Here is a 72089-nt window from a genome sequence, read left to right on the forward strand (position 1 = left end):
AGCTTTGGGCAATGTCCAGAAGTGTTAAGAATGATTGTTTCACCTCTGAACATGTGAATTTTTGATTATGCACTAACCCTCTAATGAGTTGGTTTTGAGTTTGCTGTGGTGGAAATTTTCAAGGGTCAAGAGAGGAGGATGATATATGATTAAGAAGAGTGAAAGTCTAAGCTTGGGGATGCCCCCGTGGTTCATCCCTGCATATTTCAAGAAGACTCAAGCGTCTAAGCTTGGGGATGCCCAAGGTATCCCCTTCTTCATCAACAATTTATCAGGTTTCTTCTCTTGAAACTATATTTTTATTCGGTCACATCTTATTTACTTTACTTTTTTTTTGACACATTTATTTACTTTACTTGGAGCGTCTGTGTGCTTTTATTTTCGTTTTGTTATTTTCATTCTCTGAATAAATTCATGCTTGTGTGGGAGAGGGACACGCTCCGCTTTTTCATATGAACACTGGTGTTCTTAGTTCTATCTTTAATGTTCATGGCTGAGTTGAAAACCGCTTCGTTAATTGCTATTTGGTTGGAAACAGAAAATGCTTCATGTGGTAAATGGTATATGGTCTTGAATAACTTGATACTTGGCAATTGTTTTGAGCTCATATAGATCATGTTTAAGCTCTTGCATCATGTACTTTGTACCCATTAATGAAGAACTACATAGAGCTTGTTAAAATTTGGTTTGCTTGATTGGTCTCTAGAGTCTAGATATTTTCTGGTTAAGGTGTTTGAACAACAAGGAAGACGATGTAAAGTCTTATAATGCTTACAATATGTTCATATGTGAGTCTTGCTGCACCGTTTTATACTTGAGTTTGCTTCATACAACCTTGCTAGCCTAGCCTTGTATTGAGAGGGATTCTTCTCGTGCATCCAAATCCTTGAGCCCTATGCCATTTGTGTCCACCATACCTACCTACTACATGGTATTTCTCTACCATTCCAAGCAAATACTTCATGTGCTACCTTTAAACAATTCAAAAGCTATTATCTCTTATTTGTGTCAATGTTTTATAGCTCATGAGGAAGTATGTGGTGTTTATCTTTTGATCTTGTCATTTACTTCGGACAGACTTTCACCAATGGACTAGTGGCATATCCGGTTATCTAATAATTTTGCAAAAAGAGCTGGCAATGGGGTGCCCAGCCCCAATTAATTAACTTGCATTAATAATTCTCTTCACATGCTTTGCCCTGATCTATCAGTAAGCAACTTAATTTTGCAAATAGACACTCCTCCATGGTATGTGAATGTTGGAAGGCACCCGAGGATTCGGTTAGCCATGGCTTGTGTAAGCAAAAGGTTGGGAGGAGTGTCATCCATAAATAATGAAACTAAAGTACATGTGTAAACAAAAGAGAAGAGGGATGATCTACCTTGCTGGTAGAGATAACGTCCTTCATGGGAGCCGCTCTTGAAAGTCTGGTTGATAAGGTAGTTAGAGTGCCCACTACCATTCGTTGACAACAATAAACACCTCTCAAAACTTTACTTTTATACTCTCTATATGATTTCAAAACTTAAAAAGCTCTAGCACATGATTTAATCCCTGCTTCCCTCTGCGAAGGGCCATTCTTTTACTTTATTGTTGAGTCAGTTTACCTATTCTTTCTATCTTAGAAGCAAACACTTGTGTCAACTGTGTGCATTGATTCTTACATGTTTACCTATTGCACTTGTTATATTACTTTGTGTTGACAATTATCCATGAGATAAACATGTTGAAGTTGAAAGCAACTGCTGAAACTTATATCTTCCTTTGTGTTGTTTCAAAGCTTTCTACTAAGAATTTATTGCTTTATGAGTAACTCTTACGCAAGATTTATTGATGCTTGTCTTAAAAGTGCTATTCATGAAAAGTCTTTGCTATATGATTCAGTTGTTTACTCATTGTCTTTACCATTGCTTGGAATCACTTCATTCATCGCATATGCTTTACAATAGTATTGATTAAGATTATGATAGCATGTCACTTAAGAAATTATCTTTGTTATCATTTACCTACTCGAGGGCGAGTAGGAACTAAGCTTGGGGATGCTGATACGTCTCCAACGTATCGATAATTTCTTATGTTCCATGCTTGTTTTATGACAATACCTACATGTTTTGTTCATACTTTATGTCATTATTACGCATTTTCCGGAACTAACCTATTAACGAGATGCCGAAGTGCCAGTTCCTGTTTTCTGCTGTTTTTGGTTTCAGAAATCCTAGTAAGGAAATATTCTCGGAATTGGACGAAATCAACGTCCAGTATCTTATTTTTCCACGAAGCTTCCAGAAAACTGGAGAGAGAGACCAGAGGGGAGCCAGGTGGGCCCCACACGCCAGGGCGGCGCGGCCAAGGGGTGGGGCGCGCCCCCCTAGTGTGTGGTCCCACTAGGGCCCCTCCGAGGCTGCCCTTCCGCCTACTTAAGGACTCCGTCGCGAAAACCCTAAAAGAATAAGCCACGGGACGAGAAAAGTTACGCAGCCGCCGCCATCGCGAAGCCAAGATTCGGGGGACAGAAGTCTCTGTTCCGGCACGCCGCCGGGACGGGGAAGTGCCTCCGGAAGGCATCTCCATCGACACCACCGCCATCTTCATCACCGCTGCTGTCTCCCATGAGGAGGGAGTAGTTCATCCACGAGGCTAAGGGCTGTACCGTAGCTATGTGGTTCATCTCTCTCTCTTATGTGATCTTTATGTGATCATGAGCTTTGTGATCTAGTTGAATATCATCTATGTGCTACTCTATTGATGTTATTAAAGTATTCTATTCCTCCTTCATGATGTAATGGTGACAGTGTGTGCATCATGTAGTACTTGGCGTAGGTTATGATTGTAATCTCTTGTAGATTATGGAGTTAACTATTACTATGATAGTATTGATGTGATCTATTCCCCCTTTCATAGTGTAATGGTGACAGTGTGTGCGCTATGTTAGTTCTCGGTCTAAATTGCAATGATCTATTATGCACTCTAAGTTTATTTAAATATGAACATCGAATGTTGTGGAGCTTGTTAACTCCGGCATTGAGGTGCTCTTGTAGCCCTACACAATTAATGGTGTTTGTCATCCAACAAGAGAGTGTAGAGAAAGTAGTATTTGTTTATTCAGTTATGTGATCAATGTTGAGAGTGTCCACTAGTGAAAGTATGATCCCTAGGCCTTGTTTCCAAATACTGCAACCATCGCTTGTTTACTGTTTTACTGCATCTTTACTTCCTGCAATATTACTACCATCAACTGCACGCCAGCAAGCTATTTTCTGGCGCCGTTACTACTGCTCATATTCATTCAGACCACTTGTATTTCACTATCTCTTCGCCGAACTAGTGCACCTATACATCTGACAAGTGTATTGGGTGTGTTGGGGACACAAGAGACTTCTTGTATCGTGATTGCAGGGTTGCTTGAGAAGAATATCTTTGACCTCTTCCTCCCTGAGTTTGATAAACCTTGGGTGATCCACTTAAGGGAAAACTTGCTGCTGTTCTACAAACCTCTGCTCTTGGAGGCCCAACACTGTCTACATGAATAGAAGCGTGCGTAGACATCAGCGGTCTATGTACTTTGTCGTAATGCCCTGATTAAATCTCATAGTAATCATCATGATATGTATGCATCTCTATTTGTCAATTGCCCAACTATAATTTGTTCACCCAACATGCTATTTATCTTATGGGAGAGACACCACTAGTGAACTGTGGACCCCGGTCCATTCTTTTACATCTGAAATACAATCTACTACAAACTCTGTTCTCTACTGTTCTTTGCAAGCAAACATCATTCTCCACACCATACGTTTAATCCTTTGTTTACAGCAAGCCGGTGAGATTGACAACCTCACTGTTAAGTTGGGGCAAAGTATTTTGATTGTGTTGTGTAGGTTCCACGTTGGCGCCGGAATCCCTGGTGTTGCGCCGCACTACACTCCTCCGCCAACAACCTTCACGTGGCCCTTGACTCCTACTGGTTCGATAACCTTGGTTTCTTACTGAGGGAAAACTTGCTGCTGTACGCATCACACCTTCCTCTTGGGGTTTCCAACGGACGTGTGCTTCACGCGTTATCAATGCACACCACCAAGAAGCAGATCTTCGACCAGAAGACCACATTCAAGGCCGCGATAGATACCAAGAAGGTTGACCTCAAGCACGGCGATACTTCCAAGAAGGTTTCTGTCGGCACTAGCATGGACCCCAAATAGGAAGACGCGCTTGTCGAGTACCTGCGATCTAACATGGATATCTTCACATGGCAACCTTCTCACATGTCCAGAGTACCAAGGGAACTTGCCGAGCACTACCTCAACATAAATCCGGGTGCTAAACCGGTGAAGCAAGCTATGCGACGCTTTGGAGATAAGGAGCAACGCGCCATAGGAATGGAGTTAGCAAAGTTACTAGAGGCAGGTTTTGTAATAGAAGTTATCCATATAGATTGGGTCGCAAATCCCGGCCTTGTACCAAAAAAGAATTCTGAAATAGTAAGAATGCATCGATTACTCTGGCTTGAATAAACACTGTCCGAAGGATCCTTTTACCCTGCCTCGCATTGACCAAATCATTGAATCGACGGCTGGGCCAGAACTTCTATATTTTCTTGACGCATATTCCAGGTACCATCAGATCTAGATGAAGAACTTTTATATTTTCTTGACGTTACCCTCACTTTCAGAAGCTAGCCTATGGAGTATTCCTAGGAATCCGGAAGTTGAGACACAACTTCCAGGAGCATCACATGATAGTCGTGAGAACAACTCCATTGTTAACAATTATCAACAACTCCGACGCAACAGGACGTGTAGCAAAGTGGGGTAGAAATTTTCGCCTTCGACATCAACTACAAGGTTGGAGATGCAATCAATCTTGGCGGATTTCTTTGTCGACTGGAATGAAGCACCGGAGGGCACACCTGTGCCAGAACCACATGCTTGGGTCATGAATTTTGACGGATCCAAGCAGCACCAAGGCTCGGGGGCTGGAGTTAGCCTCAAGTCACCGACCGGAGAAGGACTGCAGTATGTTTTGCAGATCCACTTTGAGGCCACCAATAACATGGCGGAGTATGAGGCTATACTACATGGAATACACATCTCAAAGGAAATCGGGATCAAGCACATCATCTGCTACGGAGACTCCGACCTGGTGGCACAGCAAGTAGCCGGAACCTGGAACGCTAGGAGTTCCGTCATGGCGGCTTACAGAGATGAAGTTGACGAGATCGCCAAGTGCTTCCTTGAGTAAAGTACATCAGAAGAGATGATAACACAGAGGCAGACATGTTGTCCAAGCTTGGATCCGGTTGGAAGCCAATTCTGCCCAGAATTTTCCTTGAGCATCTACGGACAGCCTCGGTAAAGGGCGCTAATCCGGAAAACCCAGACATGGAAGTGTCTCCGGCAAAGGATGTGATGGTCATCACTCCGGCCTGGACCAAGCCATACCTGGAATACCTGGTGGAACAAAAGTTGCCGAAGGATGAGGTTCTCGCACGACAGATCATCAGGCGAGCAAGGTCATATACAATAATTGATGGACATCTCTATAAAAGAAGCGCAAACATAGTTTTCCAAAAGTGTGTCTTAGATGAAGAGGGGATTGCAATTCTTAGAGAGATTCACCTTGGTGATTGCGGGCATCATGCCGCTCCTAGGTCACTCGTTGCGAAAGCCTTCCGGCAAGGTTTTTTCTGGCTAACAGCAAAAGAAGATGCTGATAAAATAGTCTGAACCTGCCGTGGCTGCCAGTACTATGCTACACAACCAAATGTACCAGCTCAAGAGTTGAAGACCATCCATATCACTTGGTTTTTCGCGGCCTGGGGGCTCGATATGGTCGGAAAATTGAAAAAAATCATCATCTGGCAGTTTTGAGTACTTCGTGGTCACAGTTGATAAATTCATCAAGTGGATCGAGGCCAAGCTAGTTAGAAAAGCTGATGGTTCTACGACACTAAAATTTGTTTGCAGCCTCATGGTGAGATTCGGCATCCCACAAAGCATCATCACAGACAATGGCACGAACTTCGCACTTGGAGAATTGAAGGAGTAGTGCCACGAGCTTGGGATCTGGCTTGGCCTTGCCTCTATGTCACATCCACAGTCCAATGGACAAGTTGAGATACTAGCTGGACTCAAACCTCGCCTTGAAAAACCGCTGCGACAAGCAGCTGGAGCCTGGGCTGAGGAGTTAGATGTTGTTTTGTGGAGTTTACGAACAACCCCCAATAGATCAACTGGTTTCAAACCTTTCTTCCTAGTATACGGATCTGAAACAGTGCTGCCCTCCAACATCATCCATGATTCCCCGCGAGTTTCCGCCTACAATGAAGAAAATGCAGATGAGGCTCGACACCTATCTATGGACCTGATCGAAGAGGCTCGGAATTTAGCAGACCAGCACTCCGCGATCTACCAGCAGAAACTCTGTCTCTACCATAGCCACCGCATTCGGAATCGCTCGTTTAAGGAAGGTGATCTGGTCCTCCGCCTCCGATAGGTGAAAAAGCAAAAGTTGCAATCTCCATGGGAAGGACCCTTCATCATCAGCAAAGTACTACATAACGGATCTTACTACCTCGTTGATATTCGTGAGTTGAAGGATAGAAACAGAAACTTCCTCCGAAAAAAAGAGGGAGGATCCGGGTGATGTCTACGACGAGACAGATCGCCCTAGGAATATCGCATAGCTACGTCCTTTCCACGCTTACTAAATTACCACATTACATACCTTATAATAGTTATGATACATGATCGATAAAATAAAGCATATGGTTCACTCTTTGAGTCTTTTACCTCCTTTAATTGATCATTTTTTGATCGTGTATGTTTTTCAACTAAACACCGCAGAGCTAGATGTTTCCGCCTAGGCGTGTATAATGTTGTGGTTTTCAAAAAACCATCCAGTAGGACGTAAGCTTAAGTTTTCTGGGATATGTATTTTCTGTTGCGAGCTTATGGATTCCTGGTAGCGACTTCCGGCACCTAAGGCTGGGGGCTTGTTTCCGCGGTTTTTGATGGACTGCCATTAGGCTTCATCGCTGTCGGTGATAAGGGATTAACTTATCAATGCCTACGAGTTGTAGAGTAGGGTTTAGTTGGAAGTAGAGGACAAGTAGATCTCGAAGGTTTCAGCCGGAAAAGTACTCGACTGCTATGAAAACTAGGGTTGCGTGAAACAATGAATCGATCCTTTCTTTGTCCCTCGACTCCCCCTTATATAGGAGGCGGAGCCGAGGGTTCCGTGATGTACAAGTTACAGAGTTCGGGAAGGTTTCTGAACCGTCCCGTAACAATTACAAGTTGATATTCCTAATACAATTCTATCTTTCCAAACTATGTAAAACTTCGGGTCGTGGGCCTCTAGTAAACCCTGGGTGCCTTCTTCGGCAGGCCCATTGGGGATGCCTATGTCAGTAGCCCCCGAGATTTTGCTTGAATCGTAGAATCAGAGAAAATCTCCATCTTTACAATCTGCATATAACTTATTCAAGTTGACCAGTGATAGAGAACAAGCAAGTGCGTGTACCCTTGGCCTATGCCAGGGCGCTCCACGATAGCCCCGTGGCGCGCTTCCTTCCCGAGCCGTTCGATTGAAGGGAGAGCTCCGCGACCATCTCGGCTGTCCGTTTCTCACAACTCGAGACAACAATACCCGAACGAAACCCTAGCGTCCACCCTGCGATTGCCTCGCTTCCAGCCTCCTCCCTTTCCCTGCTCGCCGCCCCCCACCCTTTCCCCGCTCGCCGCTGACGCCCTCGCTCTCGCGCTCCGCCGTTTAGGAGCTTCAGCCACTCCACCTCTCCCTCCTCGTAGCTCCCCGCAGTGCCATACCATGGATCTCGGCCCTTCATGGTGCTCGGTTGCCGGTTGACCACAATAGGTGCGAGTTCCTCTTCCGAGCCCGGCCGCCCTTTGCGCCACTGCTGCACCACACCTTTTCCCCTCATGCTTGGCGAAGATGGTCCGATGGAGGAGGTGGGACCGCGCCGGCGGCCGTGCATACAGATCTGGGTATCACGGGATGGAGTAGGCAAAGCGGTCGCTGGCGGTGCGAGGGGAGGAGCCCGGCGGCTGGCAATGGCCGGCTAGGGGTGAGGAGCACCGGAGGAGAAGGGACAGGAGGGTACCTTCTCTATTCTCCTCTTGTTACGTGGCGGACTAGGCCTCAGGAGGAAGCATGGGGGTCGGAGTTGCATGCACGAAAGGCTGGAGACGAGGGAGGCGGTGCAGCAGAGGCAAGAACGTTTGAGCATCTCTCCTGTCTCTCCCTATATTGGGTGAATGCATTTTGATCTTGATTTGTTTATCTGGTTTTTTTTTTAGGTTCAGAAACAAAGAGAAGAACTACATTTTATGGTGGGTCTGTAGGATTATTTGACGAATGAAAGTATGACTTCCCTTCTCTGCTTCTTATTATGTTCTTAAAACTTATTAGGATGCATGGTTTAGGGTGAGTCCGTTGCTTCTGTATTTTTTATTTGTTAACTGACTTGCATCCTTACCCAGGTATGACTCTGATATTTGGAAACCATTCAGCTGTTGATGGGACTGATACGGATGAACGACGACGAGGACCAGCTGAAAAGGTTTGCTACATAGGTTGCTTTATCATGAGGCTGTTGTCTTCTCGTAAACTGTATACTATGGAGAAAGAAAGCTGAACTTTGTTTCCTAATCGTGTAAGTTGAGCTAGCTGCATAAACACATATCGTGGGAGGATTTATCCACTCTCTCAGCTTTTGCAACCAAAATATTTTCAAATGGCAGCTTTAATCCTTTCTAGCCATATTCAAAGGAAAATATTGTTTGTCAGATTAGTACTTTGACTTGTAAAATTTCCTTCTAGCTTAGTGTCCAATAAGAGAAAATGGCATGACACCTTTTACTCAATGCCTTTGTTTAGGGCTAAGTTTGGCTAAACTTTCTTGGCTCATGCATCTATGGTTCAGCTAATTTTCTAGATTACTTGGGTTCATGGCGTTTCTTCTCCAAATAGTAGTTGGCTGCGAACAATTGGACTGTTATCATGTCATTATCTCCTTACTGATGTGACCAAATCCATATATTATCGCAAATCAGTAAGAGTGCTAGAAGAAACAATTGATGTAGCACCGGATTAGTACTGATTACTTACACTTAGAAAAGATAAGTCATTTACAAAGTGAAATATATCATATTGTAAGAAAATTTCTTACGCTTACAATGATAAGTCATTTAGTCATTTACTTGTTTTAGAAACGGCATATCAATTCGTTCCCAGAATATGTTTTCTTAGTTAGTACTGATTACTTACTCTCTGAGGGTACTCTAAATTTATCACCTAAAATTATGTTTTTTCGTTCACAGTTTCTAGGCTGTGGCCACCTGAATAATCAGCCTCGATGGCCATGTAGGTAGTGCAATAATACTCACAATTCTATTCTTTTGGAAACTTGATTGTTGTGGTGTTCATTTTTTCTCTAGCACAATACGTTGATTAACTTACTTCTACTGTGTTCTGCAACCTGGCAGGGTTGCAACCTAGCAGGCCTGTGACCGCTCTGACCATCAATTATGGAGTACTACTTGGTTTTGTGCCCTTTGATGATGCGGTAGTATGGTTATCTCTTGATTCTGCAAAAATTAGAGAAATTTGTATTCTCCTTGTACGATTACAAATTTCTTGTATTCATTACACTGGAATATTTTTTTCTCAGCATATGATTTATGGGCAGCAGGTGTATCCTCTTTCTACACATAATGAGTATTGCCTTTGGTCACAGGTAACTGTCCTCTTTCTATTTCCATTTTTTTTTGTATCCAGATCTATAAAAAATTTAATTACCATTTGCGTTGTTCTTTGTTGAAGAACGTGCATCTATATTTACTGGAATATACAGATTTCAATCTTGGTCAGAAGATCCCTCTGGTTTCTATTGTAGGTATCCTACCCAATGGAATTGCTGTTTGGCTTGGATTCTAGGCTGATCTGGTAAAACATAGGGCGAAGGATGATAGTATATATATGAAAGCCTATGCAATATGTAGTGCCCTTGAAGTATATGTCAATGGCAAGGTATAATGCTCTGTAGTATATGTTAGTATCATTCTGGTACTGCTGTGATAATTAGCAAGCATAGCTTAGTTCTTTGTTCAGGCTGCTCCTAAATTTCCTTCATGTATGCATCTTTTGTCTATGTAAATATGTAAGTTTGTGTGACGCTTTGTTCAGGTTTGATCCACCTTTCCATCAGATGTTCTTTCATGTAAGAATGTTGGTCTATGTAAAGAGCTTCAGGCTCTCAATAGATTATTGAGCAGATCAGATTATAACTTGATTAACATGCACATTAATAGCTTTTTTCATGTATAAAGCAACATTACATCACTAAGTATTAAATAGGAGTGTGATTGATCCGCCCAGCACCGGTGAGGAGGCGCCCCATGGGGCGCCCCAACCACTAGTATTTATAAAGGAATTATATATTGCACAAGGATATCGGTAATTGGGGCTGGTTCATCTGACGGATCAGGTACCAGTTAACTGCTCTTGTAGCAATCCGCCAAAACCTACTTCAAGATCACGTCCCTGGACATGATCTCGGGATACTGGTGTAATTCGACATGTGCCGCTTAAGGTCTTACCAGATGCCGAATTCCATTCATGTTTTATCGGGTACCTAACGCGTCCGTTAGGATTTTTCTTCGTATCTGTTGATACGGAAAAAGTAGCAAAACGCCGTCAGAGGCGGTGCCACGTGATACGTCCCAAACGTATCTATAATTTCTTATGTTCCATGCTACTTTTATGATGATACTCACATGTTTTATACACATTATATGTCATATTTATGCATTTTCCGGCACTAACCTATTGACGAGATGCCGAAGAGCCAGTTGCTATTTTCTGCTGTTTTTGGTTTCAGAAATCCTACAAAGGAAATATTCTCGGAATTGGGCGAAATCAACGCCCAGGGTCTTATTTTTCCACGAAGCTTCCAGAAGACCGAGGGAGATACGAAGTGGGGCCACGAGGCGACGCCACACTAGGGCGGCACGGCCCAGGCCCTGGTCGCGCGGCCCTAGCGTGTGGGTCCTTCGTGACGCCCCTAAACCTACCCTTCCGCCTACTTAAAGCCTTCGTCGTGAAACCCCCAGTACCGAGAGCCACGATACGGAAAACCTTCCAGAGACGCCGCCGCCGCCAATCCCATCTTGGGGGATTCAGGAGATCGCCTCCGGCACCCTGCCGGAGAGGGGAATCATCTCCCGGAGGTCTCTTCATCGCCATGATCGCCTCCGGATCGATGTGTGAGTAGTCCACCCCTAGACTATGGGTCCATAGCAGTAGCTAGATGGTTGTCTTCTCCTCATTGTGCTATCATGTTAGATCTTGTGAGCTGCCTATCATGATCAAAATCATCTATTTGTAATGCTACATGTTGTGTTTGTTGGGATCCGATGAATATTGAATACTATGTCAAGTTGATTATCAATCTATCATATATGTGTTGTTTATGTTCTTGCATGCTCTCCATTGCTAGTAGAGGCTCTGGCCAAGTTGATACTTGTAACTCCAAGAGGGAGTATTTATGCTCGATAGTGGGTTCATGCCTCCATTGAATCTGGGACAAGGATGTAAAAGTTCTAAGGTTGTGGATGTGCTGTTGCCACTAGGGATAAAACATCGATGCTTTGTCTAAGGATATTTGTATTGATTACATTACGCACCATACTTAATGCAATTGTCTGTTGTTTGCAACTTAATACTGGAAGGGGTTCGGATGATAACCTGAAGATGGACTTTTTAGGCATAGATGCATGCTAGATAGCGGTCTATGTACTTTGTCGTAATACCCTGATTAAATCTCATAGTACTCATCATGATATATGTATGTGCATTGTTATGCCTTCTTTATTTGTCAATTGCCCAACTGTAATTTGTTCACCCAACATGCTATTTATCTTATGGGAGAGACACCACTAGTGAACTATGGACCCCGGTCCAATTCTTTACATCTGAAATACAATCTACTGCAATTGTTCTTTACTGTTCTTCGCAAACAAACATCATCATCCACACTATACATCTAATCCTTTGTTTACAGCAAGCCGGTGAGATTGACAACCTCACTGTTACATTGGGGCAAAGTACTTTGATTGTGTTGTGAAGGTTCCACGTTGGCGCCGGAATCCCTGGTGTTGCGCCGCACTACAATCCGCCACCAACAACCTTCACGTGTTCCTTGACTCCTACTGGTTCGATAAACCTTGGTTTCTTACTGAGGGAAACTTGCTGCTGTACGCATCACACCTTCCTCTTGGGGTTCCCAACGGACATGTGTCTCACGCGCCATCACCACGCCGCGCAGGACGGATCCCGGGGACTTACCTTGGCAGAGTTTTGCGGCATTCAGAGATTATTTGTAACACCCCAAATTTCAAATAAAGGAAGAAGAAGAATTCCAGAGATCCAAAATTTAGAACCAACAAAAACTTTTAAATTGCATATAGTGCCATGCATAGGACTTGTGCATTTTGAGTGATAGGCCATGATGATTGTTATATTGTGTATATGATGAACTCCAAAACCCTAGAGTGATCAAGTGATGATCACCAAACAAATAAACCAAAAAGGGAAAGAAGTCAAATATTAATAAAATCTTAAAAACCCTAACATATGGTCCATGCCATTTTTGTAAATTTGACCCTAGACCCATTTGATCTTCACCAATACTTGTATTATGATATTCAAGAGTAATTACAACTTTGAGAATCAAAGATATACCATTTAAATCAAATTCAAAAATTAAAATGGGATCACATGAGATAATGGTCATTTCTGACTTTTATATTCTGGTCACCACTTTGAGCCTCTGTATTTCAAAATTTCTAAACCAAACAAATTCAAATCTTTGCATGTCATCCAAGTACACAAGAAGATGAACAACTCTTGCAAAGAACACCATACCAAATTCACTTTTGATCAAAAGTTATGAGCAAGCAAAGATGAGACATTGAAACAAATGCAACATTCTCCATTGTTCAAATGTGATCAAACCAGGCCACCACTTGACCATCATTTGACCTAGCAATGATCCCTGAACCCTCATACACCGAGCCCATGCCAGGGAAGCCAAGGAGAGGGCCAGACATGGCGTGGACATGGCCATGCCGGCTACGTTCGCCGCCGACACGCCTCCCCTCTCTTCTCTCCACAGCAGCCCTCGCCACCGTGTCCAACGCGTCGACAAAGATCTCCTGGATCCGCCCGTACGCGCCATTGACCGCGAGGACGGCGCCATGACTCGCCACGGTCACGCCCAGGTACGCCCAGGTACGCCGCGAGCGGGATGGGCGACGTCACCGTGCACGGACGCGCGCGACATGGCCACGCGTCGCTCGCAGCACTCCGTCGTACCCCGACCAAACCCGCGCGCCCTGGTACCTTCCTCGCCACACGGAGCTCGCCGGACATGCATGCGTCACACCTTGGCGACCACGGTCGCCGAAGTGGACAAGCGCGCCCCCCCGCGGCCGCGACAGTACATGCACGGACCCGACCACCCTACGCGTCCCCTTGCCACGCCGTTCACGCTCGTAGCCTCGCCATGACGTTGTGAACACGACCCCGTTGTTGCTTAGCCCCCTAGCTCACCGGAGAAGCCGCGCCCTTGTCGACCTCGCCGCAGCACCACGGCCACCCTCGCGCCTATAAAAGGAGGCCTCGCCTCGACGAACCCTTCACACCACCACCCTTCCCTCTCCTTCCTCGACCGCCTCAGCACCTCACCATGCTCGATTAGCCACCAGAAGCTCCCAATTGCAAGATCGCCGCCGCCCACAGTAGCCGACGATCGCCGGAGAAGGACGCCGCCCCTGGAGCTGCCGCCGGTACCAGGAGCTTCGCCGTCGTCCACAACTTCACCGCGCACATTGCCCAACCCTAGCTGGAGCCACGGTGAGCCTCCGACCCCCTACCTGAGCCACCGGCGAGCCCCTCTCTCGCCGTCGACGACGATGGATGTGCGCCGTTAGATCCTATTCTAATCCGACGCGCCTCGTTGATCCATACCGCTTCGGGCGTTATGAGTCTCTGACGGGTGGAGCCCACTGTCAGGCGGCCCGCGCGTGCGTGGATGCGTGGTGGGCTGGCCTTGGGCCGTTTTAAACGTTTAGGACCATTTAGTTTTCCCGCCGGCCTTTTTAATTCAAACTTCGTTTAATAAATTTAGTTTGAATTCAATACTGAACGCAACTTTGAAAATTCATAGAATCTGTTTGGCTTGGCCAAATTTAACAAACTTTATATATTTGGAAAGCTAGTAAAAAGATCTACATTATGCCACTGGTCTCACCTCGAGATCTATTGTGGAAATAAAATGATAAAAAGAAGAAGGCAGAGACTTTTTCATATTCAAATAATTATTAAAAATCAACCAAAATAGATATTTAATTAAATCCAACTCCTATAGCTCACATTTGACTTACACCAATTGTTTCTGCAAGAAAATGGTGTGGTCACTTGGCAGGATCATGCCCTAGATTAATTAATGGACAAAAGGGCTAGTTTAGTTAAGTGATATTGTTCAAAACTATTATGTAAGTCATATGAAGGATTTCCCTTCATTTAAATCTTGTCTCAAATAAATTCATGAGATGTTTGCACCCCTGGTCCAAACACTCCTATATGAATATTTGGGGATTTAAATCATTAGTGGAATTATAAAATGGTATGAGGTGATCTACCTCATTTAAATCATTTTCTCAAATAATGATAATGAATGCTTGACTTAGGTCAATATGAGTTCATGTATGATTATTTGAGAAGTTAAATCTTAAGAAGATTTCAATGAGAGGAAATTATTTTTCTCAAAGACTAAATGGAAATTATTAATTACACATGTAAGAGAGGAAATTACTTTTCTTTAATAAAGAACACCAATACACCTAATTATTTTATGTGTGTGCTTAGCATAGTTTGTGTGAAGTAATGATGTGCTTAGTATAGCTTTTGAGTTTGTTTAGTGATTATACCTCGTATTCAAATTTAGACGCTAGCACCGGAGATTACCAAGAGGAAGGAGAATTCTACCCAGAAGAGGAAGAAGAAAACCTAGAGAACTACCAAGGCAAGCTAATACTCTTGCAAAGTGCAAAGCCCTCCTTGGGCAAGGCACCATGATTCTTACTTTTCTTCATACAAGCCTATCTTATATTTACACCATACAAGTTTTACTTGTTGTGTTTTCAAAAGGGTGGATTGAAATTGGTCTAGGGAACAAGATTACTAGAGTAGCAAAGTAGTCTTATAAATAGCAAAGCAATGTAGCACCCCTCATGATTAGTGCTAGTGCTAAAATACTAAAATTTGACTACTCTAGATGGGAACATGAGACTTGTTGAATTTGAAACCTTGGAATAATGAAACATTCCATTGAATGATTTGAGGTTGAATGTGAACAAGAGAAGATAGTGATTTTTGATGAAAACCTGATATTGGTTTGAATGCGATACCTTTCCAATTTTTGAGTACCCCCACAATACCTGATTACGGGTAGGGCTTAGCTGGAAGTTTATAAATTTTAGTATGAGTTCCCTCTGAACACACATCATAGGGGTTATGTCGAGGCTGCCTCCGTTGTTGCGAAATGTCGTGGTATCGTCACGGCATATGCCATAGGGTGGCTAATCGAAGTGGTTCCTGAGGGATCTCACGGCGGTATCCGGAAGCGGGTATGGGCACGAGCGACACGGCGACGTACCCAGGTTCGAGGCCCTCCGGTGGAGGTAAAACCTCTACTCCTGCTATGAGTGTATATGATGATCACACAGTACAGTGGTGCTCCTAGAGCTGTGTCCGGCTGGCCCTGAGAGGCTAAGGAAGACGATGGTCTCTCTCACAGGGCAGCTCTGTAGGTAGGTGAAAGCAATAAAATGATCGATCCCCTGCACGAGAGGGGGTAGTGCGGCTTATATAGGCACCGGCACTTTACATATAAGACCCTATAGTTTACTGGCCGGCTGGGCCGGCTTCGGCTTCCGCTCCTTCCCGAGGCGGTGACGTCAGGAGTGGTTGAGGCATCGTGGCCCGTCCCATCCGGCTGCCACGGTCAGCGGTATGGAGGAGGTGTCCCTGTCGCCGTCAGCCACTGTAGCCGGTACGGATCGTCGTAAGCCCTGACGGCCTGTCCATCGCGCGGCACTATTGCTCCACAGTGCCCCGCGTTTTACGGAAGATGGAGTCATCGTGGACTTTAGGAACCCGGATCACCAACCCGGTTCCTTCCAGTGCAAGACTCGCCAGCCTCGAGTCGGTCTGAGGTACAAACCCCAGTCGGATATGGCTTGTAGAAGCCGGCCCAGCTACAGCATTGGTGGCCGCAGCCAGGCCGACTAGGACCTAGAGCCAGCCGGCTTCCGGACCAGCCGGCCACGGCGCCAGCCGGCTGCTCCTCAGCCGGCCTTTGCCGCGAGCCGGCCAGCGGCCAGCCGGCCGCTCCGCGTCCATTGCCCTATCCGGGGTCTTCCCCCCGACATTAGCCCCCGAAGCTGGCAAGGTCCTGCGCCCAGAAGGACCTAGGCAGGTTTTCCTGGCTTCTCGAGTATATTAGACGGCACTTGGAGGGGCCGACTGAGAATTTCCATTCAGCCGGCTGCGCCTCATCCGGCTCGCTTCTCGCCGGCTGCTTCTAGCTGGCCGCTTTTTACACTTGTGCAGTTTTTTGCTTTCTCGCAAGATCTGATGGCGCCTCCGCCTTGCTGATGAATTTTGGCTTGAGTGGAACTTTTGGTCCGGCTCCGGCTTGCGGCGCGCCGGAGTCTCCGCCGCCTCGGGTCCTGCGCCCGACTTGACCGGTCTGACGCCTGGCCCGGTGGTCGGTTCGTCTGGTCACATCAATGTTCCCCCGGATCCGGTGCGGTAGTGGGCGACGTGGTGTGGCCGTTTTCGGTAACCGTCGTGGACGTGGGAGGAGTTACGGCGCAGTTACGGCGCAGTAAATCCGGCGACGTGGGAGGAGTTACGGCCCACGACCGCCACTTGGAGGCCAACCGCCCGCGTCGGGTGGCTATAAATGCCGCGGGGGGACGCCCCGAGGCGGCCACTTGCCATTTCTTCTTCCTCGCACTCTTGCTCCCATCGCTATCCTCTGCGCGCTCGAGCTCGCCGCTGCTCCGGCGAACATCTTCCGCTGGCGAACTCCGGCGGGCGAATCTCCACCGATCCGCCGCCGCCACCCCGCCAATCCGGCGCCACGGGGCCGCGCGTCTCGACGGAGCGTCCTCAGCCGCCGCTGTCGCCGCCGCGATTGCAAGGTTCTTCCTCGCCGTTCAGCCTCTCCTGGTCATCTTCTTCCTCGACCTCGTCAATGGCGTCCCCCAGTGGATCGTGGAGGGGCTCCTACATGCGGGAGGACGACATCGAGCGCCTGGTGCGCCTCCGGCGAGTCCCGCAGTCGGTCATCACGCGGGTGCCCGGCGAGGAGGTGGAGCCTGAGCCGCGGCCCGGCGAGCGCGTCGTCTTCGGCGCGCACCTCGACCGCGGGCTGGGTCTGCCGGCTTCGCCGTTCTTCCGGCAATTCCTCGACCACTTCGGCCTTCAGCCGCACCACCTGCCGGCCAACGCGTGCGTCCTCCTGAGCTGCTTCGTAGCGTTCATGGAGGCCTACGCCGGCTTGTGGCCCGACATCGACTTCTGGAGCCGGCTCTTCTTCTTGAAGGCGCAGACCAACGACGGCCGCCTGCGAGCCTGCGGCGCCGCCTCGATCTACACCCGGCCTGGTACGCCTTTCCCCAAGATCCCCACCGTCGACTCGGTGAAGAACTGGCAAATGTCATTCTTCTACGTGCGCAACGAGGGGGAGCTCGTCGACCGGATCAACCTGCCGGAGTTCAATCCGGCTCCTCCAGTCGGCCGGATCAACTGGAGCCACAACGCCCGCTCGACGGATCCGGACGCGGAGGTGAACCTTCTCTGGGATCTCCTGGCGACAGCCACCGCTGGCGGGCTGACTGCCGAAGATCTTCTCTGCACCATCGCCGAGCGCCGGGTGCTGCCGCTCCAGATGCGCATCCACAAGATCGGCCACATGTCCGGCCGGTTCGATCCGAACCGGACGTCCAAGGTGCCGCTCACCAAGGCCCAGGTGGCCAGCCGGGTGAACCACATCACCAAGGCGAACCTGGCGGAGGACTGGAGCTACGGGCTGGTGCCCTGCGACAGGAACCATCCACCGGCGCGGGTAAGCTTCGTGTCTTTGCCATTTTCCGGCTTGCGGCTGCGAGGCCGACTTCCTTTTTCTTCTGCCGACTTCCGGCTATGCTCATGTTTTTCTGTCTTTCTAGGTTTTTGAGCGCCAGAACGCCGAGGACGGCGACCTGGCGACGAAGAGGTGGACGCCGGATCTCGTCGATCCGGCCGACCAAGCCGGCGACCATGCCGGCGACGACGACCTGCCGCAGGCGCCTGATCTAGGCGGCCAGGGGGAGCACAATCCGCCCCCTTCACCAGAGCACCAGGAGGAGGAGGAGCCGGCGACGTCCGGCACGGGGCCAATCCCCGCCGTGCCTCTGCGCACGAGGCCGCCAAGCGCCACGGCGACTTCGGCGCCCAAGGGCACGAAGAGAGCCGGCTCCACCGCCGCCGCGGAGTCGAGGGCGAAGAAACAGCGCCGGCATCAGCCGAAGAAGGTCCCGGAGCAAGCCGGGTGAGTTCTCTCTCTCTTGTTTGATTCCTTTTCTTTCCTTACTTTTATGCTTATTATCTTTCTGTTTATCCGGCTAGGGCCCCTATCAAGTTTGCCCAGGGCGGCGGCTCCCGGCAAGCTCCGCGCGTTGTGTCGCCGCTTCCGCGCCAGAGGAGGGAGCAGACGCCGCAGCCTTCCTCGCGCGCACCTACGCCGCCGCCGCCTGCGACAGGGGCTTCTTCCTTTGCCGTGCCGCTGGCCTCCGCGCCAGATCGCGGCACGCGGGTCGAGCCAACGCGGCAGCCGACGCTGGACGACATGTTCCCGCGCCGGACACCTCTTCTGGACCCAGCCGCTGGGGCCGGGCGGGGCATGCCGCCTTCAGCCGGGGCCGGAGCCGGCGGGGCTGCTCCTAGGACCGGCGCCGGCAGCCGCGCCGCCCGCGGCCGGAGCCGGCAGCAGGCCCACCGTGGTGGAGTTGGACGAGAGTCCGGAGGGCGCCCTGTGCGCCGGGGACAACTCGAGCCGGCTGGGCCATCCGCTGCGCCCGGAGCGACGCCGCCGCCGCAGCCGACGACGAGGGACGAGCCGACCAGGCAGAGCCGGCGAGGGACGAGCCGGCGCGCACGTAGGGCGCCGACTCGCGCGCTGGTGAGGACGGAGGGCGCAGCGGGCCCGTCCCGAGGGCCTTCATGTGGCCAAGGGTGCCCGGCTGGTGGCTGTGCCGTCCGCCTCCGACTCCGGCCTTCGGCTCGGCAGGAACCATGGAGAGGGCATGGCATCGCGAACTCCTCGCGAGGTACTCAGCCGGGAGGGGCAGCCTGGCACGGCGCCCATGAAGATGCTTTTCTCCGGCTATCGGGCCAGCCTCAAGACCAAGGCCGCCGAGACCCTTGCCCAGCTGGCGACGCTGGAGGATGCTGAGAAGGTGTGTTTTCTTTTCTTTTGCAATTTTCTTGTCCTGGTAGCCCTCCGAGACGTGGGCCGGCTGCCTGAAGCCAGTCCAGGTCTTGTCTAAGCAACTGATTCTTTCAGACGGTTGAGGAGCGGCGCACCTTCTTGTACAACCAGGTGGTGACCAGCTACCACAAGGCTAAGATCGAGCGAGCCGGCTTGGCTCGCGAGCTGGAGGCTGTCAAGGGTAAGCTCTATGCTTCTTTTCGACTTGATGTCTTGTTTCTTTTTTAATCTTGGTTGGCTGACATTTCTTTCCGGCCGCTTCGCAGTTGAGGCCGCCAAGGTCCCGCAGCTGGAGTCGGATCTCCGAGCCGCTCGCGCGCAGTGCGCCGAGAGCGAGGAGGCGGGCCGATCTGCCGCAGCCAAGCTCAAGCTGGCTGAGCAGGAGCTGACACGGCTGCGCCTGCTGGAGAAGAACCACATCACCGAGCTCAACTCCCTCAGGACGGCGGAGAAGGAGAAGGTGGATGATCTGAGCCGGCGGCTGTCGGAGGTGGAGAAGCAGCGGCTTGTGCTGCAGGAGGAGGTCACTGCCAAGTCCACGGAGCTGACGGCTACCGCCAAGCGTTGGACCGACGATTTCAGCGCGCTTGATCGCGGCTTGGCGGGTGAGTGCATCTTTATGTTCCTTCCCTTTGCCGGCTTTCGGCTGTCGGCTGCCGATTTTCGTTGGTAGCCGGCAGCAGAAACTTCTTATTTCTTCGCTACCCTCATCTTCGGGCTGGCGGCAGTCGGTTCTTGCCGGCTGCCGCCAGGCTTTTCCTTTTGGTTTAGGACTTCGAAAATTTGCATTTTTCAGCTTATTTCGGCTTTGATGGTTTCTGACTTGCTTCTTCTTCTTGCAGCGGCCTTCCCGGAGACGCAGGAGGCGGCTTTGGCAGCCGTTGGCGTCGCGCGCGATTCCAGGAGGCGGGAAACCGGCGAGGGCAGCTCGGAGTACTTCTCCATGGAGGACCATCTGGCGTCCATGGCTGCCCGCATCGAGCCCGTCACCAAGCTCGGCTGGGAGCTGCGGAAGGCGGCCGAAGAGCTGGTGCCCATGCTGTGGCCTGGGGAGGCGGCGCCGCAAGACATCTCCGGCCTCATCTCTTCGATGGAGCGGGCGCCGGACCGCTTCCTCGACTGGAAGGAGTCGGCCACGCGCGCCGGCGCCGACATGGCGCTGTCCTTCGTCCTCTCCTGGTACAACGAGGTGGACCTGGGGCAGCTTGAGTTCCGGCGAGCTGGCGTGGAGGACAAGCTCCCGGCTGAGCTCAAGGCCGCCCGCCTTGCTCGAGCCAGCACCATCGCCGGCTTCGTCGACAAGGCCCTCTTCATCGCGGACCCGAACCCTCCTCCATCCGATGAAGAATACATGGATGATGAGGAGGCGGAAGACGTGCCTGAGGACGACCCGGCCGCCGGCTCCACTGATGCCCCTCCGGCTTAGATTTCCTGCTTTTCAGTTGTTCTTTTGCAAGACAGTTTATTAAATCCCCGGGATGCCGGGTGCAGATGTAAGACAATATTATCGCCTTTTAATTATGCCACACTTTAATGGCTTGTAGAAGTTAAACAAACCCCAGTCGGATATGGCTTGTAGAAGCCGGCCCAGCTACAGCATTGGTGGCCGCAGCCAGGCCGACTAGGACCTAGAGCCAGCCGGCTTCCGGACCAGCCGGCCACGGCGCCAGCCGGCTGCTCCTCAGCCGGCCTTTGCCGCGAGCCGGCCAGCGGCCAGCCGGCCGCTCCGCGTCCATTGCCCTATCCGGGGTCTTCCCCCCGACACGAAATGATGTGAATTGAGGTGAATTGTACGGCCAAGCCCTGTGCAGTTCCCAGGTTAACAGTTGGTTTTCACTGGGAGGCCAAGCTCATGGGGAGAGGTGCTCATACTAGGATTTGTAAGTGAAAGGTTATGGTTGATGATCCGCGTACTGTGTTATGATCATTCAGAGTTATTCGGACGGATGAAATCAAATGTTGTGGCACAAGTGTGCAACCTCTGCAGAGTGTAAATCTATTCGAATAGCCGTGTCCACGGTTACGGACGGTTGGAAGGGCCATACAGTTTCCTGTGTCAGTTCTTGGAAAACCTTAGTAAATGTGAATGGTGATTTTGGTGACTGTTTGGAATTACAACCAATGTTGTGGGAATGACACTAATGTTCCCACTTGAGTTAGTTAGCACATGATCAAATACTTGTGAACTATAATATGGCTTATGCAAGTTAAACTAGAGTTTAGCACCCTTACTCAAAGAGTTGGCATTTTACTTTAGTATTAGTTTGCAAGTACTTAAAGTACTTACGGCTTTGTCACTGGCTATTCAAATGGCCAGAGTACGATGATGAACAGAACTATCACGAGGATGACCAGCAGGACGCCTACGACAACTAGGGGTTTCTGACGTCAAATGTTGGCCTGTGGACTAGAGAGTCCATCTATCGTTATGCTTCCGCTATGTATGAACTTGTGTATGTATGTTGATTGATATATCAACTATTTGTGTAAGATGAATCATACGATTCAATGTTGTAAGACAATATGGCTTGTAATAAATAATGACTGTGATATTCAACTATTATGCCTCGCAACAACATTATCCTGGGATTGCGATGAATGACATAATAGGCATCCGGACTTAAAAATCCGGGTGTTGACAAGTTGGTATCAGAGCCATTATTTGACCTTAGAAAACCTTAGTTAGAATGGGCGTTCATAAAAACCTAACTTGGAAATCAAAATGAAGAGAATATTTATGAAAAGTTACTCATATTCTCGTCTTGGAGGCTTTTTCGAAATTGGATAAATCATGCTCTTTCTTATTATGTCTACTTAAAATTTGGCCACACTTGTTAAATCTCTAACTTACTCTCCCAATTCACTTTCAGATGGAGCCCAACGCACCCGTCAACACCAAGTTTTATCAACTTGGTAACGGAGGCAGCTTGATTTTCGAGCACGATCTCACCGCGGTCTCGAACTTTCTAGGACGCCTCCAGCCCGAGTTCCATGGGATCCAGGTGAATGATCAGCCTGGCGGCGAGATGCAATGGATCATTACTGCAGATCTGAGGGGAAACATGGAGTCTCCCACCTCGGAGAGAATCCTGTTCTCTTTCCGTGAGAGCAACTGGCTCGATGGGCTCGCAGCCTGCAGGAGGCACTGGCACGCCTCTGCGGACAGAACGCGGTGCGCCTACTTGCGTCCCGTTTCGCTCACCTAGTGAAGCGTGATGCCGCAGGAGTACCCATGGCTTTGCAGTCTCACCCTGAGTTGAGGCACCACGCCGAGCATCTAGACTTCATGCTGTATCATACTCAGCAGGATCTGGATAACGCCCGGATGTACGCGAACCAGACTCACCTCGCACTGGCCACTCATGGCGATGCTATCAAGATGCTGTCCAGAGACCGCAACAAGCTTCGCCTGCGGTGTGCGAAGAAGGATGCTACTATCACGCGCCTTCGCGCTCAGATAGCGTCACTTGAGACCACGGTCAAGGCCCAGGGGGAGCATCTACAGGAGATGGAGGAAGACGAAGCCGGTATCGATATTCAGGGAGGAGGAGCCTTCCTGAGTGACGATGACGACTTTGAGGAGGATGAGTTCACTGAGGAGGAGGATTACGCGTTCCAGGAGCCAGGACCTGATGATGTCGTTCCAATCGACATTGAGGATGAGGGTAGCCACACTTGATCACTGTTGTAGGCATGAGTTGTATCCCGTCATTTGTATCGTAGCATGAGAAATGGTTCTTAAAACCATTGGAAGTGTTGAACTGTTAGTTTGTAATGTGTTATGTGGAATGAATGAATGAATGTGTGTGTTGTCATCAAAAGCATTCAAGTTTTACAAGTTTTTGAAACGCACTCAAAATAAACCATAGAATTTCCCTCTTATCTTATAATTTCCTGTATATTCAGATGGCCCCTCCCAATCGCAACAACAACGATGCCATGATGCAACTGCTGCAAACCCTGCTTCAAGACAGGGAGACTGAAAGAGCTGAACGTCAAGCCAACATCGCAGCATTGCAAAACCTTGCTAACCAAGGCCATGGGAATCATGATCATCCCGGATCCAAACTCAAGAACTTCCAGAATACCAACCCTCCGGTGTTCAGCAAGACTGAAGAACCCCTCGACGCCGACGACTGGCTCCAAACTATGGAGAACAACTTGGAGGTCGCCGAAGTTGAAGCCAATGAGAAGGTCCTGTTTGCAACCCACTACCTTGCCGGACCAGCCCGAGCCTGGTGGACCAGCACCCGTGCCATGAACGGAGGTCAAGTCATGACTTGGGAAGACTTCAAGCTCAAGTTCAGCAAGTACCATGTGCCCCCGGGTCTTATCAAGAAGATGCGGGATGAATTCCGCGAACTCAAGCAAGGACGGATGACGGTGGTAGAATACCGCGACAGGTTCCTTACACTGTCAAGGTACGCCCCCGATGAGACTGACACCACTGAGAAGAGGCAAGAGAGATTCCTGAATGGACTGCATGATGAGATGCAGACTGTCCTAGTCAACATCCCCTTTGCCGACCTTGAAGCCCTTGTTGACTCCGCCATTCAGATGGAGGGCAAGTTGAATCAAGCCAATGAGAACCGCAAACGTCGCATGATGCACCAAAGTGGGCCCAGCAATACTCCCAAGTATCGCCCCAGCTCAAGCGGAGGTTTTGCCCCCAGAAACAACAAGCCCCAGATGCAGACTTCACGCCCCGGTTTCCAGAACCGGAGTGGAGGAAACCCCAGGCCAGGAGGCCACCCCAACCACAACCACAACTACCAGAGCAACACCAACAACTTCAACCGTGCCCCAATGAGAGCCCCCAACCCCAACAACAACAACACCAACACCGCTCCAAGGACTGGGAGCAACGCCATCCCCGTCGCGACCAAGGACAAGTCCACCATCACCTGCTATGAGTGTGGTGTAGTGGGACACTATTCCAACGAGTGCCCCAAGAGACTCGCCAAGCTCGCCGGCAACACCGCTGCACCTGTTCAGCAGCAGCGACGCGTCTCCACCGGAAAGAAGTTCGCCCCCAACAACCCCAATAACCGCAACGGTCGTCTCTTCCACATGAACGCTGAAGAAGCTCAGGAAGCACCAGATGTTGTACTGGGTATGTGATGTCTACGGGTGCTTCTATTCTTGTAGACAGTGTTGGGCCTCCAAGAGCAGAGGTTTGTAGAACAGCAGCAAGTTTCCCTTAAGTGGATCACCCAAGGTTTATCGAACTCAGGGAGGAAGAGGTCAAAGATATCCCTCTCATGCAACCCTGCAACCACAAAGCAAGAAGTCTCTTGTGTCCCCAACACACCTAATAGGTGCACTAGTTCGGCGAAGAGATAGTGAAATACAGGTGGTATGAATAAGTATGAGCAGTAGCAATGGCACCGAAAAAGTGCTTTGCTGTCCAGGACTGGCGTGTGGTTGATGGTGGTAATATTGCAGGCAGTATAAATGCAGTAAAACAGTAAACAAGCAGCGATAGCAGTATTTAGGAACAAGGCCTAGGGATCATACTTTCACTAGTGGACACTCTCAACATTGATCACATAACAGAATAAATAAATAGATGCTAGACTCTACACCCTCTTGTTGGATGATGAACACCACTAACTGTGTAGGATTACACGAACCCTCAATGCCGGAGTTAACAAGCTCCACAATATTCAATGTTCATATTTAAATAACCTTAGAGTGCATAACAGATCAACATAACCAAACCAAGTACTAACATAGCATGCACACTGTCACCTTCACACTACGAAAGGAGGAATAGATCACATCAATACTATCATAGCAATAGTTAACTTCATAATCTACAAGAGATCACAATCATAGCCTACGCCAAGTACTACATGATGCACACACTGTCACCATTACACCGTGCAGGAGGAATAAACTACTTTAATAACATCACTAGAGTAGCACGCAGATATATTGTGATACAAAACACATTGCAATCATAAAGGGATATAAATAAGCACTTCACTATGCCATTCATAACAGTGAATAAGTATTCTATGAAATATAGCCTAAGAGACCCACACGGTGCACACACTGTCACCTTTACACACGTGGGACAAGGAGTCTCCGGAGATCACATAAGTAAAACCCACTTGGCTAGCACAATGACATCTAGATTACAAGCATCATCATATGAATCTCAATCATGTAAGGCAGCTCATGAGATTATTGTATTGAAGCACATAGGAGAGAGATTAACCACATAGCTACCGGTACAGCCCCGAGCCTCGATGGAGAACTACTCCCTCCTCATGGGAGACATCAGCGTTGATGAAGATGGCGGTGGTGTCGATGGAGAAGCCTTCCGGGGGCACTTCCCCGTCCCGGCGGCGTGCCGGAACAGAGACTCCTGTCCCCCAGATCTTGGCTTCGCGATGGCGGCGGCTCTGGAAGGTTTTCTCTGGTTTCGTCGAACGTGGTAGGGTTTTTGCGACGGAGACTTTAAGTAGGCGGAAGGGCAAGGTCGGTGGAGTCCTGGTGGGGCCACACACTAGGCCGGCGCGGCCAGGGCTTGGGCCGCGCCGCCCTACTGTGTCCCCACCTCGTGGCCCCACTTCGTTTCCCCTTCGGACTTCTGGAAGCTTCGTGGAAAAATAGGACCCTGGGCGTTGATTTCGTCCAATTCCGAGAATATTTCCTTACTAGGATTTCTGAAACCAAAAACAGCAGAAAACAGGAACTGGCACTTCGGCATCTCGTCAATAGGTTAGTTCCGGAAAACGCATAAATATGACATAAAGTATGCATAAAACATGTAGATATCATCAATAATGTGGCATGGAACATAAGAAATTATCGATACGTCGGAGACGTATCAGTATGTTTCCTGTCAACTCAGTACCTGCCAGAGTGTTGTTTGATTCCGGAGCATCTCATTCTTTTGTCACTGAAGACTTTGCATCAACAAGTAAAATTCAACCTCTCAGTTTGAAACATGTCATGATAGTTCAAATCCCCGGATCAACCACTAAAGCCAGAAAATTTTGTAAAAATGTACCCATCAGAATACATGAAGTAGATTTCTATGCCAATCTGATAATTTTGGGAACCAAAGGTTTGGAAATAGTGCTGGGAATGGATTGGATGGCCAAACACCATGGAATGATTGACTATGCCAAGAAAGCCATCACCATGACCAGTAGCACAGGTATCATAGTAGAACATGTCTCTGAACTGCTACCCAGAAAATTTACCTGCAACTAGAGTGTAGCCAAGCCAACCTTGGATCAGATCAAGGTCGTTTGCCGATATCCTGATGTGTTTCCTGATGGTTTACCCGGTATGCCCCCAGATCAGGATATCGAGTTTATCATCGAGTTAATCCCCGGAACCGGACCTATAGCTCAGAGAGCTTATAGCATGAACCCAGCAGAGCTCGTGGAGCTGAAAAAGCAACTGGATGAACTGTTAGCTAAAGGTCTGATTCGACCAAGTGCGTCACCTTGGAGATCCCCAGTTTTGTTTGTGGATAAGAAGGATGGTGCCAGTCGTTTATGTATGGACTATCGTAAGCTTAACGATGTCACCATCAAGAACAAATACCCCTTGACAAAGATAGAAGACCTGTTTGACCAGCTGACCGGTGCCGTAGTATTCTCAAAGATTGATCTCAGGACTGGATATCACCAGCTGAAGATTCGTGCATCGGACATTCCCAAAACTGCCTTTACCACCAGATATGGATTGTATGAGTACAATGTCATGTCATTTGGATTGACCAATGCCCCCGCTTATTTCATGAATCTCATGAATAAGATCTTCATGAACTTTCTGGATAAGTTTGTTGTCGTTTTCATCGATGACATCCTAATCTACTCCAAGTCTGAGGAAGAACATGAGCAACACCTAGAAGCTGTCCTGGAGACCCTTAGAGAGCATAAGCTGTATGCTAAGTTCAGCAAATGTGAGTTTTGGCTGAAGGAAGTAGGATTCCTGGGACATATCTTGTCTGCAGGAGGAATTGCCGTAGATCCCGCCAAGATCAAGACTGTTGCAGAATGGAAAGCCCCAACCACCCAGACCGAGGTCCGCGCTTTTCTTGGATTAGCCGGATATTACCGCAGATTTGTAGAAGGCTTTTCGAGCATCGCTCGACCAATGACCCAACTGCTGAAGAAGGACAAGAAGTTCGAATGGACTGACAAATGTGAGGAGAGTTTCCAACAACTCAAGCTTAGACTGACCTCAGCCCCAATTCTGATCATGTCGGATATCACCAAACCCTTTGACGTTTACTGCGATGCATCCAAGATTGGTCTCGGATGTGTGCTTATGCAAGAAGGCAAAGTGATATCTTATCTGTCCCGGCAACTGAAGCAGCATGAGCAGAACTACCCAACCCATGACCTGGAACTCGCAGCCGTAGTTTTAGCACTGAAAGTGTGGCGTCACTACCTCATGGGTAATCGCTGCGAGATCTATTCGGATCACAAGAGCCTGAAGTATATCTTTACCCAGAAGGAACTGAACATGAGGCAAAGAAGATGGTTAGAGTTAATCAAAGATTATGATATGGAGATTCACTACCACCCCGGCAAGGCCAATGTGGTAGCGGATGCGTTGAGTAGACTGCCGTGCCAGTTGAACTCAATGATAGCCGAAGAACAACCCAGCCTATACCAGGAGTTTGAGCAGTTTATAATGGAGTTAGTCAGTGAAGGATTCCTAGCCAGCATGGAGCTACAACCCACCTTGATTGGTCAGATCAAGGAAGCTCAGAAGGGAAATGCCAGCATTGATGGAATCAAGACCCAGATAGCCGCAGGAAAGACACCGGGATTCACCGTAGATGAAGAAGGAGTTCTGTGGTACAACGGACGCCTGTGTGTACCGTCGGACTCAGAATTGAAGCAAGTGATTCTGAAGGAAGCCCATGACACCTTATACTCTATTCACCCCGGAGGTACCAAGATGTATCAAGACTTGAAGGAACAATTCTGGTGGCATGGAATGAAGAGGGAGATCGGAAGCTACATCGCTAAGTGTGATATCTGTCAGCGAGTCAAGGCAGAACATCAGCGACCCGCAGGACTGCTGCAACCACTACAGATTCCAGAATGGAAGTGGGACTCTGTAGGAATGGACTTTATCACAGGTTTGCCCAAATCCAGTAAAGGAAATGACTCCATATGGGTAGTTGTTGATAGATTGACCAAGGTAGCCCATTTCATCGCTGTCAAGACCACCTACCAAGGCCCAAAGTTAGCTGAGTTGTACATCTCTAGAATAGTCGCTCTGCACGGAACCCCGAAGTCCATAGTGTCAGATAGAGGATCACAATTCACCTCGAGATTCTGGCAGAAGGTGCATGAAGGACTAGGAACCCGCCTGAATTTCAGCACCGCCTATCACCCGCAGACTGATGGACAGACCGAGAGAGTCAACCAGATATTGGAGGACATGCTGAGAGCCTGTGTACTGGAATATGGATCCAAGTGGGAAGACTGCCTACCTTACGCAGAATTCTCTTACAACAATAGTTACCAAGCCAGTTTACAGATGGCCCCCTTTGAAGCTCTGTACGGAAGGAAGTGCCGTACCCCCCTGAATTGGTCGGAAGTCGGAGAAAGTCAAGTCTTTGGACCTGATGTTCTTCGTGAAGCTGAAGAGAAGGTGCACAAGATCCGCGAATACCTCAAGACGGCGCAATCAAGGCAGAAGAGTTACGCCGACAAGAGACGCCGAGAGATGACCTTTGAGATCGGAGATTTTGTCTATCTCAAAGTATCCCCCTGAAAGGAATGCAGAGATTTCAGCTGAAAGGAAAGCTTGCACCCCGATATGTCGGACCCTTCAAAGTTCTGAGTCGCCGAGGAGAAGCATCTTATCAACTGGAGTTGCCTGAAGAAATGTCGGCTGTGCACGACGTGTTTCACATCTCACTCCTTCGGAAGTGCCTTCAAGTCCCTGAGAAGACCGAAGTGTTCAAGAACATCGATCACCATTCGGTGGATATCAACCAAGATCTGACATACCGCGAAGTGCCGATTCACATTTTGGAAGAAGCATACAGAACCACCCGCACCCGAAGCATCAAGTTTCTGAAGATACAGTGGAGCAATCATACCGAAGATGAAGCCACTTGGGAGCGAGAGGAAGACATGAAGAAGGAATACCCAGATCTCTTTAGCACCTAATTTTCTTTAAGATCTTGGGATGAGATCTTTTGTAAGGGGGAAGGCTTTGTAACACCCCAAATTTCAAATAAAGGAAGAAGAAGAATTCCAGAGATCCAAAATTTAGAACCAACAAAAACTTTTAAATTGCATATAGTGCCATGCATAGGACTTGTGCATTTTGAGTGATAGGCCATGATGATTGTTATATTGTGTATATGATGAACTCCAAAACCCTAGAGTGATCAAGTGATGATCACCAAACAAATAAACCAAAAAGAGAAAGAAGTCAAATATTAATAAAATCTTAAAAACCCTAACATATGGTCCATGCCATTTTTGTAAATTTGACCCTAGACCCATTTGATCTTCACCAATACTTGTATTATGATATTCAAGAGTAATTACAACTTTGAGAATCAAAGATATACCATTTAAATCAAATTCAAAAATTAAAATGGGATCACATGAGATAATGGTCATTTCTGACTTTTATATTCTGGTCACCACTTTGAGCCTCTGTATTTCAAAATTTCTAAACCAAACAAATTCAAATCTTTGCATGTCATCCAAGTACACAACAAGATGAATAACTCTTGCAAAGAACACCATACCAAATTCACTTTTGATCAAAAGTTATGAGCAAGCAAAGATGAGACATTGAAACAAATGCAACATTCTCCATTGTTCAAATGTGATCAAACCAGGCCACCACTTGACCATCATTTGACCTAGCAATGATCCCTGAACCCTCATACACCGAGCCCATGCCAGGGAAGCCAAGGAGAGGGCCAGACATGGCGTGGACATGGCCATGCCGGCCACGTTCGCCGCCGACGCGCCTCCTCTCTCTTCTCTCCACAGCAGCCCTCGCCACCGTGTCCAACGCGTCGACAAAGATCTCCTGGATCCGCCCGTACGCGCCATTGACCGCGAGGACGACGCCATGACTCGCCACGGTCGTGCCCAGGTACGCCCAGGTACGCCGCGAGCGGCATGGGCGACGTCACCGTGCACGGACGCGCGCGACACGGCCACGCGTCGCTCGCAGCACTCCGTCGTACCCCGACCAAACCCGCGCGCCCTGGTACCTTCCTCGCCACGCGGAGCTCACCGGACATGCGTGCGTCACGCCTTGGCGACCACGGTCGCCGGAGAGGACAAGCGCGCCCGCCGCGGCCGCGACAGTACTGTTGCGGTCAAAAACCCACCGGCGAGTATCGACGGGCAACACCGTAGAGCCAGGAGGCTCCCAGGATTGCGGTGGACCCTGGTCCCTCGGGCGACGGCCCGCAATGCCTTCTGGCACACGTCCTGGTGCTTACGAGGGCGTGCCACCTGACCTATACCTGGTCAGGAAGGTGATGGATTGCTTCGACTAGTTTCCTGCATGGCAAACACGTAAACATTAAATACGAGCCCCGATCGGCTCTTAAGTTGTTCTGTGGATCGGCTCAAAGAGCCGATTGCCCCATGGTTCATGTTAGATTTATAAGGACATGGGGATCATGCTTTATCAATATCAAGCTAAACTAATCTACGATAGTCTAGTGTTTTCACCGTATAATCGGAACGTCCTATGCGTAGTTGAGCCTAGCAAATACGTAAGATAATGGAAAACCAGCCCTAAAGAGGCCTAAAAACCAACGTGAAGTTGATCCCCGGAACAATCCCTCTAGAGCTTAATAAACCACACCTTATGCACTACCGGATCGTTCAACCCGTTTATAAGGCCTAACCATACGGATATCGAACAAATCCTATTTTAGGTGTAAGGGCAGCATCTTGCTTGATCTTTATTTAGTAGATCTAATCCGTTATAGTTGCTCCTAAAATAGGTATAAGGGCAGCTAGATATTGAGGGGCAGCGTAGCTAAATAAGTACATCGTGAAAGCATCGATGTCAGCCCCAAAACACCTAAGATAAGGGTGTTGCTCGCCATCAAAAAGGCTTCAGCACGAGCAACACCAATAATGAATAAACTGATGCTGCCTAGATCGCAAGATGCGATCTAGGCAGCATGTTGCTTACCCGGGAGAAACCCTCGAAACAAGGGGTGGCGATGCGCCTAGATTGATTTGTTGTGAACGTGATCGTCCTCCTTTCTCAATAACCCTAGATACATATTTATAGTCCGTAGACTTTCTAACTTGGGAATAAACCCAACCGTGTACGAGCTAAACTCTATCTCTTAATTCTAACCGACACGTATCCTACTATAATTTACAGATACACGGGCAATCTTGCCCAAACTTCTTGTACAAGGCCGGTTCGGGAATATTTTCCGTGCATATCCTCTAAGCCCATTTAATCACGGCCCATCTCCAGACTTGGTTAAATTCTGGTGGTAACACATGCCCCCTGGTTTTGGCAATGATAATTTCAAAACCACTCCGTTTTTCCTTCGTAGGGTCACGTCGTGGCAGAGCAGAACCGTCGCAGTATCCTTCATCATGATGCCTTGCCTTCTGAACTTCTCTGCACGATTTGACAGTTCTTTGGCACCACTTCCTCGGAAACTGCTGTAACATTAACTCTCCCCCATATCCTTTTATTTAACCGCGTCGAACGACTCGCTTCTTCATCCTCTTGCTCCGTACAAGCCGTCGGCAAAGAACCCCCTTCCTCTGTAGCCATGTCTTCCTCCTCCTCCTCCTCTGCCTCATCCGGCCTTTCCTTCGGCTCCTCCTCCTCCAGCGAGCTAGAGCAGGAGGTCAATCTGATGGCCATCTACGAGGCTCTCGCCCCCGAGTACTGGGACGCGAGGGATTGGGACTCTTCCATCGAGTCAGAGGACGACGAGCCCCTCACCGACGGAGAAGAAGACCTCCAGTTCCTCGTCAACGGAGAGCTGGAGGCAGCAAGCGACGACGACCTCTTCTCATGGGAGGCGGACCTCTCCTCCGACGAAGAGGAAGAAGAAGCAGAGGAGGACTCCTCCTCCTCCTCCGAGGAGTACCCACCGGCCAAGCGCTTCCGCGCTGGGTCGGATGACGATGACGATGATGACGACGAGGAGGATGAATCCCCCGCCGGCGGCTTCATCAGCAGTGACGAGGACGCCGCCGGCAGCAGTGCCGACAACGGCGAGGACGGCGACGACGAGGGCAGCGATGGCCCTTAGATTAGGGAGTAGTGCAGGGCCAGTAGTGGTAGTGCATTAGGCATCGGATGATCCTTTTGAGAGCCATCGGCTCTTCCTTGTAAGATCTTTCTGTTAATCAATGAAGAATGTTCCTCCAATTTGGTTTTCCGATCGACCAATCCTAATCATTCCGATTGCCAAAGTAGGTCAACGCACCAAGAACCGATAGCAGCGTATCGGTCTTCCACCATAGACGCCCATACGGCCCAAATCAGTGGCCTAATTAGACAGATTCAAGTAAACATTCCTTATTCAGACTGTAACTTGATACCTGCTCATAATATTTGTAGCTCTAGAGTCGATGGCTGCGCATCGGCTGTTTTATTCTTAAGTCGATGACTGTGCATCGGCTCTTGCTTTGCACATATATTTCTTTTTATCGGCCGATTTCATACATCGGCCCCCATATTCCACTGCTCAAGTTGATGAATTTTTTTTTTACTGGCCGATTTAAAATCGGCCCCCGTATTTCACTGCCCATCATCCCACATACTTGGGAAATACTTCTTGAGATGCTGGCCATTGACGGCCACTGGGAACTTCACACCATCCAACTGCTCGAGCATGTATGCATTGCCCTTTAGGAGTTGGTCAACCCTGTACGGCCCGTGCCAATTTGGAGACCATTTACCATATGCCTTGTCCTTAGTCCCCAACGGCAATACAGCTTCCCACACCAGATCACCAACATGGAACTCCTTTGGCTTCACCTTCTTATTATATGCACGAGCCACCTTGGCCTTGTTCTCCTTAATTTTCTCAAGTGACCAAAGTCTAAGTTCCGTTAGATCCTCAACGCTATCACTCATCAGGGCTGCATACTCTTCAGTTGTCAAGTCATTCTGAAACGTGACACGTCTCGACCCAGCCGTGATTTCCCAGGGTAACACAGCTTCTTGTCCATAGACCAGATGGTACGGCGAGGTCTTTACCGCCCCATGACATGACATGCGGTAAGCCCATAAAGCCTCCGACAAAACCTCGTGCCAACGCCTAGGGTACTCGTCGATTTTTCTCTTAATCAGCTTGATAAGGCTTTTGTTGGACGCTTCAGCCTGCCCATTTGCCTGAGCATAGTATGGAGACGATCGGATCAGCTTAATTCCCATGTCGTCGCAGAACTCTCTAAACTCGCGAGAGACGAAGACCGAACCTCCATCGGTCGTGATAGTCTGGGGAATCCCAAATCTGTGAATGACATGCTCCTTCACAAAATTGATAACATCCTTTGATGCCACTGACTTCATAGGGACGGCCTCCACCCATTTAGTGAAATAATTTGTAATGGCCAAGATCCACTCGTGGCCTTTGCTCGATGCAGGATGGATTTTGCCGATCATGTCCATGCCCCATCCTCGAAATGGCCAAGGCTTGATGATGGGGTTCATTGCTGACGCGGGCACCATCTGAATGCTCCCAAACTTCTGACATGCTTGACACCCTTTATAGTAATTGAAACAGTCCTCAAGCATGGTGGGCCAATAAAACCCTGATCGCCTGATCAACCACTTCATCTTATGAGCCGATTGATGAGTCCCACAGGCGCCTTCATGTACCTCGTGTAAGAGCCGATTTGCCTCGGCTGCTCCCAAACATTTGAGAAGTAACCCTTCCAAGGTCCTATAGAACATGTCATCTCCAATAAGGACATACTTTATGGCCTTGTATCTTATCCGTTTAGGTGCCCCCCCGAGCCGGATCTTTCAAGTAATTGAAGATATCGACTCGCCAATCATCTGGCTCCATGAAATGTATCTGGACATCGGCTCCTTCCACTGTCTCCTTATAGCCTGACGCCATCTGTGCGAGATCGTTCGCCTCCGTATTCTGCGACCTCGGGACCCAGTTGAAGTTTATGTACCTAAACTGTGTCATCAGCTCGCGGCAATGCATCCATAACGGGAAGAGCGACTCGCTCTCACACTTGTATTCGTCCGTCAGCTGGGAGATCACCAACTTTGAGTCTCCAAAAAGTTCCACTGCCTCGGCCCCGGCTTCAATTAGTAACTCCATCCCCTTACGTACTGCTTCATACTCAGCAACATTATTGGTGCAAGGGGTAGATAGCCTGATGGAGAAGGTGTAGGTTGCCCCCCCGGGGCGACACGAGTAGGATGCCGATGCTGCAACCATCATCGCAAACTGACCCATCGAAGAACATGGCCCATGCACGTATAGACAGTGCTGCTATATTAGTGTTGATTCGCTCAGCGATCAGATCGGCCAAGGCCTGTCCTTTGACTGCTTTCGCAGGTTGATACCGGAGATCCAATTCCGATAATGCAAACATCCATTTACCGAGTCGGCCTTTCAAAACAGGAGCCGACATCATGTGCTTGATGACGTCTGATTTGCAAATGATGATTATTTCTGCCGTCAGAAAGATGTGACGAAGCTTGGTGCAGGTAAAAAATAGGTAGAGGCACAACTTCTCGATCTCCGGGTACCTCGTCTCTGCATCCAACATCCTTCTGCTGAGGTAGAACACAACTCTTTCCATGCCATCATAGATTTGCACTACCACTGAGGCGATAGAAGTATCGGCTACTGACAGGTAAATATAGAATGGCCTGTCTTGCTGGGGCGGAACCAACACGGGCGGCTTCGTTAGATACTCTTTAATCTCATCAAACGCTCGCTGTTGCTCTGCTCCCCAGTGAAACTCCTCATCAGGTTTGATTTTTACCAATCCCATGAACGGCTCAATTCGTCCTGACAGATTAGAGATGAACCTCCTGACGAAATTGATTTTGCCGATGAGACTTTGTAGTTCCTTCTTGGTGGTAGGTGGCTTCATTGTTCGCACTGCCTCTTGACTTTTCAGGCCGATCTCAATTCCACGTTCATGAACTAGGAAGCCCAGGAATTGACCGGCCGTCACACCAAAAGCACACTTCTTTGGATTCATTCTTAGTCCGAACTTTCTAGTTCGGTCCAGGATGCGTCGCAAATCCTCCAGGTGCCCTTCCACTGAGACAGACTTGACCACCACGTCATCAATGTAGATTTCCAGCAACTTGCCGATCAGATCATGAAAGATGTAATTCATGGCTCGTTGGTACGTTGCACCGGCATTCTTCAACCCAAATGTCATGACCACATACTCGAACAAGCCCACCGAACCTGGTACTCTGAAGGCCGTCTTGTGTATATCTTCTGGAGCCATGAAAATTTGGTTGTAACCGGCATTGCCATCCATGAAGCTTAAAACCTTATGGCCAGCCGCTGCATTGATCAACGTTTCAGCTACCGGCATCGGGTACTCATCCTTCGGAGTGGCTCTGTTGAGATCACGAAAATCTATGGCGACGCGCCATCGGCCGTCCTTCTTCTCCACAGGTACGATGCTAGATATCCACTCAGCATACCTGCATGGCCTGATGAACCCGGCGCTCAACATCTTCTCAATCTCCTTCTTGACTTCTTCTAGAATTTCGGCCTTCATCTGCCGTGCTCGTTGCTGGAACGGCCGAAACCCTTTCTTAAGAGGTAGCCGATGCTCAATGATGCTCCTGTCTAGCCCGGGCATTTCTGTATAATCCCAGGCAAAACAATCTGGGTATTCTTTCAACAAAGCTATCATCAGGCCCCTCAGATGCGGGTCCAACTTTTTGCTGATAAATGTTGGTCGTGGCTTATCCCCAGGACCAATGTCGATCTCTTCTAGCTCATCAGCTGACGTAAACTCATATCCTAGCTTTCCGTCGCCTGTTAGATCGACGTTGAACACAGGCATAACGTATGGCGAGGATAATTTTGGCCGATTGCTGGAATCGGCCTCCATGTTGATTGAATTGCTCAATGAAGGTTTACAACTTGTATATGCTCCCTTACAGGAGGAAGTCTGTTATCACCAGAATTTGACCGAGTCAGAGGTGGGCCACGATCAAGATGGATTTGAAGAATATACATGGAAGAAATACGTGAATCGGCCTGTTATGCAAAGTTTGGGCTAGTTGGCCCGTGTATCTGTAATATAGTAGGATACGTGTCGGTTAGTTAGAGTTTGTCTCGTACACGGTGGGGATTATTCCCACGTTAGAAAGTCCCCTGGACTATAAATATGTATCTAGGGTTTATGGAATAAACAACAACCAACGTTCAACACAAATCAATCTCGGCGCATCGCCAACTCCTTCGTCTCGAGGGTTTCTACCGGTAAGCATCATGCTGCCTAGATCGCATCTTGCGATCTAGGCAGCACAAGCTTCTTTGTTGTTCATGCGTTGCTCGTACTGAAGCCTTTTTGATGGCGAGCAACGTAGTTATCTTAGATGTGTTAGGGTTAGCATAGTTCTTCGTATCATATGCTATCGTAGTGCAACCCTTATACATCTAGCCGCCCTTACACCTATCTTAGGTGTAGGGGCGGCACCCCGCTTGATCATTATTTAGTAGATCCGATCCGTTACGGTTGGTCCTTGTTCGTCAAGGATTAGTTTAATATCTGCAATAGTTAGGCCTTACAAAGGGTTGGAGGATCCAGCGACGCGTAGGGTGTCGTTTGCTAGTCCTAGACAGGATGTTCCGAGGATCAACCTCGTGTTGGTTTTTAGGCCTTGTCTAGGACCGGCTTACGATCACCGTACGTGACCGCGAGGCCCAATCGTGAGTAGGATGATCCGATTATGCGGTGAAAACCCCAAATCATCGTAGATCGTTTTAGCTTTATCTTGATCAAGCAGGACCACCATATATTCGTGCACCTCGTACGAATCATGGGTGGATCGGCTCCTTGAGCCGATTCACAGGATAACCTGAGAGCCGATCGAGGCTCGTATTTAATGTTTACGTGTATGCCATGCAGGAAACTAAGCGAGGCATCTCCATCACCTTCCTGGCCAGGTATAGGTCAGGTGGCACGCCCTTGCACCAGCATTGGACGTGCGTTCCAGACGCTTTGCGGGCCGTCGCTCGGAGGGACCAGGGCCAGCCGCAGCCCTAAGTTGTTCCCGGCTCTACTGTGTTGCCCGTCGCTGCTCGCCGGTGGGTTTCTGACCGCAACACATTCTAGCACGCCCGGTGGGACAAGCTTCGACATCAACCACATCGCCATCTACATCTGAGATGGCGGACGGCACTCCAGTCACGTACGAGGATCTGACCGACGAGCTCAAGAAGAAGTATGACGAGGTCAATGCAATCCTCGAAGCCGACCTCATCGGCTCCTTTCACAGAACCCGTTCACATGGCATCAGGTGGAAGGGGTTCTCGCCTGATGGTGCGCTCGATGGGATAGACCTCTCTGCCCCGTCAGAAGAACGCACCAGGTCCCTACGTCAGGAGATCAACTACATGGTGGCTCACTCGCTGCACCGCCACTCTGAGAACCTGGTGAACACTTTGGAGCGTGTCGCTCTCCGGGTGATCCAGGAGATCATGAGGCACCAGTACTCTCCGTCAGGACCAGCTCTCGGGACACACCAAGGAGAGATGCCACTCCAGTCCCGTCCACCGCTGCCATTTGCGTTGGCAGCACCAGAAGTGCCGAATTCACCGGCATTCGTCGTCTACAAGATCGGTGGTGACCCTAGTGACTGCCAGTTCTTGCATGAGGCGCCTAAGGAGGTCCCTCACGGGTACATGTGCACATACGTGCCAGATTGCGGTAACTGGGCGCTCACAACCCAGGCCGCGACAGCAGGGACTTCTGGGAAAGCAGGAGGAACGTCAGCGACAGATCTTGAGAAGCAGACGTGGCTAGCTAAATATGCCACCCCGACGAACCTCCAGAGCTCAGCTCCTGCAGTTGGCTCAGAGCTGGAAAAGCAAGCATGGCTGGCTAAGTACGCCACCCCGGCAAATCTTCAGAGTTCGACTCCTACAGCCAGCACCGTGGATCAGATCAGCATGATCCTGAGGGACCAGTTCGGCATGGTGCCGAAAAGGAGGACAATCGGCTATTCCAAGCCGTACCCCGATGAATACGAGTTGGTCCCGCTACCACCCAAGTATCGGCTCCCTGACTTCTCCAAGTTCAGTGGATCAGATGGTTCCAGCTCCATCGAGCATGTGAGCCGATATTTGGCACAGCTAGGAACGGCCTCAGCGTCGGATCCACTACGCGTGAGGTTCTTTGCACAGTCCCTCACGGGATCGGCTTTCGGGTGGTACACTTCGTTGCCACCGGACTCGATCCGGACTTGGAAGCAGTTGGAAGAGCAGTTCCACATGCAGTTTCACTCAGAAGCTTCCGAGGCCGGCATTGCCGATCTAGCTCAAATACGTCAGAAGCGTGGAGAAACCGTGGCAGAATACATCCAGCGCTTCAGAAATCTAAGGAACCGATGTTATTCGGCTCGTGTGACTGAAAAAGAAGCAGTCGAGTTGGCAGTGGTGGGCCTTGCATCGCCACTCAAGGACATGGCCTCCCAAGCAGACTACCCTTCACTGGCGCACATGGTTCAGAAACTGTCGGCATATGAACAGCGCCACCCGAACTTGTACCAGGATAAATTCAAGCGTGCAGTAGTCCTGGTCGAGGCAGATGAAGACGAAAGTTCTGCGGGAGATCAAGAGGTAGCACTGGCTGAATGGGCTTGGGGGGCAACCCCGTGTCCTGCAAATGGGTGAAGCCACCAGGTCCGCCCAGAGGGTTTGATTTTGACGTGACCAAAACTGAGCAAATCTTCGACCTCTTACTCAAGGAGAAGCAGTTGAAGATACCCGAAGGCCTCAAATTCCACACGGTACAGGAACTGAACGGAAAGCCATACTGCAAATGGCATAACTCGCTCTCCCATGCCACCAACGACTGCAGGGTGTGGCGTCAGCAGATCCAAATGGCGATAGAACAAGGACGTCTGATTTTCAACCAGTACGCCATGAAGGTCGACACCCACCCCTTTCCCGCCGTTAACATGGTGGAGTGCACTTACCCTGAAGGTTGCCAGCCAGGATCCTCGTTCAGCATCAACATGGTAGGACCTGGGCACCACTCTGGCAAGGATGGAGACGAGGGCAGCTGCTCTCGTAGCAAGGACACAGAGGAGGCCGCTCCACGCGATCGGCTCCGTCACGATGGCAAGCGCTACGTCACAGAGGGAGAAGTGAAGAACATAAGATATCAGCGACCTCTCTCTGATCACCTCCTCAATAAGTATGTGAGTCAATATAGCCAACGCCGACGATCCAGCGACGATGATGATAGAGACCGTCTGGCTAGGGACGCCAGGAGACATCGTCGGCATGATCGCGATGAGGAGGAGTACGAGCGCCGTGCCAAGGAAAAATCAAGGGAGCGAGACGACGAGGATAGGCACTGGGACTGTCCCTTCTTCAGACACTGCTGGGATTCAGGAATGAGCCGATTGCCTACAATCGGCAATTGCCCAGAATGTAAACAGAAGAAGGAGGCAGCCAACGTGTCTGTGTTCCAACGCTTAGGGCCTCTCCCGCCTCGAAGCAAACACGCTGAGTCCCCTCGGATGGAAGATCTCGAGGATTTGGAAGACGAGGGAGAAGAAGAAGAAGACAGGTACCACCGGCCAAGGTGGTGCCCTGATGGACTCAGCCGTTCCCAAAAGCGTAGGGTTCAGCGATTGCGCGGCTTGGAGGAAGCCGAAAGGTTATACCTGCACACGCTAAGGAAGGCGCGGCCTGATCTGGCCGCGAAAATTCAGCGAACCCTGGATGAAGAGGGTCGACCACGAAAAATGGAGTGGCGCCCCAAGCAAAGGAAAGCCGATGATGAAACATCGGCTGGCACAAACATGGTGTGCATCCTTCCTTCGGAGTTCAGTGCTCCAGGATTAGACGAGGCACCTGTGGCACAACTTGACTGTGGCCCACGGCCGGTTATCTTTGAGAAGCCACGAGAAAGAAGCTACAGACATCTGAAGGCCTTGTACTTGAGAGGTTATATCGATGGGAGGCCTGTCAATAAGATGCTGGTGGACACCGGAGCGGCAGTCAACATTATGCCATACTCTATGCTACGTCGGTTGGGATGCTCTAGCTCGGATCTGATCAAGACCAACGTCACACTGAGCGATTTCAACGGCCAAGCGTCTGACGCACAAGGTGTTCTGAACGTGGATCTGACCGTAGGAAGGAAAACTATCCCTACGACGTTCTTCATCGTCGATAGCAAGAGCACCTATGCTGTTCTGCTAGGAAGAGATTGGATCCACGCCAACTGCTGCATTCCCTCCATGATGCACCAATGCGTAATACAGTGGGACGGAGATGAGGTAGAGGTCGTCCAGGCCGATGACTCAGCCGAGATTTCAACGGCTGGCATGAATGCTTGGGAAGCAGCAGGCCAAGAGCCACTCTCAGGTATCAATTTGGACGACTGCGAACGCATCGACGTGACGAAGGGCAGGGTTAGGCTGGTCTTATCCACTGGCCTAACCGAGTAGCAAGAACAAACCAATGAGAAACGTGGCGAGGCCGATCCTTTGGATCGGCCCCACAGATCTATGAAGGAACATTACAAAACCTTCATTGAGCGCTTCGATCAATATGGAGGCCGATTCCAGCAATCGGCCAAAATTTATCCTCACCACATGTTCTACTTGTGTTCAACATCGATCTACTGGGCAACGGTTTTACGTCGGCTGATGAGTTAAGAAAAATCAGCATTGGTCCTACCGGAGCCGACGTGCAAATACAGTGCTTTGGTTAACTACAGAGCTGATATCTGCAGTTCCCTGACAGATTCGGCTCGGGGGGCACCTAATCAGATGAACATGTGCAGATGAACATGTGTGCAGTGAAATATTGGGGGCCGATAGGAAAAATCGGCCAGTAAAAAAAAAAAATTCTCATGATTGGTATACAGCCGATGCAGGGACATCGACTTTAGAACTAAGAAACGAAGCCGATGCACAGCCATCGACTCTAGTACAATTACACAAGATCTACCGGGTTTCGACCAAGTCCAGTTCATCTGTAAGGCCCTTTGCTTCCTCGAGGGGGCAAACAATGAGAGCTTCCTCAGCTGCAATGAGCCGATTGCAACAGTACTGTCAGAAGATGGTTTTGGCGTGCAAGGCGGCCTTTTTGTTCGTTAAGCCGTTAGTTACAATATCGGCTTTCAACGGAGGAAGAAGCAATCGGTGGGGTCAAGAGCGACTGGCTCGGCATGGTGGCTGTCTCAGAGTTTCCTGGGTTCAAGGCCCTTAGTCTGATCTGTGCATCCTCACCAACATTCTCGCCATAACTGAGGCTCGGGGGGCAGCTGGCCTGGTAGATGCTCCGTTTTTAGAAGCCGATTAAGGCATCATCGGCTGATCCTTCATTACAACCTCCTTCAAAAATGATCTCGAAATCATCAGTTGAAGAATTGAAGGACGGATTTTAAAGGACCGATGCGTTGCTATCGGCTCATTACGCATTGGCTAAGGGGACAAATCGGCAAAATCAGTATGAGAGGAAATCGGCTGAATTAAGCTCAAAGGAAATCGGCAAAATCAAATTGGGAGAAGTTCTTCATTGATAAGCAAGATTTCTTACATAAAGAGCTGATTGCTCTCAAAAGGAAGTACTAGGGGATACATTGCCCCATCTACTACTACTGATCCTATGCTAAAGGTCCTATCTACGGGCTGTCGCTGCCCTCGTCGTCGCCATCGTCGCCGCTGTCGGCGCTACTCCCGGCGGGCTCGTCGTCGCTGCTCCAGCGGCCGTCGGCCGGGCCCTCGTTGTCCTCATCTTCCTCGTCAGCGTCGTCGTCGTCGCTGTCGAAGTCGCTGAGGTTCCCCGTCCAGGGGCAGAACCGTTTGGCCGGCGGCTCGTCGGAGGAGGTGTCGTCCTCCTCCTCCTCCTCCTCCTCCTCCTTCTCCTCCTCCTCCTCCTCGGGAGAGGTGAAGTTGTCGCAGGAGAAGCGATTGTCATCGCTCTCCTCCTCCGTTTCCCCGTCGGCGAGGAAGCGGAGGTCGCTTTCCCCGTCGGTCAAGGACTTGTCGTCCTCAGACCAGACGGAGAACTCGTGGCTGGTCTCCTCCCCGGCTTCGATGGCGCGGCGGGTGTTCGCCGCGTGGACCTCCTCCTGGTTCGGCTCCGGCGTCGGCTCGCGGGAAGAGGAGGACTGGGTGGAAAGATCCGATGAAGCAGAGGAGGAAGAAGACATGGTGGCGCAGGAGGGCTTTTGGAGTGCTAATGCGAAGGGGATGCGGAAGTAAACTGTTCGGAGCAGTTAAATAAAAGGGGATATATTGGAAATTCAATGCCACAGCAGTTTCCGAGGAAGTGGTGCCTAAGAAAAAAAAAACTGCCAGGTCACGCGGAGAAGTTGAGAAGGCAAGGCATCATGATGAAGGATACTGCGACGGTTCTGCCATGACATGACCCGACGAAGAAAAAGCAGAGTGATTTTGGAATTATCAGTTCCAAAACCAGGGGGGCATGTGTTATCACCAGAATTTGACCGAGTCAGAGGTGGGCCGCGATCAAGATGGATTTGAAGAATATACATGGAAGAAATACGTGAATCGGCCTGTTATGCAAAGTTTGGGCTAGTTGGCCCGTGTATCTGTAATATAGTAGGATACGTGTCGGTTAGTTAGAGTTTGTCTCGTACACGGTGGGGATTATTCCCACGTTAGAAAGTCCCCTGGACTATAAATATGTATCTAGGGTTTATGGAAAAAACAACAACCAACGTTCAACACAAATCAATCTCGGCGCATCGCCAACTCCTTCGTCTCGAGGGTTTCTACCGGTAAGCATCATGCTGCCTAGATCGCATCTTGCGATCTAGGCAGCACAAGCTTCTTTGTTGTTCATGCGTTGCTCGTACTGAAGCCTTTTTGATGGCGAGCAACGTAGTTATCTTAGATGTGTTAGGGTTAGCATAGTTCTTCGTATCATATGCTATCGTAGTGCAACCCTTATACATCTAGCCGCCCTTACACCTATCTTAGGTGTAGGGGCGGCACCCCGCTTGATCATTATTTAGTAGATCCGATCCGTTACGGTTGCTCCTTGTTCGTCAAGGATTAGTTTAATATCTGCAATAGTTAAGCCTTACAAAGGGTTGGAGGATCCAGCGACGCGTAGGGTGTCGTTTGCTAGTCCTAGACAGGATGTTCCGAGGATCAACCTCGTGTTGGTTTTTAGGCCTTGTCTAGGACCGGCTTACGATCACCGTCCGTGACCGCGAGGCCCAATCGTGAGTAGGATGATCCGATTATGCGGTGAAAACCCCAAATCGTCGTAGATCGTTTTAGCTTTATCTTGATCAAGCAGGACCACCATATATTCGTGCACCTCGTACGAATCATGGGTGGATCGGCTCCTTGAGCCGATTCACAGGATAACCTGAGAGCCGATCGAGGCTCGTATTTAATGTTTACGTGTATGCCATGCAGGAAACTAAGCGAGGCATCTCCATCACCTTCCTGGCCAGGTATAGGTCAGGTGGCACGCCCTTGCACCAGCATCGGACGTGCGTTCCAGAGGCTTTGCGGGCCGTCGCTCGGAGGGACCAGGGCCAGCCGCAGCCCTAAGTTGTTCTCGGCTCTACTGTGTTGCCCGTCGCTGCTCGCCGGTGGGTTTCTGACCGCAACACATTCTCCCTACGACTACGTGACATGTTTGAAGTAAGATCCTTGCTTTTTATTTTTTGGGGCCGATCGCAGGGATCGGCCTTGCCACGTATGTCGATGGATGTTTCTCTTGCTACTCTATCAGGCCGGTGGATAAGACCAGCCTCACCCCGTTTTTTGTCACCTCGATGCGATCGCAGCCGTCCAAACTGATTCCAGAGAGTGGCTCTTGGTCTGCCGAGTCCCAAATATTCATGCCAGCTATGGAGACCTCGACCGAATCATCTGCGTGCACGACCTCCACTTCATCTCCATCCCACTGTATCAAGCATTGGTGCATCGTAGATGGAATGCAGCAGTTGGCGTGAATCCAATCCCTCCCTATTAGGACAGCATAGGTGCTCTTGCTGTCGACGATGAAGAATGTCGTTGGGATCGTCTTTCGACCTATGGTTAGATCCACGTTCAGGACACCTTGCGTCCCTGATGCTTGGCCATTGAAGTCGTTTAGTGTGACGTTGGTCTTGATCACATCGGCACTAGAGCGTCCCAAACGCCGTAGCATGGAATATGGCATTATATTGACTGCCGCTCCCGTGTCCACCAACATCCTGCCGACGGGCTGCCCATTGATGTAACCCTTTAGGTACAGGGCCTTCATGTGTTTGTAGCCCTTCTCCCGTGGCTTTTCAAAGATGACGGGCTGTGGACCGCAGTCAAACTGTGCTATCGGCACTTCTTCAATTCCTGGGGCACGAAATTCTGATGGAAGGAAGAACACCATGTTTGTGCCAGCCGATGTATCTGCATCGGCTTTCGTTTGCTTGGGACGCAAAACTTTCTTCGGTGGACGAGTCTCTTCGTCCAAAGTCTGCTGGATTTTCACGGCCAGATCGGGCCGCGCCTTCCTCAACGTGTGCAAGTATCGCGCTTCGGCTTGCTCCAAGCTACGTAGCCGCTGAACCCTACGCTTTTGGGAGTGGCTGAGTCCATCAGGGCACCATCTCGGGCGGTGGTACCTATCCTCTTCTTCATCTTCTGACTCCTCAAAGTCTTCATCTTGAGAGGACTCAGCTCGTTTGTTCTGTGGCGGGAGAGGTCCTAGACGCTTGAAAACGGAAACTTCCCCTGCATCCTTCTTCCGGCGTCTACACTCCGGGCAGTTGTCGATTGTAGGCAATCGGCTCATCCCTGAATCCCAGCAGTGTTTAAAGAAGGGACAGTCCCAGTGTCTATCCATATCTACCTACTCCCTTGACCTCTCCTTAGCGTGGTGCTCGTCGTCTCTGTCATGCCGACGGTACCTTCCTTTGTCTTCATCAGACCGATTGTATCTCTCGTCGTTTCTATCGTACTGCCGACGTCGGTCATACTGATATTCATATTTGTTGAGGAGGTGCGTGGAAAGTGGTTTTTGGTATCGCACGCTTCTCACTTGTTCCTTGGTGAGGTACCGTCTGTCATCATGTCGGGGCCGGTCGCGTGGATCGGCCTCCTCCTGTTCCTTGTTGCGGGAGTGACTGCTTTCCTCTTTATCCTTGCCATGGTGGCGCACAGGCCCTGCCATGTTGACATCGAACGAGAAATCCAGTCGACGCCTTGCGGAGTGGTTGGGTTCCACCATGTTGACGCCAGGGAACGGATGTGTATCCACTTTCATGGCAAACTGCCCAAAGAGCAATCGGCCTTGTTCTATCGCCATTTGGATCTGCTGGCGAAACACCTTGCAGTCATTGGTGGTATGGGTGAACGAGTGATGCCATTTGCAGTACGGCCTCCCATTCATCTCTTGTGATGTAGGGATTTTATGGCCTTCGGGTAACTTCAGCTGTTTTTCCTTAAGCAATCGATCGAAAATCTGCTCAGCTTTGCTCAAATCGAAGTCAAACCCTCTTGCAGGCCCTTGTGGTTTTACCCATTTGCAGGAGACGGGGTTTGCCCCCCGAGCCCATTCAGCTACAGCCACCTCCAGGTCTGGTGCAGGATCTTCAGCTTCTTCCATCTCGACCAGGCCTACCGGACGCTTGAACTTGTCTTGGTACAATTCAGGGTGTCGCTGCTCATACAAAGTGAGTTTCTGCACCATGTGCGACAATGAACTGTACTCAGCTTGGGAAGTCAGATCCTTGATCGGCGTTGCAAGGCCCAATGCTGCCAGCTCGATTGCTTCTTTCTCAGATAAACGAACCGAATAACATCGGTTCCTGACAGTCCTGAAACGTTGGATGTATTCAGATACTGTTTCTCCCCGCTTCTGCCGCACCTGCGCTAGATCGGCAATGCCAGCTTCGGTAGCTTCTGAGTGATATTGCACATGAAATTGCTCCTCCAGTTGTTTCCATGTGCGGACTGAGTTTGGTGGCAACGAGGTGTACCACCCAAAGGCTGATCCCGTAAGAGATTGTGCGAAAAACCTCACACGTAACGGGTCTGACACTGAAATCATGCCCAGCTGTGCCAAATATCGGCTTACGTGCTCTATTGAGCTAGATCCTTCTGCTCCATTGAATTTTGAGAATTCAGGGAGCCGATATTTGGGTGGCAGCGGGATAAGATCGTACTCGTCGGGGTACGGCTTGGAATAGCCGATTGCTTTCCTCTTCGGCAAGATGCCGAACTGGTCTCTCAGGATAGTGCTGATCTGCTCCATGGTATTAGCTGTAGGGACCGAGCCTTCATGACTCGTTCCAGTAGCATATTTAGCCAGCCATGCTTGTTTGTTAGCATCTACTCCAGAAATCCCTGTTGGTGCGATCTGGCTTGTGCGCGCCAAGGCATTGCAGTCCGGCACGTATGTGCACACGTATCCATGTGGGATCTCCTTGGGCGGCTCATATAGGAATTGGCAATCGCTAGGATTGCCTCCAACCTTGTAGACAACGTACGCCGGTGAACCCGGCGGCTCGGGTGCTGCAAACGTGAATGGTAGCAGCGGTCTGATATGGAGCGGTATCTCTCCCTGGTGAGTCCCTAGGGTAGGTCCTGACGGGGAGTACTGATGCTTCATGATTTCCTGCACCACACGGACCGCGACGCGCTCGAGAGTATTCACCAGGCTTTCAGAATAGCGGTGTAGAGAATGTGCCGCCATGTAATTGATTTCCTGGCGCAGAGCTCTGGTACGTTCCTCCGAAGGAGTAGACATGTCCACTCCGTCAAGAACACCTTCAGGGGAGAACCCCTTCCACCTTATGCCATGTGAACGGGTCCTTACGAAGGAGCCGATGAGATCGGCTTCCAAGATGACTTTAATCTCATCATACTTCTTCTTTTGCTCTTCGGGCAGATCTGCGTACGTAACTGGTTCGCCAGCCACCTCATCCGCAGCTTTTGACATGGTTGCTGCAGATGTCGATGTTGTTGTTGTTGTAGAATGTCCCACCGGGCGTGCCAGAATGTGTTGCGGTCAAAAACCCACCGGCGAGTATCGACGGGCAACACCGTAGAGCCGGGAGGCTCCCAGGATTGCGGTGGACCCTGGTCCCTCGGGCGACGGCCCGCAATGCCTTCTGGCACACGTCCTGGTGCTTACGAGGGCGTGCCACCTGACCTATACCTGGTCAGGAAGGTGATGGATTGCTTCGACTAGTTTCCTGCATGGCAAACGCGTAAACATTAAATACGAGCCCCGATCGGCTCTTAAGTTGTTCTGTGGATCGGCTCAAAGAGCCGATTGCCCCATGGTTCATGTTAGATTTATAAGGACATGGGGATCATGCTTTATCAATATCAAGCTAAACTAATCTACGATAGTCTAGGGTTTTCACCGTATAATCGGAACGTCCTATGCGTAGTTGAGCCTAGCAAATACGTAAGATAATGGAAAACCAGCCCTAAAGAGGCCTAAAAACCAACGTGAAGTTGATCCCCGGAACAATCCCTCTAGAGCTTAATAAACCACACCTTACGCACTACCGGATCGTTCAACCCGTTTATAGGGCCTAACCATACGGATATCGAACCAATCCTTGGAGAACAAGGAGCAACTATAACGGATTAGATCTACTAAATAAAGATCAAGCAAGATGCTGCCCTTACACCTAAAATAGGTGTAAGGGCAGCTAGATATCGAGGGGCAGCGTAGCTAAATAAGTACATCGTGAAAGCATCGACGTCAGCCCCAAAACACCTAAGATAAGGGTGTTGCTCGCCATCAAAAAGGCTTCAGCACGAGCAACACCAATAATGAATAAACTGATGCTGCCTAGATCGCAAGATGCGATCTAGGCAGCATGTTGCTTACCCGGGAGAAACCCTCGAAACAAGGGGTGGCGATGCGCCTAGATTGATTTGTTGTGAACGTGATCGTCCTCTTTTCTCAATAACCCTAGATACATATTTATAGTCCGTAGACTTTCTAACTTGGGAATAAACCCAACCGTGTACGAGCTAAACTCTATCTCTTAATTCTAACCGACACGTATCCTACTATAATTTACAGATACACGGGCAATCTTGCCCAAACTTCTTGTACAAGGCCGGTTCGGGAATATTTTCCGTGCATATCCTCTAAGCCCATTTAATCACGGCCCATCTCCAGACTTGGTTAAATTCTGGTGGTAACAAGTACATGCACGGACCCGACCACCCTACGCGTCCCCTTGCCGCGCCGTTCACGCTCGTAGCCTCGCCATGACGTCGTGAACACGACCCCGTTGTTGCTTAGCCCCCTAGCTCACCGGAGAAGCCGCGCCCTTGTCGACCTCGCCGCAGCACCACGGCCACCCTCGCGCCTATAAAAGGAGGCCTCGCCTCGACGAACCCTTCACACCACCACCCTTCCCTCGATTAGCCACCAGAAGCTCCCAATTGCAAGATCGCCGCCGCCCACAGTAGCCGACGATCGCCGGAGAAGGACGCCGCCCCTGGAGCTGCCGCCGGTACCAGGAGCTTCGCCGTCGTCCACAACTTCACCGCGCACATTGCCCAACCCTAGCTGGAGCCACGGTGAGCCTCCGACCCCCTACCCGAGCCGCCGGCGAGCCCCTCTCTCGCCGTCGACGATGATGGATGTGCGCCGTTAGATCCTATTCTAATCCGACGCGCCTCGTTGATCCATACCACTTCGGGCGTTATGAGTCTCTGACGGGTGGAGCCCACTGTCAGGCGGCCCGCGCGTGCGTGGATTCGTGGTGGGCTGGCCTTTGGCCGTTTTAAACGTTTAGGCCCAGTTAGTTTTCCCGCCGGCCTTTTTAATTCAAACTTCGTTTAATAAATTTAGTTTGAATTCAATACTGAACCCAACTTTGAAAATTCATAGAATCTGTTTGGTTTGGCCAAATTTAACAAACTTTATATATTTGGAAAGCTAGTAAAAAGATCTACATTATGCCACTGGTCTCACCTCGAGATCTGTTGTGGAAATAAAATGATAAAAAGAAGAAGGCAGGGACTTTTCATATTCAAATAATTATTAAAAATCAAACAAAATAGATATTTAATTAAATCCAACTCCTATAGCTCACATTTGACTTACACCAATTGTTTCTGCAAGAAAATGGTGTGGTCACTTGGCAGGATCATGCCCTAGATTAATTAATGGACAAAAGGGCTAGTTTAGTTAAGTTATATTGTTCAAAACTATTATGTAAGTCATATGAAGGATTTCCCTTCATTTAAATCTTGTCTCAAATAAATTCATGAGATGTTTGCACCCCTGGTCCAAACACTCCTATATGAATATTTGGGGATTTAAATCATTAGTGGAATTATAAAATGGTATGAGGTGATCTACCTCATTTAAATCATTTTCTCAAATAATGATAATGAATGCTTGACTTAGGTCAATATGAGTTCATGTATGATTATTTGAGAAGTTAAATCTTAAGAAGATTTCAATGAGAGGAAATTATTTTTCTCAAAGACTAAATGGAAATTATTAATTACACGTGTAATGAGAGGAAATTACTTTTCTTTAATAAAGAACACCAATACACCTAATTATTTTATGTGTGTGCTTACCATAGTTTGTGTGAAGTAATGATGTGCTTAGTATAGCTTTTGAGTTTGTTTAGTGATTATACCTCGTATTCAAATTTAGACGCTAGCACCGGAGATTACCAAGAGGAAGGAGAATTCTACCCAGAAGAGGAAGAAGAAAACCTAGAGAACTACCAAGGCAAGCTAATACTCTTGCAAAGTGCAAAGCCCTCCTTGGGCAAGGCACCATGATTCTTACCTTTCTTCATACAAGCCTATCTTATATTTACACCATACAAGTTTTACTTGTTGTGTTTTCAAAAGGGTGGATTGAAATTGGTCTAGGGAACAAGATTACTAGAGTAGCAAAGTAGTCTTATAAATAGCAAAGCAATGTAGCACCCCTCATGATTAGTGCTAGTGCTAAAATACTAAAATTTGACTACTCTAGATGGGAACATGAGACTTGTTGAATTTGAAACCTTGGAATAATGAAACATTCCATTGAATGATTTGAGGTTGAATGTGAACAAGAGAAGATATTGATTTTTGATGAAAACCTGATATTGGTTTAAATGCGATACCTTTCCAATTTTTGAGTACCCCCATAATACCTGATTATGGGTAGGGCTTAGCTGGAAGTTTATAAATTTTAGTATGAGTTCCCTCTGAACACACATCATAGGGGTTATGCCGAGGCTGCCTCCGTTGTTGCGAAATGATGTGAATTGAGGTGAATTGTACGGCCAAGCCCTGTGTAGTTCCCAGGTTAACAGTTGGTTTTCACTGGGAGGCCAAGCTCATGGGGAGAGGTGCTCATACTAGGATTTGTAAGTGAAAGGTTATGGTTGATGATCCGCGTACTGTGTTACGATGATTCGGAGTTATTCCGACGGATGAAATCAAATGTTGTGGCACAAGTGTGCAACCTCTGCAGAGTGTAAATCTATTCGAATAGCCGTGTCCACGGTTACGGACGGTTGGAATGGCCATACAGTTTCCTGTGTCAGTTCTTGGAAAACCTTAGTAAATGTGAATGGTGATTTTGGTGACTGTTTGGAATTACAACCAATGTTGTGGGAATGACACTAATGTTCCCACTTGAGTTAGTTAGCACATGATCAAATACTTGTGAACTAAAATATGGCTTATGCAAGTTAAACTAGAGTTTAGCACCCTTACTCAAAGAGTTGGCATTTTACTTTAGTATTAGTTTGCAAGTACTTAAAGTACTTACGGCTTTGTCCCTGGCTATTCAAATGGCCAGAGTACGATGATGAACAGAACTATCACGAGGATGACCAGCAGGACGCCTACGACAACTAGGGGTTTCTGACGTCAAATGTTGGCCTGTGGACTAGAGAGTCCATCTATCGTTACGCTTCCGCTATGTATGAACTTGTGTATGTATGTTGATTGATATATCAACTATTTGTGTAAGATGAATCATATGATTCAATGTTGTAAGACAATATGGCTTGTAATAAATAATGACTGTGATATTCAACTATTATGCCTCGCAACAATATTATCCTGGGATTGCGATGAATGACATAATAGGCATCCGGACTTAAAAATCCGGGTGTTGACATTATTTTACGACTGAGGCGCTCTGAGAATATATTGTCGAGTGCTTTTTGCGGCTGCTGGAGTAGCACATTTATTCGAGTCAACATATGACTTATATTGTTTCTAACGTATCCTCCCGATGGGAGTATATGAAGAGTTATTTTGATAACTCAGAATATGCTCACCAAGACTTGTCCAAATTTCATCGGGCACGCGAACAACGTTCCCGATGGGAGTAGCCCCCGAGGCTACAGCCCAGTGCTTGTACTTGGTTGTAGGATCACCTTTTTAGCATCTTTGCCACTATATTGTCATGTTTCATGCTTCTGTTCATATTTATCTGGTGCGCGAACAGCGCTCCCGATGGGAGTAGCCCCCGAGGCTATAGTCGAGGATTTATACTTGGCTGTAGGCTCCAATTGTCCTCTGTCGCTATATTTTGAAATGTGCCCTTCCGAACCATCTCCATCAAACTTCTCGAAACCTTTTTTTATAAAGTAGCCCCCGAGCATTTGAACAAAAACTTGTATTTGGTCAAAGGCTCTCGAGATTAGCAGTCGTCTTTCATTGTCGCCATTTTTCATAAGATCACAGCCAAAAAATTTCATTGGTAATGTGACGTCAGTGCTGACGATAGCCACGAACACTGTATCGGAAAGACGCGAGAGCTGTCCCTTCACTGACCTGCGGGCCCAAAATCTGCGACCCATTGACACGTTACGCTAGTGGGGGACACACGTCCTCCGCTTTTCCTGGCACGCGCGCTGTAGCGCCTGTCCAGTTCCATCATGGTAAAAATACCGTTTTACCCCCTTGATCCACGTGTAACGCATCAAGTCCATTCGTAGATCATCCAACGGTGCGACGTTTTGGCTGAACCCACTATAAATAGCCATCGTCTTCCTCCGTCAATCCCCTTCGCTTCGCCGCACCAAAAATCCTCTCTGCCCAAATCTCCTTAGCAACCACAAGAGCTCCAGCGCCCAAGCAATCACCTACTTCCTCCACGCCATTGTTGATGCCACCGCGTCCAAGACTCACGAGGCACATCATCCCTGAAACAACAATGGCGACGCCAGATCTGGGGAACACGGAGTGGGAGAGATCGAAGATCTCCGCGCAGGACATTGATACGTCTCAAACGTATCTATAATTTCCGATGTTCCATGCTAGTTTTATGACAATACCTACATGTTTTGTTCACACTTTATATCGTTTTGATGCATTTTCTGGAAATAACCTATTAACGAGATGCCGAAGTGCCAGTGGTTGTTTTCTGCTGTTTTTGGTTTCAGAAATCCTAGAAAGGAAATATTCTCGGAATCGGACGAAATCAACGCCCAATATCTTATTTTTCCCGGAAGCTTCCGGAACACCGAAGAGGGACCAGAGGGGAGGCCCAGTGCCTCCACACAACATGGCGGCGCGGCCAGAGGGGGGGCGCACCCCCCTACTGTGTGGGCCCCCCGTGGCCCCTCCGACTCCGCCTCTTCGCCTATAAGTTGCCTCCTGACCTAAATCTTCGACACGGATTGACGAAACACCAGAAAACCTTCCAGAGCCGCCGCCATCGCGAAACTCCAATTCGGGGGACAGAAGTCTCTGTTCCAGCACCCTGCCGGGACGGGGAATTGCCCCCGGAGTCATCTCCATCGACATCACCGCCATCTTCATCGCCATCGCTGTCTCCTATGATGAGGAGGGAGTAGTTCTCCATCGAGGCTAAGGGCTGTACCGGTAGCTATGTGGTTAATCTCTCTCCCATGTACTTCAATACAATGATCTCATGAGCTGCCTTACATGATTGAGATCCATATGATGAGTTTGTAATCTAGATGTCATTATGCTATTCAAGTGGATTTTACTTATGTGATCTCCGGAGACTCCTTGTCCCACGTGTGTAAAGGTGACAGTGTGTGCACCGTGTGGGTCTCTTAGGCTATATTTCACAGAATACTTATTCACTGAGTTATGATTTGAGTTGGATGTCTCTATGAAATTGTGGTGTGTTAGTACCTCCTATGAATGCTCAAAGTGATAGCGTGGGGTGTTTATTAGTACTTGGGAATACGTCTTTAAGGTTTGCCTACATGATGAATTAGTGTTCGTTATCTTGCCAGAGAGTAATTCAGAATAGCATAGTGAAGTGCTTATATTTATATTCAATTATGATTGCAATGTTGAGAGTGTCCACTAGTGAAAGTATGATCCCTAGGCCTTGTTTCTAAGCATCGAAACTCCGTTTATTTACTATTCTGTTGCATGTTTACTCGCTGCCATATTTTATTCAGATTGCTATTACCACTCATATACATCCATACTACTTGTATTTCACTATCTCTTCGCCGAACTAGTGCACCTATACATCTGACAAGTGTATTAGGTGTGTTGGGGACACAAGAGACTTCTTGTATCGTGATTGCAGGGTTGCTTGAGAGGGATATCTTTGACCTCTTCCTCCCTGAGTTCGATAAACCTTGGGTGATCCACTTAAGGGAAACTTGCTGCTGTTCTACAAACTTCTGCTCTTGGAGGCCCAACACTGTCTACAAGAATAGAAGCACCCGTAGACATCAAGCACTTTTCTGGCGCCGTTGCCGGGGAGGAAAGGTAAAAGGCACTCATACTCCGGTCCCAGGTAACTAAGTACTTTTCTGTTGCCGTTGTGTGAGTGTTCGAAGCTATTTCCTTTATATCCTGCAATTGCATCTTTTTGTTTCTTGTTAAACACTAGTAAGGCATAATGGAAAACATCTGTGAGCTTTTTATACCATTTCCTGAGTCAAGACATGAATGGTTTAATGCGAAAATTAAAAAACCTATGGAACCTTATTTGCATGCTAGTAGCAATGATATTAGTATGAACGCTTTGAACACCATTGTTGCTAATGATATGGAAAATTCTAAGCTTGGGGAAGCTGGTTTTGATGAAAATGATCTCTTTAGTCCTCCGGGTATTGAGGAGAAAGTTTATGTTGATTATGATATGCCTCCCATATATGATGATTATAATGATAGTGGTCTTTTGGTGCCGCCTACTTTGGAGAGTAAATTTTATTATGATGATACTATGCCTCCTATATTTGATGATGAGAATAATAATGATAGCTACTTTGTTGAATTTGCTCCCACTACAACTAATAAAATTGATTATGCTTATGTTGGGAGTAGTACTAATTTTATGCATGAGACTCATGATAAGAATGCTTTATGTGATAGTTATATTGTTGAGTTTGTTCATGATGCTACTGAAGGTTATTATGAGAGAGGAAAATATGGTTGTAGAAGTTTTCATGTTACTAAAACACCTCTCTTTATGTTGAAAATTTTGAAGTTACCCTTGTTTTATCTTCTTATGCTTGTCACTTTGTTCTTCATGAATTTATTTGTTTACAAGATCCCTTTTCATAGGAAGTGGGTTAGACTTAAATGTGTTTTGAATTTTCTTCTTGATGCTCTCTTTTGCTTCAACTCTTATTTCTTGCGAGTGCATCATTAAAACTGCTGAGCCCATCTTAATGGCTATAAAGAAAGCACTTCTTGGGAGATAACCCATGTGTTTATTTTACTACAGTACTTTTGTTTTATATTTGAGTCTTGGAAGTTGTTACTACTGTAGCAACCTCTCCTTATCTTATTTTATTGCATTGTTGTGCCAAGTAAAGTCTTTGATAGTAATGTTGATACTAGATTTGGATTACTGCGCAGAAACAGATTTCTGTCTATCACGAATTTGGGCAGGGTTCTCTGTAGGTAACTCAGAAAAATCTGCCAATTTACGTGAGTGATCCTCAGATATGTACGCAACTTTCATTCAATTTGAGCATTTTCATCTGAGCAAGTCTGGTGCCTCTAAAAAATTCGTCTTTACGGACTGTTCTATTTTGACAGATTCTGCCTTTTATTTCGCATTGCCTCTTTTGTTGTGTTGGATGGATTTCTTTGCTCCATTAACTTCCAGTAGCTTTGTGCAATGTCCAGAAGTGTTAAGAATGATTGTGTCACCTCTGAACATGTGAATTTTTGATTATGCACTAACCCTCTAATGAGTTTGTTTTGAGTTTGGTGTGGAGGAAGTTTTCAAGGGTCAAGAGAGGAGGATGATATACTATGATCAAGAAGAGTGAAAAGTCTAAGCTTGGGGATGCCCCCGTGGGTCATCCCTGCATATTTCAAGAAGACTCAAGCATCTAAGCTTGGGGATGCCCAAGGCATCCCCTTCTTCATCAACAATTTATCAGGTTTCTTCTCTTGAAACTATATTTTTATTCGGTCACATCTTATGTACTTTACTTGGAGCGTCTGTGTGCTTTTATTTTCATTTTGTTATTTTCATTCTCTGAATAAATACATGCTTGTGTGGGAGAGAGACACGCTCCGCTGTTGCATATGAACACATGTGTTCTTAGCTTTATCTTTAATGTTCATTGCGAAAGTTGGACTATTTCATTCATTGTTATATGGTTGGAAACGCAAAATGCCGCATGTGGTAAATGGTTTAATGTCTTGAATAATGTGATACTTGGCAATTGTTGTGCTCATATAGATCATGTTTAAGCTCTTGCATCATGTACCTTGTACCCATTAATGAATAACTACATAGAGCTTGTTAAAATTTGGTTTGCATGATTAGTTTCTCTGAGTCTAGATATTTTCTGGTGAAGGTGTTTGAACAACAAGGAAGACGATGTAAAGTCTTATAATACTTACAATATGTTCATATGTGAGCTTTGCTGCACCTTTTATACTCGAGTTTGCTACAAACAACCTTGCTAGCCTAGCCTTGTACTGAGAGGGAATACTTCTCGTGCATCCAAATCCTTGAGCCAAAACATATGCCATTTGTGTCCACCATACCTACCTACCACATGGTATTTCTCTACCATTCCAAGCAAATACTTCATGTGCTACCTTTAAACAATTCAAAATCTATTATCTCTTATTTGTGTCAATGTTTTATAGCTCATGAGGAAGTATGTGGTGTTTTATCTTTCGATCTTGTCATTTACTTTTGACAGACTTTCACAATGGACTAGTGGCTTCATCCGCTTATCCAATAATTTTGCAAAAAGAGCTGGCAATGGGGTTCCCAGCCCCAATTAATTAACTTGCATTAATAATTCTCTTCACATGCTTCGCCCTGATCTATCAGTAAGCAACTTAATTTTGCAAATAGACACTCCTCCATGGTATGTGAATGTTGGAAGGCACCCGAGGATTCGGTTAGCCATGGCTTGTGTAAGCAAAAGGTTGGGAGGAGTGTCATCCATAAATAATGAAACTAAAATACATGTGTAAACAAAAGAGAAGAGGGATGATCTACCTTGCTGGTAGAGATAACGTCCTTCATGGGAGCCGCTCTTGAAAGTCTGGTTGATAAGGTAGTTAGAGTACCCGCTACCATTCGTTGACAACAACAAACACCTCTCAAAACTTTACTTTTATACTCTCTATATGATTTCAAAACTTAAAAAGCTCTAGCACATGATTTAATCCCTGCTTCCCTCTGCGAAGGGCCATTCTTTTACTTTATGTTGAGTCAGTTTACCTACTTCTTTCTATCTTAGAAGCAAACACTTGTGTCAACTGTGCATTGATTCTTACATGTTTACCTATTGCACATGTTATATTACTTTGTGTTGACAATTATCCATGAGATAAATATGTTGAAGTTGAAAGCAATTGCTGAAACTTATATCTTCCTTTGTGTTGCTTCAAAGCTTTCTACTAAGAATTTATTGCTTTATGAGTAACTCTTATGCAAGTCTTATTGATGCTTGTCTTGAAAGTATTATTCATGAAAAGTCTTTGCTATACGATTCATTTGTTTACTCATTATCTTCACCATTGCTTCGAATCGCTGCATTCATCTCATATGCTTTACAATAGTATGATCAAGATTATGTAAGTAGCATGTCACTTCAGAAATTATTCTTGTTATCGTTTACCTTCTCGAGGGCGAGTAGGAACTAAGCTTGGGGATGCTTGATACGTCTCAAACGTATCTATAATTTCTGATGTTCCATGCTAGTTTTATGACAATACCTACATGTTTTGTTCACACTTTATATCGTTTTGATGCATTTTCCGGAACTAACCTATTAACGAGATGCCGAAGTGCCAGTTGCTGTTTTCTGCTGTTTTTGGTTTCAGAAATCCTAGAAAGGAAATATTCTCGGAATCGGATGAAATCAACGCCCAATATCTTATTTTTCCCGGAAGCTTCCGGAACACCGAAGAGGGACCAGAGGGGAGGCCCAGGGCCTCCACACAACATGGCGGCGCGGCCAGAGGGGGGCGCGCCCCCTACTGTGTGGGCCCCCCGTGGCCCCTCCGACTCCGCCTCTTCGCCTATAAGTTGCCTTCTGACCTAAATCTTCGACACGGATTGACGAAACACCAGAAAACCTTCCAGAGCCGCCGCCATCGCGAAACTCCAATTCGGGGGACAGAAGTCTCTATTCCGGCACCCTGCCGGGACGGGGAATTGCCCCCGGAGTCATCTCCATCGACATCACCGCCATCTTCATCGCCATCGCTGTATCCTATGATGAGGAGGGAGTAGTTCTCCATCGAGGCTAAGGGCTGTACCGGTAGCTTTGTGGTTAATCTCTCTCCCATGTACTTCAATACAATGATCTCATGAGCTGCCTTACATGATTGAGATCCATATGATGAGTTTGTAATCTACATGTCATTATGCTATTGAAGTGGATTTTACTTATGTGATCTCCGGAGACTCCTTGTCCCACGTGTGTAAAGGTGACAGTGTGTGCACCGTGTGGGTCTCTTAGGCTATATTTCACAGAATACTTATTCACTGAGTTATGATTTGAGTTGGGTGTCTCTATGAAATTGTGGTGTGTTAGTACCTCCTATGAATGCTCAAAGTGACAGCGTGGGGTGTTTATTAGTACTTGGGAATACATCTTTAAGGTTTGCCTACATGATGAATTAGTGTTCGTTATCTTGCCAAAGAGTAATTCAGAATAGCATAGTGAAGTGCTTATATTTATATTCAATTATGATTGCAATGTTGAGAGTGTCCACTAGTGAAAGTATGATCCCTAGGCCTTGTTTCTAAGCATCAAAACTCCGTTTATTTACTGTTCTGTTGCATGTTTACTCGCTGCCATATTTTATTCAGATTGCTATTACCACTCATATACATCCATACTACTTGTATTTCACTATCTCTTCGCCGAACTAGTGCACCTATACATCTGACAAGTGTATTAGGTGTGTTGGGGACACAAGAGACTTCTTGTATCGTGATTGCAGGGTTGCTTGAGAGGGATATCTTTGACCTCTTCCTCCCTGAGTTCGATAAACCTTGGGTGATCCACTTAAGGGAAACTTGCTGCTGTTCTACAAACCTCTGCTCTTGGAGGCCCAACACTGTCTACAAGAATAGAAGCACCCGTAGACATTAGACATCAACCTGCTGAAGAAACTTAGCCTGAGCAAGAAGAAGGATGCGTTGCACTTCCCCAGCGAGGAGAGCTACCCGACGCCGCCCATGGAATATCGGGTTAGCTTTGTCGACCATCTTATTCGCGGCCTCTCTACTCCTATCCACGATTTTCTCCGTGGACTTCTTTTCGCGTATGGATTGTAGCTCCATCACCTTACTCCCAACTCTATTCTCCACGTTTCTATTTTCATCACTCTTTGCGAGTGCTTCCTTGGAGTCCATCCCAATTGGGCTCTGTGGAAGCGCATCTTCCTCCTCCACCGCAATGGCTCCCCCAACATCGCCTACAACATAGGCGGTGTTGTTATTTGCGTCCGCCCTGATGTCGAGTATTTTGACGTCAAATTCCCCGACTCCATGCAAGGGTGGCGCAAAAAATGGTTGTATGTTCGCGAGGAATGCACCGACTCGCTGGAACACAACATTCCCCCTTTTAACGGCAACGAGAAAATCCTCCGCCGCCGCTCCTGGGATGCAGAAGCTACCGACAAAGAAAAGTCGGTGACAGAGGCGCTGATGGCACGCATCCACGAGCTCCAAAATACTCGTGGCCAAGAGTTGTCGGGTATCCAAATTACAGCATATTTCCTTAGGATTAGGGTGCAGCCTCTGCAGGCTCGCAAAAACCCCCTCTGGATGTATGCTCACGACAAAGATGTGGATCGCATGTCGACAGATCTATCGGTCAAGGACTTAGAAAAACTTGTCCGAAAAATCTCTTCACTCAGCAAGAAAGACACCGTCTCGTCATCTTGCCGCGTGACGCCGTATAGCCGCACCAACGCGCTCCCCAAGGTGAACTATTTTTGTCCTTTCGAAATTTGACTACTATTTTGCGATGAATTCCTTATTGTCGATATATCTATCTTGCATAAACACCAATTCCTATCTTCTCTTCCTCCTCTACCTGAAGGCGGGGAAGTCGAGGAACGGACCGTCGTTACTGACGACAATCAGGGTACTTCTCGCCCTGAGAGTGAAGTTGCGGGTTCACACAAATCTGCGGCTTCCTCTGAAAAGGAAGTTGACACCGAGGCTTCCGAGTCTTCACGCTCGCTCCCTTCAGTTGCTTCCCCGAAGAATAAGAGGAAGAGGGAGGAGCTCGAAGATTCCGGCACCTCTAAAGCGGGGGAATCTCCTATCCAGGAGACTTCTCCCGATAAAGATAAAAAAATCTTTCAACCCCTACGAGGATGCTCTTGTTAGCTCGTAAGTTTTACCTCGCCTTGTATATTTTGTACTATATTGCTTTTTCTGTGTCTTCTCATACTATCTGTTGACACAATAGTGGCGACGAGGAAGAGGACCCCATTGTTAATGTAACTTCTCACATGAGCACATCACATACCCTGCTACTTTCCGATACTCGCCTTGATGCCGAAGAAACCTCGCCTCCTCAGCGAGATATAGGGGACTTGAGTCCTCCCGGCAGCCCCCGTGCCTCTTCGCCGAAGAGAGCAAGGACTGAACCTGTCGAAGGATCAAACCTTCTGCCCGAGAGTTCGTCGACTTCTGCTCTGGATGATGTAAGCGTCTTTACCATCTATTTTTACTGCTGTCGAACTTCTCTTCTTCTGACTTTCTTATCCCTTTTTTGTTTTCTCAGCCTCTGATGCAACAGTTTATTTGTCTTGGTACTCAATTTGTTGGGTACCGCGACCATGCGAATAGTTTGAAAGGTACTTCTCTTATCTCTTTCTTGTTGAAGAATTTTTCCTTCGCTACTTTGTTGTAACTTTTGTTGCTGTGCTTTACCAGAGGCTCTCGCCAAAGCCAAAAAAACGCGTCGATGATCTTGCTCTCGAGCTGGCTAAGAGCGAAAAAGCTCGAGAGAAAGCGGAGCTTGAATCTGCCTCAATTGAGAGTCTTCGAAAGAGGCTCCATGACGCTGAAAATGCTTTGAGTGAACGCACAGCTCAACAGCTTGCTCGCGAAGACGCCATCGCCGCTCGCTTGGAGTCGCAAAACCGACGTTTTGTCAGTAAGTATCGCCCATTTTCCTCGAGTTGACTTTAGCGCTATTTTTGCATATACTTATTGATAATCTGAAATTTTTCTCCAGCAGGGAAGACCAGCCAGGAATATGGGCTTGAAAAGCCAGAAGATGACCGTCTCCTTGACGCCCTTTCTCTCCTCGAAATTTATGGAGATGAAGTGCGCCAAAGCATTTCTGATGCCAAGGCGGCATTTTCTTGGCTCTTCCCCTACTTATTCCCGAAGACTGATGAGCCCAACACTTTTTCTGCGCTTGCCAAGCGCTTCATTCCGAAGGAAGATCTTGGGTTAGCTCTTCGACAAGAGAACCTGAAGATTGGCGTCGAAGGCACCATTTCTTTGGTTGCCGAGAGCCAACATCACGTCGACTGGGCTAAAGTTGGTGATGTGAAGAGTATGGAGATGAAGAAATGGCAATCTTTGATCAAGGCCGCCAAGCCGAGCTCGAAGAAAATCCTCGCCTTCCTTGGATACAAACCAATGCCTTCCTCCAGTTCCGCCAAACCGGAGGTCAAGTAGATCGCCCTGCCTATCTTTTTTCTCTTTTTTCTTTCTTTTGACGACTGTCGCCATAGATGTAGCTTGCGATAGCATATGGTTGGTTCACTAGGACCCAACCTTTTGTAAGAACCGTGTAAATATATTGAAAATCAATGGAAGTCTATCTTATGTGATGATTGATGTCGAAATTTTCTTTCCAGTTGGTATTTGACAACTATACTTCAACTCCTCGTCCCTCCGATGTTTTGCCCACTTCTTCTTACTCGAAGAAAATATCAGCCGATGATGAGTTTATTGAAGATTATTCGAGTGCGAATCCAGCACATGACTTGGAAGAACTCCGCCAACAGCTTCAATCGATGAAGAAACAAGCACTCGTAATAATGGAACAATCTCGAAGATCAACTGAGAGGGAGAAAATTGCGCAGCAGCAGGCTCAGGAAGCTATAGCTTCAAAGGAGGCTGCAGTCGCTGAAGCTACACAAGCTACTTCCCGAGAGAATTTTATGCTTGAATTGCTGACTGAGGCAAGCCTAGAAATGGCGGGTATACTTCTCAAGCTTAAACTTCTTCTGTGTTTTGCTTTATGTTCTATCTCTAACTGGTATGCTGTCGTCAAATAGGTCCCTTTTTGGACGCCGCTGCCGAAGATCAACGGGTTGACACAAGATCAAATTTCCTTGTTAATATGGCACTGGACCATGGCTCCCTTTTTTGGGCTACCCCTGAACGTACCCGACAGATCGTCAGGTTTCAAGACCGCGCGTGCCAAGTTCGTGAGTTCCTTGAATTTTGTACCAAAACGTTGTCCATGGTTTACAACTCCATGTTTCCTCGAAATGTTCAACCTAAGACCCTTCCTGAGCTGATGGACAAGTTTAAGGACTCGCACAAAATCCATGGTTTTTTAAAAGCTCAACTAGTAGCCGGTGCCAGATTTGCCCTTATTATGCTTCAGAACTGCCACTCAAAACTCGATATGACAAAGGTGGTTAAAATTGTCCATACCAAGCTGAGGCGATGGCGGAGAGGTGTCGACAAAATCTATGCGGTAGTCACACCAGTGGCTGAAGAAATAATTGGTGACCTTCTTCGGATGGATGCCGACTTTTTTGCAGATGGCCATTATGCCAATTTTTTGGGTGCCTCTACCGAGGAAGACAGAATAAATATTGATGATCTGTTGGGTCGCGACTAAATTTATTTCTTCGGTAGATAGCTTATTTTGCCGAAAGTAACTGTAACTTGATGTATATATATATTGTAAGACAAAGATATATATCTTTCTTTTCCCCAGCCCCCGAGTGTTTCGGTGGCCAATGTCTTTATTTTAAACCAAGGTAAATAAATTTTATTGAGTGTACTTTGTTTTTGCGGGTATGAGCCCCCGAGCCTGTCGAAGAAAAAAGATGTATATCTCCAATATCTTTATTATATTTCAACACCGTGATACGTCCAAAACGTATCTACTTTCCCGAACACTTTTGCTATTGTTTTGCCTCTAATTTGTGTATTTTGGATGCAACTAACATGGACTAACGTTGTTTTCAGCAGAACTGTTCTGGTGTCTCGTTTTTGTGCAGAAATCCAACTTTCGGGAAAATCCTTGGAATTTATGCAGAAGGCCCTATTTTCCCAGAAAACTGACGGAGCCAGAAGGACAGCTCAGGTGGAGGCCCGAGGGCCCCACACCATAGGGCGGCGCGGCCCAGGGGGGGCCCGCGCGGCCATGTGGTGTGGCCCCCTCGGCCGGCCTCCGACGCCCTCCTTCGGACTATTTATCGGCCTCGACCTAAAAACGCACGGGGAGAAGTCGAAGTCGCCAGAAACTCTCCAGAACGCCGCCACATCGCGAAACTCCGTCGCGGGAGCCAGAAGTCTCCGTTCTGGCACTCCGCCGGGACGGGGAATTGGAGGAGATCATCGCCGCCATCACCGCCAACGCCTCTACATCAACCAGCCATGTTTCCCCCATCCATGTGTGAGTAATTCCCCCGCTGTAGGCCGAAGGGGATGGTAGGGATTGGATGAGATTGGTCATGTAATAGCATAAGATTGTTAGGGCATAGTGCCTAGTGTCCGTAATTGGTACGTTGATGATATTGTTGCAACTTGTTATGCTTAATGCTTGTCACTAGGGCCCGAGTGCCATGATCTCAGATCTGAACATGTTATTGTTTCATCATGATATTCATTGTTTATTGATCTTACCTGCAAGTTGTATACACATGTCGCTGTCCGGAACCGATGGCCCCGAAGTGACAGAAATCGGGACAACCGGAGGGAATGGTAGCGATGTGAGGATCACATGTGTTCACGGAGTGTTAATGCTTTGCTCCGGTACTCTATTAAAAGGAGTACCTTAATATCCAGTAGTTTCCCTTGAGGCCCGGCTGCCACCGGCTGGTAGGACAAAAGATGTTGTGCAAGTTTCTCATTGCGAGCACGTACGACTATAATTGGAACACATGCCTATTGATTGCTTTGTACTTGGACACCCTTTTGTTATTATCTGCAAATGCCCTGCTATGATTATTACATGAGTTTCTCTCATCCATGCAACGCCCGTCATCCGTCCCCGTGCCTACAGTATTTTAATCCTGCTGTTTACTAAAATCACTACTGCTGTCTCTGTTACTCAGCTGCTGTTATTTCACTACTGCTACTGCTATAAAACTGTTACTACTGATAAACTCTTGCGAGCAAGTCTGTTTCCAGGTGCAGCTGAATTGACAACTCCGCTGTTAAGGCTTCCAAATGTTCTTTGTCTCCCCTTGTGTCGAATGAATAAATTGGGTTTTACTTCCCTCGAAGACTGTTGCGATCCCCTATACTTGTGGGTCATCAAGACTATTTTCTGGCGCCGTTGCCGGGGAGCATAGCTTTATTTGGAAGTTCACTTGGATTGATATTGTTCGCTGCAAATTCTCCATCATGGGTAAACCTCGCGATACTAAGGTCACCATATTACCATCCACTACAAGAAAAGGTACAATTCTGAATACCTCCGCTACACTTGATTCACCATCTGTGATTGATAAACTTGTTTCACCGCCACATGCTTCACATGCGGGTACTTCTGCTGAATCTGAAAACTCTCATAATATTGATAATATTTCTGCTATGCTTGATGATAGTGGTTCATTGGGATCTTTTCTAGATGCTACGATTGCTAGGTCTAGACAAATTGAAAATACTGAAACTCCTAATGTTACTACACCTGTTAATTCACCTGAACTTGATTATTTTAGTGATGATCCTGATGAAGATTATGTGGAGCTTAATGATGATTTTATTGAAAAATGCAATGCTACTACTGATGCAAGAAAAATTAAAAAGTTGCTTGCAGAACAGGCTGTTAGATATAAACTGTCTCCTGATCCTAAGTTTGCCACATCTCCTATAAACATTAAGGATAAAGATTATGATTTTTCTCTTGATTTATCTCATATAGCTATTGTTGAGAAAACACCCTTTTGTGGTACTGAAAAAGAAAGTGCTGTTGAACACATGACTGAGTTATCTACTCTAAGTAGCTTGTTTTCTGATGATATCAAGATGCGTACTTACTTTGTTGCTAAAATCTTTCCATTCTCATTAAAGGATGACGCTAAAACTTGGTATAATAGTTTGCCACCTAATTCTATTAAAAGTCCAAAAGAATTGCTTGATGTTTTCTTTCGTAAATACTTTCCTGCTAGTGCTCAACATATTGCTTTGCAGAGAATCTATAATTTTGACCAGGAAGATGGAGAGAAATTGCCTGAGGCTTGGGCGAGATTTTGCTCTCTTATTAGAGCTCGGCCTGATCATGATTTGGAAAAGCATGATTTACTTGATATATTTTATAGTGGACTAACCATTGAGTCTAGGGCATACCTGGATAGTTGTGCTGGTTGTGTTTTCAGGAAAAGAACTCCAGACGACGCTGAAGAATTATTGGCTAAAATAAGCCGGAATCATGATGATTGGACTACGCCTGAACCAACTCCAACGCCAATATTAAAGAAGAGGGGTTTAATTAAATTGAATGATGAAGATATGAGGGAAGCCAAGAAGTCTCTCAAGGAGAAAGGTATTAAATCTGAAGATGTGAAGAATCTTCCTCCCATAGAAGATATATGTGAGATAATTCCCCCTTCATCCATGATTGATGTAAACTCCCTTCAACGCTTTACTAGGGAAGATATTCCGTATTCGAAACCTCCTGCACAATGCTTAGATGAGTTTGATAATTATATTGTTAAGCAAGAAAATTTTAATATGAGAGTAGAGAATCATTTAATGGAAAATTCTCGAGCTATTAGTGAATTGCATGATATTGTAGAGAGAACCTCCAATGATGTTAAGATGCTTGTTAAACATTTTCATATGGTTCAAACTCAAATTGATCAACTCACTAAAGTGCAAAATGACTTGTTAGGGAATAATTCTAAAGAGAAACATGCTTATGAAGTAACAACTAGAGGTGGTGTCTCTACCCAGGATCCTCTATATCCTGAAGGGCATCCCAAAAGAATTGAACAAGATTCTCAACGCATTGAACCTAGTGCTCCTTCTAAGAAGAAAAAGAAGAAGAAACATAAAAATGTTGTAGAATCCTCTGAACCTGCTAATGATCCTAATAGTATTTCTATTTCTGATGCTGAAACTGAAAGTGGTAATGAACATGATAAAGATAATGATAAGAAGGATGCTTCTGATAAAGAAGAGGTAGAAGATGAACCTGAAAAGCATGCTAAAAATAAAAAGTACACTAAAGAAGACTTTATTGCTGAGAAACATGGTAATGAAAGAGAACCTTGGGTGCAAAAGCAAATGCCTTTTCCTGCTAAGAAACTAAAATCAAAGGAAGAAGAACACTATAATAAATTTTGCGATTGGATGAAACCTTTATTCTTGCAAATCCCTTTGACTGATGCTATTAAATTGCCACCTTATTCAAAGTATATGAAAGATATTGTTACTAACAAAAGGAAAATCCCCAATGAGGAAATTTCCACTATGCTTGCTAATTACTCTTTCAATGGCAAAGTTCCAAAGAAGTTGGGCGACCCAGGTATACCTACTATTCCTTGTTCTATTAAGAATAATTATGTTAAAACTGCTCTATGTGACTTGGGAGCCGGTGTTAGTGTTATGCCTTTTTCTCTTTATAAGAGACTTTACTTAGATAAGTTGATACCTACTGATATATCTTTGCAAATGGCTGACAAATCTACTGCTATTCCTGTTGGTATATGTGAGAATGTTCCTGTTCAAGTTACTACTAACTGCTTGATATTAACTGATTTTGTTGTGTTGGAAATGCCTGAAGATGATAATATGTCTATTATTCTTGGGAGACCTTTTCTTAACACCGCAGGGGCTGTTATTGATTGCAATAAAGGAAAGGTTACTTTCAATGTTGATGATAAGGAGCATACCGTTTATTTCCCCAAGAAGATTGATAAAGTATGTGGAGTCAATACTATTTTTAATGTGAGAACTATCAAAGTGGGAACTATTGATTGTCCTATATATGATCCTAAAGAAGAATATCAAACTCTCGTGATTGGATCCATATCAATACAATTCAAGGTAACATGATTGATTTGAGGTTTATTTCTTCTTATGCTATGTAAAATTTATTTGGTGGCAAGACTTGATCAACCTTGTTAACAAATACTTTTTATATGCATAGAGGAGGTAAACAACATCTCTTTCTTCCTCCACTTGCTCTAGTTGCTGTAGCACTTTTAATTTGCAAAGTTCCTTAGTTATTTAGAGATTTCAAAATTTTTCCTGGCCAGTAATAATAAACTAAATACCCTGAAATGTGCATTTTTCAAAGTTTTCAAAAATGCACAAAAATTATACCGTTGGTCCTATTTTTCGACGAGGCACCTGGGAGCACCAGAGGATGACCTGTGGGGCACCAGAGGGTGCCACACCACAGGCCGGCGTGGCCAAGGAGGTGGGCGCGCCACCCTGTGGTGTGGGCCCCTCCTTGCCCCACTACTTCATCTCTTTCTCCCAGCATCTTCTCTCTCCCGAAAAAACTCGCACCAGGTTCCTCTCACTCGCGTTTTTGCTCAAGAGCTCAGGATTTTTCGATCTCTTTGCTCAGCCCAGATTTCCTGCTGAAATTTGGCACATTTGCTCCTTGGTATGTGACTCCTCCACCCATCCAAGTAGAATTTTGTTTGAGTATATCTTGAATATTTTGCTGCTGTAGGTAACATGTTTAGTGAGCTTGCATGCTTGTTCTAAGTTGTATAAACTAGTTTTGATGCATGATTAGTACTCTAGCAAGTTCCTATGGTAGTTTCACTCAATTATATGTCACCAAACCAAATTTTATATCACTTGTTGAAAATTTCAGAGAAGAGATGAAGAAGTTCAACTTTGGAGAGTTGTTCAAGAAAGGAACAACCAGCACCGGGAGGCCTTCTAGGGCCGCCACCCGGCTTAGGCGATCGTACAACGAGGATATCATCGCGCCTAGCTTCGCGCCCGAAGAGGACAACGGGGCTCCTAATGCTTCGTCTTTTCCATGCTATGATTTTCTGAGGAATGCAGGGATATTGGAGGATTTCTTCACCCTTGTCAACAGGGCGGGGTTAACCACCTATGTGGGAGATGAAAGGGAGCAATACTACATGCTCACCAAAATCTTCGTCGAGAGCTTCAAGTTCCACAACAAGCAATATGAGCCGACAGTTGCATTCAAGATCTATGGTAATCCTGTTACTATGGGATTGGAAGATTTTTGTCGTGCATTGGATATTGCCCCTGTAGGAACAGCAAGTAGGATTGATGACAACCCCCGGGACTTGTTGGAGCTCTATCGAGGGATTACCGATGATGATTGTCGCACCATTCAGCGTGGCAAGATAAGAAACATTCAACTCCCCGCCATTAAGTATTTTGCATATTACATTGCTACTAGCATTCTTGGTAGGGAGAACACTAGCAATATTTCTAGTTACCATCTTGCTTTCTTGAATATTGCACTTACTGGTCGGACATCTTATCACCTTGGTTCTCTTATTGCTCGCCGCCTGTCTAATAGAGGGCCTATTTTTGGAGGAACTATTGCACTGCGCGTTTTAACATATCTAAGGCTTCCTCTTGATCCTAATGATGTGCCATTGGCCCCTAGGAAACTTGATATTGCTGCTATGAAGAGTCATCATTTTGTTACCGCTGATTCTACTTTAGATAATATGGTCTATAGAATGTTGTTTGCTGACGGGGATGAGAAGGAAATCCCTCTCCCCCAACCAGGTTTGTTTAGTATTGACAGGCAATCATGGTCGTGCACTAAGGAGGAGGTGGATGAACATATGAAGATACAAGATTTCCACCAGCAGCATGACTCCGAGGACGCCGAGCCCTCCTATGACTACACCGTCATGTATCCGGGTGCCTCTTCTAGCACATACCCGGAAGATGATCCATCTTCGTCGTACTACGGAGACACTACCTCATGGGATCGATGGGATTGAACTCCACTTAGGCCAAAAGCCTAAGCTTGGGGGGAGGTATACCGGCATCACTCATTTTTTGCATATTATGATTGCTGGATACTTGTACATACTTGTTTAGTCTCTTTGAGTGGTTTTCTAATGAGAGGAAGATGATATTTGGGGAAGTGCTGCCTGAAAACAGATTCTGGACTGTTACTAGAAAAATTCGTGCGCACATCCAGAACGTTATTTTGAGCTGCCAATTTTTGTGCAGGTTCCCCAGGTTGTTATCTAACTTTCATTAGTTGAACACTTTTCGAGCTGGGCAACGTAAAATTTTTGTAAAAATCGATTTCTGTACTGCTGTCAGGTTTTGGCAGATTTCTGCCATCTCGCTTTTCTGTGTTTCTTTTAGTTTGTTATTTCTTGTTTTTGCTTTGTTTCTTTCCCAAAACACAAAAAGACCAAAAATATTTATGTTTTTTCTCTTCACCATTTGTTTGCTTTGGTTTCTTGCATTTGTTTCGCTTTATTTGCTGTTGCTAGTTTGCTATAAGAAAACCCAAAAAGATTTTGCTTTGTTTGCTCGTTTCCTTTTGTTCTTGTTTGCAATTTGAAAACACCAAAAATATTTGCTGTTCTTCTTTGGTTTTGTAAAGTTCTTTATGAGTTCAATGGTCTTCGGTGGCTGGAGCGTGGTTTTCATTTCATATTATCCAAGCTGCACAAGTGAAAAGGCAATAATGACGATCTACGACAATTGGATTGTGGTGAGAGGCTGGTATGAACTCTATTTGTTTTCATTTTTGTACATATACTCATCCATGTGAGCATGCTTAGTTGGTTCATGTGAGATATATGTTATTTCAGAAAGTCTAGTAGTTTATGATCTCTCATGTTTAGCTCCAATTTATCAATATGAGTAGCATGTCATGGATGTTTGCTTGCATTGTTTTATTCATAAGTAAGTATGGCATTGTGGTATCCTCCTCTGAATAATTCATTTATATTGACTTGGCACATGCTCACGCATGCATATGACTGAACAAAAAGTCAATTAAGCCTCGATGATCTATATTGCTTCAGAGTTCTTGTATCACTTTTATGCCTCCGTTAATTTATTTTGCCGCAAGCATGATTATGACAGTTACTGCTCTCTTGATTTGTCGCTCCCTAGTCTATTGCTAGCCTTCACTTGAACTGAGCGGGAACGCTGCTCGTGCTTCCAAACACCTGAAAACCAAGTTGTTCCAAAAGTGTCCACCATAAATACCTATGCATGGCATTTCAAACCATTCCAAGTAAATTCTCATGCGCTACCTTTAAAACCTTCAAAATGCTTCTCAATTTGTTTTTATGTTTCATAGCTCATGAGGAAATATGTGGTGTTTAGCTTTCAACCTTGTCATTTACTTTTGATGGACTCTCATATGGACTAGTGGCACATCCGCTTATCCAATAATTTTGCAAAAAGAGCTGGCAATGGGATTCCCAGTCCCGAATTAATTAACTTAAATAGACACTCCTCCATGGTTTGTGATTGTTGGACGGCACCCGAAGGATTCGGTTAGCCATGGCTTGTGTAAGCAAAGGTTGGGGGGAGTGTCATCATCATAATAAAAATAAAATAAAAAGGCACTCCTTCATGGTATGAGATTGTTGGCAGGCACCCGAGGATTCGGTTAGCCATGGTTTGTGTAAGAAAGGTTGGAAGGAGTGCCAAATAAATATGAAATAATTCATGGGAGCCGCTCTTGAAAGTCCGGTTGGCGAGGTAGTTAGTGTACCCATTACCATTCGTTGACAACAACAAACACCTCTCAAAATAATTTTACTCCTGTCTTTATAAAAATGAAAAGCTCTAGCGCATGTTAATCCCTGCTTCCCTCTGCGAAGGGTCAATCTTTTACGTTTATGTTGTGTCTCCATTATTTCTTTGAGCACTATCTTGAGAGCACAACTGTCATTCTTAGTATAATATGCTTGTCTCAAAATATGATTGATTGTGGTATAACTTTGATGCTTTTATCTTTGACAATCACTACTTCTAGTCTTTCTATGAACTCCAGAGGTGCCCGGGCATTTATGTTTTGCCAATCAAATACAGGCAAGCGAGATACCACTTTATCATACTCTCTTATGAACATTGCAATCCTGCTTATATACATGATTCATGATACTTATTATTAATTGTTGGTACCTCTCCATGATTGACATAGCTGTTAGATGATCTTATTTGCATGTATCTCATTATGAATTGCTTAAGTATTAGCCATAGCATGAGAATATATACATCATATGAGCAAATGTGTTCGTGAAAGTTCTTTTATCGCTCAGTTGTTAACTGAATTGCTTGAGGACAAGCAATAAGCTAAGCTTGGGGGGAGTTGATACGTCCAAAACGTATCTACTTTCCCGAACACTTTTGCTATTGTTTTGCCTCTAATTTGTGTATTTTGGATGCAACTAACATGGACTAACGCTGTTTTCAGCAGAACTGTTCTGGTGTCTCGTTTTTGTGCAGAAATCCAACTTTCGGGAAAATCCTCAGAATTTATGCAGAAGGCCCTATTTTCCCAGAAAACTGACGGAGCCAGAAGGACAGCTCAGGTGGAGGCCCGACGGCCCCACACCATAGGGCGGCGCGGCCCAGGGGGGGCCGCGCGGCCATGTGGTGTGGCCCCCTCGGCCGGCCTCCGACGCCCTCCTTCGGACTATTTATCGGCCTCGACCTAAAAACGCACGGGGAGAAGTCGAAGTCGCCAGAAACCCTCCAGAACG

General features: G+C 47.2%; 1 protein-coding gene and 1 long non-coding RNA gene across 2 annotated transcripts; both read left to right on the forward strand.

Moving 5' to 3' along the window:
- The first annotated feature begins 8316 nt into the window (after positions 1-8316).
- Positions 8317-10281, forward strand: LOC127338310 (uncharacterized). Its single transcript, XR_007874284.2, has 4 exons — positions 8317-8383; positions 8503-9587; positions 9693-9758; positions 9918-10281. It is a non-coding gene; the product is annotated as an uncharacterized lncRNA (long non-coding RNA).
- Positions 10282-19463: 9182 nt separating this feature from the next.
- Positions 19464-21140, forward strand: LOC139837552 (uncharacterized). The gene is made up of 4 exons (XM_071826950.1): positions 19464-19590; positions 19698-19803; positions 19889-20227; positions 20465-21140. Exons 1-4 carry the CDS (start codon positions 19498-19500, stop codon positions 21046-21048), a joined length of 1122 nt encoding a protein of 373 aa, XP_071683051.1. The 5' UTR covers positions 19464-19497; the 3' UTR covers positions 21049-21140.
- Positions 21141-72089: the final 50949 nt, after the last annotated feature.

Source organism: Lolium perenne, chromosome 3, assembly GCF_019359855.2.
Source record: "Lolium perenne isolate Kyuss_39 chromosome 3, Kyuss_2.0, whole genome shotgun sequence".
Taxonomy (NCBI): domain Eukaryota; kingdom Viridiplantae; phylum Streptophyta; class Magnoliopsida; order Poales; family Poaceae; genus Lolium; species Lolium perenne.

What these genes read in the sequence shown, in the direction of transcription:
- LOC139837552 (XM_071826950.1), top strand. Translation starts at nt 19,498, where the DNA reads ATGAAGATGCTTTTCTCCGGCTATCGGGCCAGCCTCAAGACCAAGGCC. An exon ending in CGAGCTGGAGGCTGTCAAGG is followed by an intron (nt 19,804 to 19,888) that starts GTAAGCTCTATG and finishes GCCGCTTCGCAG; the next exon opens with TTGAGGCCGCCAAGGTCCCG. An exon ending in GCTTGATCGCGGCTTGGCGG is followed by an intron (nt 20,228 to 20,464) that starts GTGAGTGCATCT and finishes TTCTTCTTGCAG; the next exon opens with CGGCCTTCCCGGAGACGCAG.